The following is a 72,089-nucleotide window of genomic DNA, read 5'->3' as shown; positions in this document are numbered from 1 at the left end:
AAATATGTCTTTGGATGCTATGCTAAGGCGAAGGAAAAGATGAAGGTTGTGCCTTCCAGATACTTGGCTAGGTTGAGGGCCAGAGGCTCTAAGCTGGTGAAACATGACTTCTCAACGAACGAGGATGATTCGGTGATGGTTAGCTCGAATGAAAGCTCTGATTCGATGGAGGTGGCTCGATCTCTAGAACGGTAGTTTTTTTGACATGATGCCAGTGGTCCAAGTTCTTCTTCTACTTGTTTTTAATGCTTGTTCTATCTTGGAATGTTAGGTGTTTAGGAGATGTAGGTAGGAGAAAAGATGTTCTTTTTTTTGTTCGAAAGTTCAAACCTAATGTGCTTATTTTGCAAGAGACTAAGCTTCCCATCCCTTCGGTGGTTAGGGGGCATGCCTCGATTTGTTTTGATGGTGTGGATTTTGTTGGGGCCTCAGTTGGGCTATGGGTTTTATGGAACCCTCATGTCTTACAATGTTTTGATTTGCTGAAGGGTGATAGATGGATTGGTTTATTATTTAATGGCCCTTCGCCTAATTTCTCATGGGGATTATGGAATATTTACAGACCCACTACTTAAACTCTTAAGGAAGGCTTTCTTTTTGAATTATCAAATGCATTGTCCATATTTAATTTGCCTATTTGTGTAGGGGGTGATTTTAATTTGATTAGATAGCCGGAAGAGTTATCCACTGGATGTCGTATTAATGCTTCCATGAGACTGTTCAATTCTTTCATTGAAAATCATAATTTTGTTGACCTGCCTTTGTCGGGTACTTCTTTCACGGGGTCCAACAATAGCCCTGATAACCTAATTATGTCCAAAATTGATAGATTCTTAATATCCAATGAGCTGCTGGAATTTTTTCCTCATGTGTCTGTCAAAGCCCTCCCCAAGTTTTCGTCTGATCATGTACCTTTGTTATTGAATTCTAGAATTCTTTGGCTGGTCCTAAACTATTCCGTATGGAGATAGGGTAGTTGGATGAAAAAGGGGTGGGAGATCTCATTAGAACCACATGGACTAACATTGTTACCTACGGTTCTCTTGATTTCCAGCTACACAAGAAATTACTCAATGTGAAGAATAAGTTAATCCAGTGGAAGAAAGATGATCAGTTCTAATTAAGTGCAAAGATCGATAGAGCCTTGGAAGATATTCAGGGCATTGACCAAACAATTCAAAGTGAAGGGCGTTACTCTGAGCAATCCTTTATTCAAAGGATCGAAAACAGTTAACTCTTTGAATGAGTTACGTAGATCTGAAGAGATCTACTGGAGACAAAGATCATGGGTCAAACGACTTAGGGAAGGGAACCTAAACACCAAGTATTTTTCATGCAATTACTAGTTCCTGTAGAAGACAGAATGATATCTCGGGTGGACCAGGTTTATCTATTATGGGGTTCGACCAGGATGATAAAGCGGGTCGTGATCATGCGATCATTGATCACTTATGTAGTGCCTTCACCTCTAATGTGAGTTTTGCTCCCTCGATGGAGTGTATCCCCTTCAATATACTCCCAATTGAGCTCGCTGATCAGCTGGAGGTTGAGGTGACTATGGAGGAGCTTAAATCTGCAGTATTCTCCCTGGAAGGGGACAAAGCGTGGGGACCAGATGGTTTTCCTATGTGCTTTTTCTATAGGTTCTAAGCAATGTTTTCGGTGAAGTTGCTAAATATTGTTTGGAGCTTTCTTTTAAGGAGGGAATTATTTAAGGGGATAAACTCTACTTTTATTGCTCTCATACCGAAGAAATATGTTATTGCAGCACTTTCAAATATTAGGCCCATTAGTCTGTTGACTACCCTGTATAAAGTTATTGCTAAGATTTGGACAATTTGGCTGAAAAATATTCTCCAAGTGATCATGATCATTTCAGGGCCTCAATCTGCCTTTATTCAGAATATGTCATTACGGATAGTGTCTTAGTAGCTCAAGAATACATTCATTCGAGAGTGGTGAGTGAAGAACCAGGTGTGGTCATTAAGTTGGACATAGAAAAGGCTTATGGTAGAGTTGAGTGGAGTATTTTGTTAGAGATTATGAAGATGATGGGGTTTGGTTCGAAATGGAGAAACTGGATCTTTGGATGTGTGTCCTCTGCTTAGTTCTCAATGATTATAGAAGGTAATCCCAAAGGTTTTTTTAAAGCTTTGAGATGACTACGTTAGGGGGACCCCCTCTCGCCTTTCCTTTTGCACTATCTATGCAGGATGCTTTAGCCTCATGATGACCAACATAGTCAACATGGGCAATTTCTCGGGTTTCAAAGTTGGTGTGAGGGGACCTGTGATTTCTCACCTTCCATATGCCGATGACACTCTTATCTTTGCCGAAGCTAAGAAGGAACATATGAAAAATATTGAGAGGTTTTTAAGATGTTGCGAAGTGGTTGTGGGATTAAAGGTTAATTTCGCTAAAACTTCCTTAGTAGGGATTAACTGTAATGGGGCCATGGCTAAGGATTTAGCCAGGACTTTGGGATGTAAAATGGACTCTTTTCCTTTGGTTTATCTGGGTTTGCCAATTTCTGATAAGGGGTTCCCTACCTCAATTTGGGATAGAGTTATTCAGAGAGTTCAAGTGAAATTGGCCCTGTGGCAGCCTAGATATCTGTCTCTGGGTGGTAGGGTGATACTGTTACACTCTTGTTTAGCTAATCTCTCCTAAAGATGCCTTTAGGAGTGGTTAAATTGATAGAGAGGATGATGCGAAATTTCTTACGGGGGTCTTATAGGGTTAACAAGAAGCATCATTTGCTCAGATTGGATAGGGTTTGCACCCCAAAAAGTGAAGGGGGGTCGAGTATAAGGAGGTTGTCACTGATGATGAGGCATTCATTGTTAACGAAATGGTGGTGGCAAAGCTTGCACTTCAAAGAGCAGCTCTAGTGTAAGGTTCATGGGAACAAATATGGTTTAGATGGTTTTGGTGTTTGGATTGGAGGGGGGTCGAGAAATGTTTCGCGCTAGGTGTTCTGAAAGAATATCTTCTATTATTACAGTGGCGGTGTGTTGGGACATATGGAGAGAGCATAATCGCCGCACATTTGATGGGGTGGCCATCCCCATTGATGGAATCCTCCATCGGATCTTTCATACCTCCTGGAGCTAGCTCTTAGTTACGAAGGGGGGGAGACGTATCTCGGAAACAAATGTTCAGTTGATCCTTATTAATTTGGTCTTCTCTAAGGGTGCTAGTATTAGACCGGTTCATGGATGACTACCTCCTTGTGTTGGCTACCTTAAATTAAACTTTGACGGTAGTTTGCGTGGTAATATGGGGGAAGCATGTATTGGACGTGTGGTAAGGAATATGGAATGGAACTTTATTCTTGCCTATGCGGGCCCGATTGGATTTGCTGCTACTAATTGTGTAGAATTAACCTCCTTACTCCAAGGCTTGTTGTTCATCAAATCAATGAATCTCGAGACTGTCATTATGGTGGAAGGCAAGTCCTTAAATGTCATTAGGTGGTGTAAGAAGGAGCAGAGTGTTCATTGGTCTATTCGGTCTTTATGGGGTCAGGTGATGGATCTATCAGTGCTCTTTACTCTGACTTTTATACATGTATATAGGGAGGCCAATGACGTGGCTGATGGCCTTGCCAAGAGAGGTGTCTCACTGAACTCTATCTTTGTACTGAATGATGAAATTTCCTTTTTGTTTCCAGCAATAAATTTTTGAACTTCGATCAAAAAAAAAATTGTAGAATTAAAGATGTACCTAAAAAATCCATCGAAAAATGATGTTTTAATGTTGAAAAACCCTCTTATTGATCATTTCGACATCGATATGTATGAGTATGAAAAAGAAATAAAAAATTGAATCCCAAGAATAGTACATCTTGCAGCACATTATCTAAACCGTCCATTTTCAAGATTTTCAAATGTTTATAGATCTACTTGATTTTAACCATTTTTTTATGCTAAAATTTTATAATTATATATGAAAATAGATTTTCAGATAATCCTATCATTTTTTATATGAAAATTACATGTTATGATAAAATTTAAAGGTGCGCACATCATGGAAAAATGATTGATTAGTCTAGGGACACGTGTCTCCTTTACCCTCAAACATCTTTCAGATGAACCATCATAAGAAGGCCCAATTGAAATTCCAAAATAGATAGTGCAAAACAAAATTTCAAAAATTATCATTTACACTTTTAAAGTTTATTTTTTGAGCATTAATGATCCTCATGTTTTAGATTAGAGCGCGGTTTGTATAAGGCCTAGACTCACCTTCAAATAGTGCCAAGGAATTGTAGTTTCAATATTGGAAATCTTTGTGATAGCCTTAAAATTTATTTTCATCTCTAATCATAAAAATTAAAGCTTAAAAAATAGTGTAGATCGGGCAGATCAATGAAAATCTTGATAATTGATCCAAAAATGCAATACAAGATGCACTATTTTCAAAACTTTGAAATCTATTTTTTCTCATGTCCATGCATCTTGAAGTCGAGACAATCAATTTGAGAATATTTGGGCATCAAAATAACCTCTTCTAGTAAAACTTTAAGGTGCACCTTAATTTGATTGTTTAGAGCCTCAGACTTATATAAACTTTTTCCTTTAGATTATCGATCGCTAAAAAATTTGGATCCGAAATTTATGTTTTGACATGAATCTTGGAGGGAGAACGCATATGAATAGTAAGTCAGTCAACTCACAAAAATGGATCATAATATAATATTAGGTTTGTATAAAGGGTTGATTAGTTTTAATGAGATAAGGATAAGTTAGGCTTAGTACATTTGAATAAGAAAAGAGTGTCTTGATTCATGAGCTTCACGTATGAAAGAGTTGGTTAGGATTAGCTAAGGGATAGAATGTGAGTCTCCTTGATTCATGGGTTTCACATATGTGAGAGAAAGAGAGGTTCACATGATATAAAAAGAAGATAGAGAGAAGTGTTAGGGAGAGAAGAAATAAGAATCTAGGTAGATAGATATGGGGAAAATTGTAGGAGAGACATAAATATATTTTTATTTTTATTATTTTAATTGTATTTAAAGGAGAAAAGTCCCTTCTTTGTAGGATAACTACTGGAATTGAGTAACGAATTTGGGTCTTGTGAAAAGATTTTTACGGTGAACTCCCTTGCATACTTAGACTGAGGGTATCATTCCAAGCTTTTTTTATTTTTTATTTTTATTATCCTGATTATTATTTTCTCCTTGCCTCAATACATCTTGCTATTGGGATGATCAATTAGAGGATCTTCCAACATCAAAACAACCTTTTCCGATGAATTTTTGAGGTGCGCATTAATTCTACATTTTAAGGTTGCAACCTTATGCAAACTTTTTCCATAGTATGGGTATAATGACATTATAAGTCACTATTGTATAATGCCATTATTATACTATAGTATCACATTATAATAAAATTATACTTATAGTAATGATGATGTTTATGATGACATTTCATAATTTTAATTATATAAGGAGATATACACATGTGTGCACACACTTAAATATCAATTAAATTCTTAATTATTATTAATAAAATAATTATAATCTTATTAATATTCCAAAAAAATAGTTTATGTAGAGCCGAGACTCTAAACAATCAAATTAGAACCCACCTCAAAAATTTCATTAGAAGAGGTTGTTTTGATACTCAAATATCCTCAAATTGATCATCTCGACATCAAGATGCGTGAAAACTCTTGTAACGCATTTTTGGACTGTTTGTTTTCATAGATTTGTTCAATCTACACTATTTTTTAAGCGTTGAATTTTATAATTAAAGATAAAAATATACTTTAAGGCTATCACAAATATTTCCATTATAGAAACAGTATTTATCTACACTATTTGAAGGTGGGCTTTAATTTGATTGTTTAGATCCTTGGCTCTATACAAACCACACCTATATTCTAATTATATAATTATATAGATTAAATTATAGTGATATTTATATAGCGAATTATCATCATCATCATCATCATCATCATCATCATCATCATCATCATCATCGTCGTCGTCGTCATCATCATCATCGTCATCATCATCATCATCATCGTCGTCGTCGTCATCATCATTATCATCATCATCATCATCATCATTATTATTATTATTATCATTCTTATTATTCTTATGAAAAAAGTTTATATCAGATTGCAACCTTAAAATATATAATTAAAGATGCACCTCAAAAATCCATAGGAAAAAAGTTGTGTTAATGTTGAAAAATCCTTGTATGAATATGAAAAAAAAAAAAAAGAGTCCAAAAAATAGTGCATCTTGCAACACATTATTTAGACTATCAGTTTTCAAGATTTTTATATGTTTATAGATCTACTTGATTTTAACCTTTCTTGGAGTTTAAAATTTTATAATTAGATATAAAAATAGATTTTCATATAATCTTAAGAATTTTTTACAGGAAAATTTGAAGGTGTGCTTTAATTGGATTGTTTAAGGTTGCAACGTTATAAAAACCACACCCTATTATTATTACTACTACTATTATTGTTATTGTTTTTATTTATTACCTAATATTCATAATAATTTAATCATGAAAATATAAAATAATATGAATTCTAACGATATAATATTAATAAATTGTAATTTTATAGTAAACTGTAATTATAAATTATGTAGTTATAATTGTATGAGTTTGCTATAGATGATATAATAGGAGATGTATACAATGATCATTTTGAATAATTATGTATAACTATAACAAATTATATATTAATATAACATTTGTGTATGTATATATTGATAGCTAAATAGATTGGGCCCTATTTCTTTTAGTATCTTTTAAATATTCTATTATCCTCTAATTTTCTTTAAAGAAACATGTCATCTTTATTTAAAATTTAGAAGTATGATCTCTCCAATACATATTTAAATTGATTAACTAAGTGCAATATACATAAACCAACAAGCAGAAGAGCAAGGCAGAGGCAACCCCCCCACCCCCCCCCCCCCCCTCCCCCCCTCTCTCTCTCTCTCTCAATGAACACTAGTTTGATTACATGTGTTGCACATAATAATAAAATATTCGATCTTGTAAATAGTGTAAAACACATCACTTAGAGAGAATCAATATATATCTGTAAATGTGCAAGGTATTTAAGTTCTAGAGTAAGTTGTAAAAATTAAAATAATAAAAATAATAATTGGGGTGATGCAGCAAAAATAAGCCTCAATAAAACAAAATCGAAAAGAATAAGAAATAAAAAAGAAAGTATACATATTTCAACAACATTAAATACGCAAACATCGTCAATCAAAATAATAAAAATTCATCCAACTAAACATCAACAAATATGAAAGAAAATTTCGAATTCATGGAAATTTGAAATTCAAAAGATTAGTTTTTGTGAAAGATGCCTAAAAGTCACCTATGCAATATAACGATATACATGACATAAAAATTGCAAAGAAGAACAATTCAATACTCTCGAATCGAAGTGATTCAACAATACATCGGACATAATGTATCCAAAAACCAGGAAATAAAATAAAATAAAATAAGCTTAAAAAGTTGACTTAGGAGGTGGATGATAATGGAGCATAATAAATGATACATTTACTGTAGGATTTATTTGCCTTTTCCAAGACAAGATAAGATATAGCAGTATGATTTTTATTGTTATTATGTTTTTTTCACCCAATGTAACATAAAAGAAAGATATAACCATCAACTTAAAAAAGGAAAAAGGAAAAAAAAATGAAAAGGAAAGTTCGTGAAAAAAAATTTAAAAAAGAAAAGGTAGATAATTTATTAAAACTCACACATAAAACCCATACTATGCACAACTCAACCAAGACAGATAAAGGTCAACCACATACCACTATTTGGAGAAGACTAGAGAAAATTTCTAATGAAAGACATAGAGAGGGAGAGAGAGGGAGAGAATTTTCTTTTTCTGAAACATAATAAAATATTGAAAAAGAAGTGAGAGTTTTTTATTTGGAGAATGGAGGAATGGAGATATAGGAAGGAGAGATAGTGGAAGGGGAGATAGCGTATGGTTGCCCTTATCTGTCTGTTGATTGCTCGGAGATTGGTGACCTAATGTAAAAAATCAAGCTGTGTGTGGCTGGATCATTCTCACTACCTTAGATTGATATTTTTGGCTTAAATGATTCAGCTAAACAATGATGGGGTCTAACCTATACACCGGATGTGAAGATTCTTGGCTTCAACGAGGTAGTTTTCATCCTTTGTTCTGAAAAGGAGGTTGCAAAGGCCCTTTTTCGGAAATTCTACAGAGTTAGAGGCAACATTTTATCATTGGACTTATAGAAACCTTCAATCCATTAATCCTATATTCAGAGAGAGCCTATCTGGATAAAAATGTAGGGGGTTACCCCTTTAGTTAGATGTTCCATGTGGTTCTAATGGAACATCTAACTAAAGGTAAACTTGTGAGTCCACAGAACTCTCATTTTGTGGATTTGCCCCAAATCCATGATGGAGATATCTTGGGAAAGGACATGGTAGCTTACGTGGCCTGCCATCCTGCTGTTCTAGCAAGATCATTTCTACGATGGGACTCGAAACCCTCTAAAACCTGCAACATCTCCCTCCTCTGGGTATTCCCATCCCTAGCTCATTCACTTTCAAAGCAAGTCTCTCTCAACATTGGGCTTTGGTTCTTTCTTTGGGCATTATTCTTGCCTTGGTTTAGAAGATGTAGCCATTGTCGTTTCGTATGTCTGTTTCAAAAGGGAGGGGAAGTTCTTCTAAAACTAGGATTGATCCTTTGGAAGTGGACCCTCTTGCAATAATGGTGGTTGAAGAGATGGAGTTGAATGAACCAAAGCCACAACAGGTTGACGAGATTCCATTGATTGTGCCAAATCAATCGGGATCCTGGATGAAAGTACTATCCGGAATGATTATCTCGCTATTGTAGAGGCTGATGACACCCAACCTTTAAACTATGTTCATGTTCCTCTCGATGTTCCGGCTATCTTACCTACTGCTCTTGCTTATCATACAAGGGAGATGTCCGATGCTGATCATACAAGGGAGATGGTTGATGCTTATAAAGTTGAACTATCCAAGATCGGTAAGATGGTAGACGACATGGGAATGGACTGCGATATCCCCATTGGGGTATTCTTTGAGGAGGTAAAAGCAAGGAAGAAGGAGGGTGTGGCGAAAGACATTGAGGCTCTTCCTAAAGATGACTCAGATAAAGGTAAATCTCCAGTGAAGAAGAATGTGAAGTTTAGGAAAGAGATGCAATCCCCAGAAAAAAAGAAAGAAAGCTCGAAGAAGATCTACTATGAATCTCGATCTTCTTCACGTCTTGCATCTATGGGGATTATCAAGACAAAGGCACCTGTTTGCAGCTTAACAAGGGAGAAAGGGGAAATTCTGGATATCAGTAGTGAAGCTACCTCTTTTGACTTAGTTGCTTCTGACTGTTGCAGCGGAGGGAGTAGCTTTCGATGAAGCCCTTATGCTCGAGGAGGTGTGTTTTGGGCCATGTATTGAGGGACCATGTTCCTCTTCTAAATCCCTTTTTTAATTAATTTTTTTCTCTTAAAATGTAAAGGGCCTTGGGGATCCCAGACGTAAGAGGGATGTATTGTTTTTTATTAGTAAGTTTAGACCAGCCATACTTATTTTGCAGGCGACCAAACTACCCTAACCCAATGTTTCTAGGGCACAGGGTCGATTGATTTTTTAGGAGTGGATTCTATAGGAGCTTATGGGGGATTATGGATACTGTGGAATACGAATATTTTGCAATGCTTTATTTTAATTATTAAAGATAGATTTTTACTTGTTGGCTTTAATGGACCTGATCCGAGTCTATCTTGAAGAATGTTGAATATATATGGACCGAACTTACCAGCCTTAAAAGAGGTTTTTTAAGTAATTTATTTGAAGCTATCAATGACTTACATTATCCCTTATGCTTGGGGGATGATTTTAACCTAATAAGGTGACCAGATGAGTCCCTTTTAGGGAACTCTCTAAATTTGACAATGAGGATTTTTAATAATTTTAGTGAAAGCTGCCTTTTTAATCTTCTTATACAGGAATGATCTATACATGGTCGAATAATAGCACTACCAATCTATCTGTCTAAACTTGATAGATTTTTAGTCTCAACAGATTTGGTGGACATGTTTCCTCTAGGCTCGGTTCAAGTGTTACCAAAATTATCCTCAAATCATACCCCAATCATGTTGTCGTCCAAAGTTATCTCGGCTGGACCGAAACCTTTTATAATAGAGCTATGTTGGATAGAGGAATAGGAAGTAGTTGACTTGATTCGAACCACTTGGACGAATACCATTACCTACGGGTTGGTTAATTTCCAACTTCATAAGAAATTGCTTAATATTAAGCATACGTTGATTTCCTAGAAGAGAGATAATCGCTACTTAGTTAAGTCAACAATTGAGGAAGTCCTTATGGATATTGAATTGTTGGATCTTAATATCCAACAATGGGGAAGTCTATCTGAAGAGGTGCAGATTGAGAGAAATACCAAGCTTAAATCTCTTCATGACCTTCAAAGGTTAGAAGAAATTTATTGGAAGCAAAGATCGAGGTTAAAATAACTAAAAGAATGGGATCATAATACAAAATTCTTTCATGTCATTGCTAGTGCTCGTAAAAGGCAAAATGACGGCTCCGATGATAGTCAAGCTATGACCTTCGCTGGAGTAGAGCATTTTAAAAGGGTATTCACGAATGAAGCTAGATTTACTCCACGGTTGGATTGTTCAAGTATCTGTCACATGAATCTCGAGACCAATTTGGAGGTAGATATATCCATGGAAGAGTTGAAATTAGCAATGTTTGACTTAGCTGAGGATAAGGCACCATGTCCCGATGGCTTTCCCCTTATCTTTTTCCATAAATCTTGGCATTTGACGAAAGGGGAATTGGTAGATATGGTTAAAGAGTTTTTTAGTCGAGGGGAGATATTCAAATGGATAAACTCGACCTATATCGCCTTAATTCCAAAAAAAACGATTATTGTTGAATTGTCAGATATCAGACCGATTAGTCTTCTATCGTGTTTATATAAAATAGTGGCTAAAGTCCGTCTGATAACTTATAGTGTGTCGGTGGCGTAGGAATGTATTCGTTCTAAGGTAGCAAGCCAAACCCAAGGGGTGGTGCTCAAGTTGGTTATGGAGAAAGCGTATGATAGGGTGGAATGTGCTTTTTGAAATAATGCGAATGATGGGTTTTGGAGATAAGTGGAGGAACTGAATTTTCAGATGTCTCTCTTCGACACACTTTACTATGTTGTTTAAGGGTGGTCCAACTAGTTTCTTCAGAGCTTCTAGGGGTATTCGCCAAGGTGACCATCTTTCACAATTTCTTTTCACCTTATATGCAGAGTGTTTTAGATTGATGATTAGAAATATTGAATATAGAGGTAACTTTCAGGGTTTTAATATTGATAACCTTGGTCATTCAATCTCTCATCTCCAATATGCTAATGATGCAATTATCTTTTGTGGGGAAGAGTTTCGGGTCGATAATGTAGTTATCTTTCTAAATTGTTGTGAGGTGGCTCTAGGTCTAAAAGTTAACTTCAACAAGGTATCGTTGATTGGCATAAATTGTGGTGATGAGGTTACTCAGGAACTAGCAAGGGCAGTGGGATGCAAGGTTGACAATCTCCCTATTACTGATCTCGGATTGCCTATCTCAAATAAGAGACTTAATGTTTCTGTTTGGGATAAGGTGATCCAACGGGTCCTACTAAAATTGGATCTTTGGAAACCAAAGTATCCATCGCTAGGTGGGAGAACCAGACTGCTTCAATCCTGTATGGCCAACTTACTAATTTATCAAATGTCTATTATCCACATGCCTCAATTAATGGTCTAGAAAATAAGAAGGATGATGAGAAACATTTTTTGGGGAACTTGTGGAGAAGAGCTGAAGTACCATTTGTTGAGGTAGGATAAAGGTTGTACCCCAAAAGCGAGGAAGGCTTGGGATTAAGAAGGATCAAATTGGTTAATCAAATCATCTTTTGCAAATTGTGGTGGGACAAGCTTTCTCTTTAAGGATTGCAAATTGTGGTGGACAAGCTTTCTCTTTAAGGATCAGCTATGGTTTAAAGTACTTGCAGCCAAATACGATTTGGATAGACAAGGTACCTGGATCGAAAGTGGAAAGGGAGGTGAAGTTTCTAGTCTGCAACCCTATCACTCTCTGCAGGCCTCTGGTTGCAAGAAACTTTAGATGGATTATTGACAATGGTACTCATATCTCCTTTTGGCATCATAAATGGGCCAGAGAGTACCCGTTATGATGTTCCCTAAGATTTTTGAGAAGGTGAATAATCATAATGTAAAGGTTTCAGAAGTTTTTGAAGGAGGTGGTAACTTTGTCACTCGGAATATAACTTTTCCCTTTAATAGACTTCGAGAAGAGATGATCTAGGAGCTAACCTCCTTGCTAGAAATTCTAAATGAAATGTATGTTCCGTTAAACTTAAAAGATTAGGTTTGATGGAATGTTGAAAGTAATGGACTTTTTTCAGTAAAATCATGCTATAAACTGTTCTTTCATGATCGTTGGCAATGGTCGATGCCCCAAATTGCACAAATCTGGAAGTAGCCTATCCTACACAAAGTGCAAATCTTTATTTGGTTGGCTGCTCAAAATAAATTACTAACCATTGATAATCTTATTAAAAGAAGTAAGATCTTACCTAATATTTGCCTATTGTGCAAGGAAGAAGTGGAATATGGGGCCCATTTATTTTTATATTGCCGCTTTGCTAATAAGATCTGGTGGTGGTTTCTTTCTCTTTTGGGCATATGCCTACCGGTACCCCATTCGATATTGGGTGTTGTTACCCAACTTTCTATTATGGATTTACCAAAAAATGGCAAAGCTATTTGGAAGATCACAAGAGGGGTGACTATGTGGGAGACATGGAAGGAAAGAAATCATAGAACCTTTGAAGGAGTATGTATGAATGAGGAAATATTTTGGAATAGAATTATACATATCATTTGGTGTTGGCTGGCAACACTAAAGAAGGATGCGGTATAGCTGAGTTTGATGTGATGATCAACTTGAAAAATATTATGGCTACAGGAATCACAAGGATTAGATTTAGGAGTGTTTGGACTCCTCCATCACAAGGTATATTGAAATTAAATTTTGATGGGATTTCGCTTGGCAACCCAAGATTGGCAGTTATAAGAGGGGTTGTGTGATACTGCAATGGCTAGGTCATATTTACATATGTAGGGCCTATAGGCATAGCCACTACAAATAGTATGGAAATGCAGACAAATAGTGCAGAAATGCAAGCCTATAGGCATAGCCATTCCATGGGTTACATATTTTTCATAATCGAAATTTGAGAAACTGCTATGAGGTGGAAGGAGATTCTTTGAATGCAATCCAATGGTGTCGCAAAAAACAAAAGGTACCATGGGAACAGAAGTCGGTTTGGATGCAGATTGTCAATATGATTGTCGGAATGTCTGTTTCCTTTATGTTTACAAGGAGGCTAACTCTTTACCTGATTCTTTGGCTAAGGAGTATGCATCTCTATCTTCTTTTTTTGTTACAGATGTTGTAATCCCTCTTGGGTAACTCGCTCTTTCAATAAAATTTTATAATATTTGTCAAAAAACAAAAAAAAAAACCTTCTAATGATACACTTACCTCGTTCTAGGAAAGATTAGAGGAAACTTCTATTGCAAAAAATTTGAAAAATATTAGAAGAACAAACTTCTACTACAAAGAAACTATTCAACAAAGAGAAAACCCTTGTAAAAACATAGACTATTTAACAAAGAGAAAACCTCTATTATAACATGTACTTAGTTTTAGAAAATTTATTTTCCTCTCTAGTCACGTATATTCTCATTTCTCTTTCCGCACTAAAATCTATCCATATATCCTTATCTCCATCTTTTTTTCCACCTTCCTAAAATCTTTCTTGTAGGTAGCACACATTAATTTAAGAAAAATTCCAGCGCTATACGAATATATAGTTAAAAGAATGTCTCCTACAACCTCTATAGAATTAGGGTCCTTTCTTATTTTTGCGACACATGCCACCCCTTAACTCTGGTTTAATAATGTTGTATATAGAGAATTTTCAAAAACAAAGAATATTATAATTCTTGACTGCATAAAAATAATTTAATCATCGCCATATATTTATAATTAAATAGTTATGAATCACAAGTGTAAAACGGTTCATATCTAGATATCTAAAGGAAAATATTTATATAAGGTTGCAACCTTAAAATGTAGAATTACAGATGCACCTCAAAAATCCATCGAAAAAGGTCGTTTTAATATTGAAAAACCTTCTAAGTGATCATCTCAACATCGCGATGTATGAATAGGAAAGAAAAAATATTTTGAGTCCCAGAAACAGTGCACCTTGCAACACATTATCTGGACCGTCCAATTTCAAGATTTTTATACGTTTATAGATCTACTTGATTTTTACTATTTTTGGAGTTTAAAATTTTATAATTAGATATGAAAATAGATTTTGAGATAATCCTGAGAATATTTTACATTTACATTAAAATTACATATGATAAAATTTGGAGGTGCACCTTATTTGGATTGTTTAAGGTTGCAATCTTATAAAAACCACACCCATTTCTAAAATGATAAATAATATTCTTTTTTTTAACTTGATAAATAATATTTTAAGATGAGCATATATTACTTGATTTTGCTTTTATCACATGCGATTCCCACTTATCCAAATTAAGAATTGTAAAATAAGAAAGTGCCTTATTTTAAATGAGTATAATAGAATTCCCAATAATAATAAGACTCCCCTACTATCTCTGTTTTTTTAATCTATCTAGCTTGTAGCTTTATAAATTTCCGATACATCTCTCTTAACACCCCAAAGAACAAGAGAGAAAGGAGGAGAGAGAAATAACTGATAAACAAAATAAATTTGAATATATTTTCGTATTAGATGATTTGAAAATTTCTTAAATTCTTTTTAAAAGATATAGATAGATGGATTACGTATGGGACCTGGTTTCTATGCGGCTGCATATGTAGAAATGCAGGACTCTTAATATAAATCTATTTTTGAGATGGATTTTAAGATTTACTTTTTAAAGACATGTAATCTCTAACATGGAGATCATGAATATGAATAAATAAATAAATTTTTAAAACTAAAAATAATAATTTTAGTAAGAAAACATTTGAACCGTTAATTTCTATTGTTTTTAAATGGAACACCTACTTGCGTCCATCTTTAAAATGGATGTTTTACACTTTCTGGACTACATACGTAGAAATGTGGTCCAACCCGCATAAAACAATTTTCCTTACGTATGTGATGATCTCAATTTAGCAGAGGAAATACAGAAATTACAGCACCAAAGGCAATAAGGCCGGCAGGGAAGCTCACACAGAAACTACTGAGGCCCGGCCGATTGCCACCCCTAAGGCCAAAACCTAATTCCTCATCTTTTGAATGATCTTGTACCAACAAAAAGAAAAATGAATAAAATTAAACCAATGATCATATTCTGTCTACAAGAGTATTTGGCTTGAGGTCTAAACTGTAGTGAACGAATCTCTTCCCATTACAGTGGTGGGAAAGGTTTCCACGCTTCCCCTAGAGCATAGAAGTCTTATCTTCCCCCTACCATACAGCCGTCCAATTTTGATCAAGCAAGACACTCATCGTTTGATCTTAGATCCGACGTCTGAAAATATTTTATTTTTAATGTTTTTTATACAAATTAAATAAATATGAAATTTGGTACATACCATCTTCTCATTGGGGCACACCTATAAAAAAAATATTAAAAATTATTTTTCAATAAAACATCTCAAAGTATTTTATTTTTAATTTTTTATATAAATTGTATAAATATGAAATTTGATACGCACCATCTTCTCATTGGGGTGTTCCTATAAAAAATATTAAAACTTATTTTTTGATAAAATATAAAAACCAAAATACCCCTTGAAACTTTTAGAGGTATTTTGATCATTTTATTTTATTAAAAAGATTTTTTTTATATTTTTCACTAATGGGAGTTTAATAAAAGAATGGAATCAAAATAGTTTATAGAAAAAAATTTAAAAATAAAATAGTATAGAGATGTGACATTGTGATTGAGGCAATCTTAACCCTCCATTCAGAATGAAGGGTTGGACAAGAGGGAGGATAGAACTTCTATGCTGGAAAAAGCATAGAAAGCTTGCCCTAAAATGAACATATCTGTAGAACTTCCAAAACTAACCCTTTCATACATAAAAGCTGCCATAGAATGTACAAAATTTCAAAAAGGTATATCATAATATTCATAATTTAACAGAAGTATCAAATCATAAAAAAAAATAATTTGCTTTAAAAATATACTCCAAAAGTTTCCAGGAACTTCCGAAGAAACTGAAATGCTTACTCCAAACGTTCCCCGGGATCTTCCGCAGAAACTGAAATGCTTACCTTTTCAGTCTCAAAACCACGAGGAGACTCTGAGCATGGTTCAACTTCAACCAATTTAGCTTCAATTTCTTTGTTTTAATGGAGGATCGTTCAACTAAGTTTTCTTTGTATTAGGGGTCATTGGGAATATCTACACACAACTTATTTTAGCATTTTAATCTACTAAATGAGGAAAGAACATGCAACGCTCATTTCTACAAAAAAAAAAAATCCAATAACTGGAAGACTTCCAATCATTTATACATATCAAACTCCCAACAAATGCATTAAGAACTTGAATGTTCAAAACTCTTACTATTTCCATCAGAAAAAAAAAATCGAAAGACCTAATTGCACAGATTTTCAACAGAAATGAAAATTATGTACATACAACATAAGATCCTCAGATGCCATGGGATGGCTCTTCATCAGAAATTTAACAGAAAGCCCAAAGACCAAACATCACATCAAGGGGGGAAAAACAAAATCTTATAATCCCTCCAAAAGATCATCAAATCATGCAAGGTATCATCTGCTCTAATATTCTGCTGGGCCCATTTATTTCAAAGGCTTACAAAACAAAAAAAACTAAAAAAAAAACTCAAGAAAAGAATATATACAGAACAGATGTACCAGCAGTCTTAGTTTGGCAAGAAAGATGCCTCAAAAGTGAGAGCCTCCTCACAGTCTCGCAATATCCAATCAGTCCTCGAGATTAGATAGTGAAAATTGCACTCAACTCCACTGTTGAAAACAGAAATAGTAACTGAATAATCAGATATCCATCCAAGCCCAAAGAGACAATAGAAGAAAAGGACTTCCATTTCTCTTTTTTGTTTAGGCAATGTGAATGCAACACTCATAAAACAAATTAAATTGATGAAACAAATTTTTTTTGGAACTTGCTAACTGTAAATTGATGAACATTATACTTATAAAAAACAAGTTGCAAGCGTTTTCTATGAGCGCATGGAACCCATTCTTAAAATGATAAGAAAAATGGGATTTCTAGAGCTTAGGTAGAAAGGTTGAAGCCAAAAATATCCTATGAAAAATCGTGGAGAGACCATCACTAGGAGATAGATCACAGAGGACAAGAATGATCTATGGTTAGAATTTATGTCAAACGTTTACAAGTGATTACAAGCTTCCCTGAAGGCACCAAGTTGTCTTTTTCTTGGGTGAGCATTGGCACCACGATTGATTACATAAAGGGAAAAGTTTATATAGAGCCTAGGCTCTGAACAATCAAATTAGAGCCTACCTCAAACATTTCACTAGAAGAGGTTGTTTTAATGCCCAAATATGTTCAAATTGATCATCTCGACATCAAGATGCATGGACTTGAGATAAAAATGGATTTCCAGTTTTGGAAATAGTGCATATTGTAATGCATTTTTTTACTGTCAATTTTAAGTTATTCAAGTTTTCATAGATCTGCTCGATCTACACGATTTTTAAAGCTTTAAATTTTATAATTAAAGATGAAAATATATTTTAAGGCTAATCAAAGATTTCCAGCATTGAAACCACATTTCTCGATACTATTTCAAAGTGGGCTGAAATTTGATTGTTTAGAGCCCGGGCTCTATACAACCGCACCCTTACATAAAATACTCAGCTCTTGGGTACTTGTGGGAATTGGGCACTGACATAATTGGTTACAAGTCTGACAACTACAACACTACCTCCTAGATTAAATCCCACTTTGACCTACCCAAAAAAAAAGGTCCTTGGATAGCAGTGTTTAACATGGTATTAGGATCATCATCATCATCTAAGCATTATCCCAACTATTTGGAGTTGGTCACACAAATCATGTTTTGCCGTTCTGCTCTGTCAAAGGTCATACCCTCAGTCAAACCATAAGTCACCATATCTCTTCTTACTACTTTCATCCATGTCTTTTTGGGCCTTTTTTTTGCCTTTTTAGAGTCTTCTACCTAAACCAAGTCGCCCTTCCTAATTGGTACTCTATTAGACCTAAGTTGCACATGGCCAACCCACTTAAGTCCACTTTATCTCATCTTATCGCTTATTGGAGCCACCCCTAAGTTCCCTTGGCCCTAAGTTCCCTTAGATATATTTATTCTGAATACTACCTTTTCTTGTCTTGCCACGCATCCATCTCAACATCCTCATCTCAGCTACATTGGTCCTATGGATATGTTGTTTTTTGACCAACCAAAATTCGGTCCTATAGAGTAGGACTGGTCTTATAACAGTCCTATAGAACTTCCCCTTCAGTTTCATTGGTATGCAGCAATCACATCAAACTTCGATTGCACATCTCCACTTCGTCCACTTGTACTAAGATCAATTTCGAAATAAAAAATAAAAAACATGGCGCTAGTATTGAACAAAAAAGCATACACATTCGCCATAGTAAAATAAACTATAAGGGTAATAGACAATAAAAAACCAAATTCCACAATTAATTTACGGGCAGAGTGAATAACAAGAAAAAATAGTAAAACTGGAGCATTTCTAAAGGCCATGAAACAGACCATAATCCAGAAAAATATCCCACACCATAAAGACCAATCATGAAGCTGCAGAATCAGTAAATAAATCCTCCCTTGCACCATTCCCAGTTGTTATGGCCGCTGAACAATGAACCAAATGCATAGACAGCAAAGCTATCCCAAACCTTCAAGAAGATGAGCATCAACCTCTAAGCGCAGTTAGAGACCTACTTAAGACATGCAGTCCAACGATGTTCAAATCTGCTAGTTTATGATGAATATGATGGAGAAAAGATCAATAGAAACAATCTAGCCATGGAGAAGTACACAGGCATTTGACATTACTGCGTTTTCAATCCCAAGGGACAAGGCATAGCAAGGCCCATGTCCATCATCTCTGATAAATGCCATCAAACACTTGCAAGTACCCCAGCAGCAGTCAAGACTCGCCTTGAAATCCATTGCAATAAAATGAATTACGAGGAAATGTCCCATTTCTGCTGTTTGGGTATGCAATGTGTAGGCCAAAGAATGAGACAGGTTACCAAAAGATACCCTCAAAATGGTGAAATCTATTTTTCACCCCCAAGGATGAAAAATCGATTACAGGCTTAGTGGGTAACTCATCCCACTATTAGACCCACTAGAAATTTTCCAATGGAACGCATGCTCCCTTGAGTTCCATTTAAAAGATTGGAACCCTTCCCTACGCTCTCTCACCAAGCTCCCGCTTGAAGGACAAGGGCCATCACTCTCACTGCCCTCTCACCAAGCTCACTGCTCGATCTCTCTCTCTCTCTCAACTCACAGCTCTCTCTTAAAAGATGATGCTTACAACTCATCTCGCTCCTCTTTCTAAACAGGTGATCTCTCTCTCTCTCTCTCTCTCTCTCTCTCCCTCCTTTACACCCCCACCAATCCCCCAAAAAAATATACCGTCCTTTGTTTTAACCAGTTGGGTTGGGTTACTACTAATCCTCCACTGGAGCCATCAGCTAAACAAGAGACATGGATTAAATTGGACAATTAGATGGGGGAACTTATTCAAGGTAATCAAGTAAGAGATAGCTACCCTTCGAGGTAGGTGTTAATGCTTAAATGAGAAACATCACATAAGAGTATAGCCTAAAAGAATATTCAAAACAAACCAAGGTTCTGATTCCCTCAAATCTCAGTTCCAAATGCCATAGAAACATGATTTTATTCACACTTTGAAACAAAAAACCTGTTCAAAGCTCACAAGAAAAACTATTTATGTGTGGTTCTGGAGACTGGAACCTTGCCAAATATGCTGATCTACTACATATACTAGAGATGAAATGGGCTGCACAATGATGCCAAGCACAACTTGCCAACTCAGGCCATTCGTTGTTCCCTTCAAGAAAGATACCACCAAACCAACCAAGGGATTCACTACAACTTTGAATGAGAAAGTATTTGGAGGATCACCTAGTCTCAGATCTCAAGAGCTTTGAGAAGTCCAAGTAATCATCAAACATGGAAGTGAAATGAATTACACATTGCATGGTTTCATGCAAGCCTGTGCTACCTCGTTGTCTAAACATAAAATAACTTTTGGACATCCGAATCTGGAGAAGAGTTTTCACGTTCTAATGCAAAGGATGAGTAAGAACATATGAAACTTAATGTGGCAGAGTTAAGAGACGAGGATTTCCATTAGATTTAAGAAGCATGCACTATCCAGCCAAAATCGATTGTTTCAGATTAAGTATTTCAAGTCAGAGTATGATCTTTTTCAGAATAAATATTCATATTATATACAAGAATTTGCCAAAGGTAGGTCATTTTTTGCATAACAGAATGACCCACCACTCTTCGCTCAAAGTTTGGGCTATTGCTTCCCCTCTCACTCATTAGATAACTATGGGTATCGCGCTTTGAAACTCTCGGCAGTTCCTCATCAAATAACTTTCCAGCACAACCATAAGAAACATAGTCTAGGAAGATTAACCCAGCCTTTCTTTCAGAGCAACTAAAGCCTCTTGTAAGATCCAATTATTTGGATGCTTGGCCATGAAAAAAAAAAAATTCCTATGTGGACAAGTTACAAACATGTGAATTCTCCATGCCAATTGATCTATCCTTTGCAACGATAGCGGGGAAATGATGGATCACCTCTCCTCCATTTTACTGATGTAGGGCATATTAGGAGTCGATTTTTACAAATGATTGGAATAGAATGGGTAGTGCCACAAACCAGCAAACAACTATTTCACGCCTATTTTTCTGAAGTGTTAGTGAGAATGGAGATCACGACCGTTAGCTCAGGTGGTACTTCCATAGAGACCCAAGCCCTATTCAACCTTTTCAGGCCTATTTCTTGCCCGCACTACTAAAGGTGAGGCTAACTCTTTGGAGGGCCTCAAACCCTGTTTTGTTATGGAATGCATGGCTAGAGCATAATAGGAGGACATTTGAAGGTAAGAAAAGAACCATTCTAAATGTTAAGGAGAACATTAAAACAGAAGTGATTGGCTGGGAAAGATAGCTTAAAGGCTTCAAAACCTACACAATCTCGAAATTCTTAATAAAGTGGGAAACTATAACCAAACCTGCTAGGTCAATGAACAGTAGATCCTCATGCTGGCGACCACCGGAGCTGGGCAACATCAAATTAAACTTTGATAATTGCTCACTTGGCAATTCAGGTAGCGCAGGTGTGGGAGATGTCTTTAATGATAGTCAGGGATCTTTAATCTTTTCCTTCTTAAGGCCCATAGGCATTGCCACTTCATCTAGGTCTTCTTCAAGGTCTCAAGTTGTTCAAAGGAGCTGAGGCACCTCGTTAGTTGTCAAAAGGGATCCAAGAAACACCATCAACTGGGCCAATAGTTTCTCTAGCTGCCCATGGAGACTGGATGAAAAATTTTATGAGATATATTCAATAAGTGCTTACCTAAAATGTCACATTTCATCATACTTGGCAAGAGACAAATAATATTGTGGATGGCTTGGCCAAACAAGGGGTCGCAACACATCTCTAGTGCTCAACCCAGCCTGAAGTGTGGAGCCACCTACAATTTTTGCTCCTCTTCAGCTGTTTGGCCATTTTGCAATGCTGAGCAGCCTCTTTTGATGTAGGGATAGATTTCCTGATTTTGTCCACAGGATTTAGTGTAGTGCAATTGCTACATGCAACACTTTAACTACTATTTAAAAAGTTGCGTTCATTCAAACAACATTAGTCTCTTTTAAGGAGAAAGCAAAGAAGAAGAAGCAGAATTCATATTGCTGGACAGCTCTTCCAATATTGAAGAAAAACCCCAGTTAATTTTACAGCCAATTGCAGGGGCATGTAAAGAATTTCCACACAGAATGAAGGAAATTATGCAGATATAAGGAATTTACCTACCAAGATCATCATGCCATCTGAGAATGTATTTCTATGCATACTTCCAAAATCTAGTCACCCAATTAAGCTAAAACCTATCAACAGAAGTAGGAATTGGAGAAGGGTAGATGGTTCTGTAATGCTGCCATTGAAAATCAACAGAAGCAAGTACTAGAGAAGCACAAATGAATAATTTCAAATACTAACTGCTCCATTTATCAGAGCAGGATTCAACCACGATGAACTATGAAATAGTGGAAGAATGGCTCCACCCTGCAAAAGGGGTGGTATGAGGGAGATGGTGGTCGCAATTTGTACAAAGGAGGTGGCCGGAAATATGAGTTGAAGAAGGACGTGGAGCCCCAATAAGAGGATTTAGTAATTAAGTTTTAGATTAATTTATCAAATAGAGCAATATATGGCAGTCAAACCTAGAGCAATGCAGTTTATCTACGAATAGTACATTCAACTCCTTGAACGATTACAATGAGATACCACAACATAGATCTCTAGTGGAAATCAAGCTGAAACACTATAGTTGAACACATTAAATCTAAAGAAAAGGGAAAGAAGCAAAGAACTATCCTATATCACTAACCCATAATGGGCTTGACAGTACCTAAGAACGGAAATTACAATGCTACCACATGATTGATTCACTTGCAACATTATTATTAAAAATAGCCTAAAATAGCATCTTTGCAGAAAGCTCTAAGCTAGTTTTTTTAATTGAAAAAAAAAAAAAACAGAAAAAAAGATACAACTGAAGCATTGTCCAAGGAGCATTAAGGAAAGACAATTTAGAACCTTTTCCATCTATCAAGTACAGAAAACTTCAAAAAGATATAGCACAAATACAGACCAAGAAGATGTTTATAAATAATAGAAAGTGGCAAAACTAGAAAAATAGGAACTACGCCGCAAGAAAAATCCAACAACAAAAACATTCGATAATTAGAATATGATGTTTATAGTACCTGCATACTTGATATATAGCTCCTTGATGAACTGTATGCAGTAGGAGAAGCTCATGATTGCACCGAAGGTGATCCATGAGAGGAATCAGAAAGTTTCTTTGGAGCCTTCGCACAGTTCCTCTGCAAGAGTGGTAGTGCATTAGTCAAAGCCTTACTTTCAAGAGGAAAATCCTCAGCAAGAGACTTTGTTTTCCTATCAAGGATCACTTTCATGCTGGAATGCCTTTTGATGGGCCTCTTTGAATCTGGATGAGGTAAAATAGACCTTTTCTTCTGAGGTTTCAAAGGATCCCCCTCTCGAGCCTGACTCTGTGCACAGTTAAACTTTGACAGTTTGGCCCGATAACCAAAAGGTTTCACTTTTGAAACATTTGAACTTGAGCCCCCATTCTCACCCCCCTTCCATTTTTGACTAGATTCAAAACCCGTGTCCAGACTGCTGTCTTCTCCACTAGAATTCATAGCCTTATTGGAACAACTTGCTTGTTCCTCTTTAACTGGGGTTTCAGGTTTCATATCTTTGACTCCAGAATTGTCTCCATCAACTATGAGAAGACCATTTTTCAAAGAATTCTCCATGTTCATACCACCATTTTGCTTCATGTCTACTTTCCCATCAGCTCTGCAACTCCGGAAAGCTCCTTGCATTGTGCCTTCCTTTTTCTCCTCATCTTCATGAAATGATACACCATTAATGGCTTCATCATCCCTCCTCTTCTTGAACTCTTCAACTGCCATACCTATAGAGTTGGCAAGTTCCAAAGCACCATTACCAACTGAAGGTTCAGCATCAGGGTGATCTAAAGTTCCATCTATTTTATCCTCAGTACAAAGATGAAGATTTCCGCATACACTCTGACTTCCTGATTCAGTCTTCAATATTGAAGTACTTTGTCCAATGACTTCTGAATCTCTTCTAAATCTTCTCTCATTCCTCCTAAACTCCTCATTCCCAAATCCATTTGAACAATTTTGTTTCTTTGTAGTAACCATACAATTAAACTCACACTTAGTAGAGTTCGAGAGCTTACACTCTTTCAATTGTATTCCATTAGGAGCACCTCTTCTTCGAGATATCCTTGGAGAGCTATTCATTGCACGATGCAATCGAAGAGCTAATTCTTCATCAGCAACTTCATGGGATTCTGGTAAAGACCCCGCTTTTAGATGAATCCCATTGCTTTTCTCTGCCCTATCAGCAATATTACTGTTACCATCATCACCCATCAAGGAAGCATTACTCTGTAATGATTCCTTGGCCTCATTCTCTTCTTGTTCAAGAATTGCCAAAAAATTAAGGGCATTTCTAGCTGCAGAGGCAGCGTTTCTAGCTACCATGGCTTTCCTCAACGCATTCTCCTTTGCTGAAGCTGCAATTGTCATTGCCCTTGCAGCAGCAGAGTTTGCCTCCTTTACAATCTCCTCGAGGGATCGACAACAGTTCCCATTAAAAGAAAATCTCGAAGCTTTCTCAGAAACTGAATCTGAAACATGTTTCTCAGCATCCTGGTATTTATTCAGTTCCGACTCCCCATCAATACATGGATTTTCTTTATCTAATGGCTTAATAGCTACTGAAACCATGGTTTTATCAACTGAACCCGAATTAGTTTCTGGAAATGAAGCTGAAGAAACAGACTTCTCAGCTTTCGAATCACAATCCCCAAAAACCTTCGTTTCCCCAAAACGCAACAAACTCTTAGAATCTTGAGTACCAAAACTATCAGACTTATTACTGCCACAACCAAAATTCAGTCGAGATTTAGGAACCCAACAATCGACACATAAAAATGAACCACTACTGCACTGTAACAGAGAGCCCCTGTGCTTAGAGGCACATCCCTGATGAACCCTATGATCGCATTTTCTACAGTTTAACACGCAACCAGAATTCTCCAAAGCACTAAAACAGTAGGAACAGTTTGTACCCGAATTCACCGCATTTAGGCAATTTTTGCAGAGCAAAACCACTCTCCACTCACTGGCCAGAGTATGAAGCTTGTCTTTTCCCTTTCCGCTAACCAAATAACTGCAGGAATGGCACTCAGAAATCCTGGGAAGCTCCTTGCTAGCATTAGGGTTTCCAATTTCCATTGATTTCGCAGAGGATGTGGAAGAACGAGACTCCTCAACCAAATGGTCCAAATCAACCCATCCATTTTGTTTCAGACCAGCAAGCAACCTCTTTCGAGGAGGAAGCGAAGAAGAACCAGCAGCATTCAGTAATCTGCTCGCTTCTTCGATCTCTCCTTTCTCCACCATTTCATAGAAACCCTAATTTAACCGGAACCCTAATTTCACAGCGATTTACAACAAAACCCAACAAAATTTGTGGCAAAAATAACTGAAACAACGATCTAAGCTCTCAACTTACTAAGCCATCATTCCAGCCCCTGGTTCCTTAATCAACACGCGAAAAAACCCTAAATTTTCACAGAAAAACAAGCAGAAAAGCACCAGCTCAGACAGAATTCGGTGCAAAGTCGTTTCCTAATATACAGGTTACCATGTCACCTGCCACTTCATCCATTTAACCGAAACCCTAATTTTGGAACCCTAATTTTCCCACATAATTGCGGTGTAAAAGTCCAACAATTTCCTTAAAAAGGAGGAAAAATCTCACTTTCAGGGTTCGGAAAAACAAAAAGCTAGGGCACCATGAGCCTGATTTTTATGGATTGATATGATATAAAATGTAATCTTGAATGAGAAGAATTACAACATTGAAAGCGAATTGTGATGGAGTTTTGTTTATTTTTATTCCTCAATTTAAGAACGGAAGGGTGCCATTTGTATAAGGCCGAGGCTCTAAACAATCAAAGTAGGGCGCGCCTTAGAATGGTGCCGTTTCGATACTAAAATCTTTGTAATAGCCTTAAAATTTATAGAGCTTCTAAAATGGTGAAGATTGAGCAAATCTTTAAAAACTTAAAAATTGACTGTCTAAAATTGCATTATAAGATACACTATTTTCAAACCTTAAAAATCGATTTTTTTTCTCTTGTTTATGAATCTTGAAGTCGAGATTATCAATTTAAAGAATTGTTTTTCTTAGTGATAATGTATCGGATTTTTTAGCATCAAAATAGCCGTTTCGAGTGAAATTTTTTAGGTACATCTTAATTTAATTGTTTAGAGCCTCTCAATTATATAAATTTTTTCTTTTTAAGGGAGACAATGTAGTTGTCTCATGTGATACCTTGCGGACCTTTGTCTATCTAACGTCCATCTTGGATGTCAAAAATGTTATATCCACTAAAAGTTTAAATGGATGGGTGGAGCAAGGAATTTAAAAAATAACATTTATATTTTTAAAAAGAGAAAATTTTCAAACTTAGATCATTGTCATGTTAAGATTATAGAATTCTAAAATTTTACATAAAAAATATATTTTGTAGAGAGACCGATCAAAAAATAGTGTTAAGATTATAGAAATCTAAAATTTTACGTAAGAAATATATTTTGTAGAGAGACCGATAAAAAATAGTGTGAGTCGGCCGACTCACCAATCACGTGTCCAAGATATGAAAAACGAGTGAGGCTTGTATTTATTTATTAGCTGACTCAATAGAAAAGGGTCACCCAGATAAGACAAGGGAGCTAAGCAGCCAATTGGGACTGCACACGTATTACTTTTGAGGCGAGATTTTCTCGTGTCGTATAATTATATGTGTTGTAAAAATGAAGGACACGATTTAATTTGAATGAGAGGATACAATATTCTCTACAGGGAGCTTACTGTACATCTCCTCCCTCGATTAAAAACTACTTTTTAGGAGAATTTTCTTTTTAAAATTTTTAGAAAATAAATAATAATTACTAGATGATTATTTTTAAAATAAAAATTTAGAATTTAAGGTTTATGAACACTTAGATCTAACCTTTTAAAAACTAGACGGTCTCTATTCAATCTTGATGCATAAGTTTTTTTAATTATGGATTTTATTTATTGGGAAAAGTTTATATAGAGCCGATGCTCTAAACAATCAAATTAGAGCCCACGTCAAAAATTTTACTAGAAAATGTTGTTTTGATGCTCATGTATCCTCAAATTGATCATCGCGACATCAAAATACACGGACATAAGAAAAAAAAGGGATTTCAAGTTTTGGAAATAGTATATTTTGTAAAGCATATTTGGAAGCTCGATTTTTTAGATTTTCAAGTTTTCACATATTTACACTATTTTTTAAGCTTTAAACTTTATAACTATTTTTTAAGCTTTAAACTTTATAACTAAAGATAAAAATATATTTTAAGGCTATCACAAAGATTTTCAATATTGAAACCACATTTCTTGATACTATTTGAAATGTTCTAATTTGATTGTTTACTACCTAGGCTCTATGCAAATCGCACCCTTTATTTTTTTTTTGCGAGATTATTCGGGCTGTAAAGATTACATCCCAAAGGTTGAGATGGATAGTATCCTCCCTAGGGAGGAGGAAATATTTTAGCAATTTAAATATTAAACTCTACTTTGGCGAGCCATCCTTTTGATATTTTCACCCAAAAATATTGTATTTTTGAGCGGCAAGACTATCTATTTATTCCATCAGGGAAAACCCCCAAAAAGATCAATTTAGGATCCAAATTTTGGGGAGATGACCTCTTCGACCTATAAAATAACCTCAATAAAAAATAATTTCCTTATTTCACCCTCCATGTACTTAAAAAAAATGGTGCCTTAGGAGAAACCCAGCTTTTTAGATGTTGGGATCTAAGTGCTTGGAAAGATTTTTTTAGAAAAATAATAATAATCATCTAATAAGTGGTTCCCAAAATATAGATTGAGAAAATCACCCTAGGTCTTGGGAGAGAGGGAGTAGACTTACACTATGCTCCCACAAGAGTATAGTATAGTTTCTCATATAAAAAATAGAATGTAGATACTTGTAACTATTTTATTTATGGAAAAAGTTTATATAAGTGTGCAACCTAATAATGTAGAACTACGGATGCACGTCAAAAATCCATTGGAAAAGGTAATTTTTAATGTTAAAAAACCCTTTGATTGATCATCTCAACATCGAGATGTATGACAATGAAAAATAAAAAGATTTTAAGTCTCCGAAATAATGCATTTTACAACATATTATTTACACCGTCCATTTTCAAGATTTTCATATGTTTATAGATCTACTTGATTTTAACCATTTTTAAAATTTAAAATTTTATAATTAGATATAAAAAATAGATTTTGAGATAATCTTAAGAACATTTTACATCAAAATCATACACCATGATAAATTTTGAAGGTGCACCTTACCTCTACAGCTACAGATGCATCTGTATGCCAACTACACCATTTAGTTATTGGGTCAGGTTTGCATAAGGTTGTAACTTAAACAATCAAAATAAAAAGCACCTCCAAACTTTGTCATAAGGTACAATTTTGGTATCAAAATTTTTTAGGATTGCCTGGAAATTTATTTTCATCTCTAATTATAAAATTTATACTCCATAAATAGTTTAAATCAAGTAGATTTATAAATGCATGAAAATCTTGATAATAGACCGTCCAAATAATATGCAGCAAGATGTACCATTTTTTGGACTTGAAATCTCATTTTTTTTCCATATCTATATATTTCGATGTTGAGATGATTAATTAGATGGTTTGCCAATGTCAAAATAGCTTTTTTAGATGAATTTTTGAGATACATCATAATTCTATAATTTAAGGTGTCAACCTTATATAAACTTTTTTTTGTATTTATTAAGGGTATGGTTTCTATAAGGTTGCAACCTTAAATAATCCAATTAAGGCACACCTCCAAATTTTATCATAACACTAAGAAATTCTTAGGATTATTTGAAAAACTATTTTCATATCTATTTATAACATTTTAAACTCCAAAAATGGTTAAAATCAAGTAGATCTATGAACATATGATAATCTTGAAAATAGATGGTCTAGATAATGTGTTGCAAGATGCACTATTTCTAGGCGAGGGTTTTGGGCTTTACTTGCTCCGTACAGTTGCGTGTGGTGCGAATTTTGGATAATTAATATTCGAACCTCATAGGATGGGATGGGAGGGTTAGTTTTTTGTTTCTTTTTTTTGTTTCTTTTTTTTTTGGTAATTCAGTGGGGAAGATAGGCCCTTACCCGTTTTTTCAATAGATTGAGTTACATTTTGAACATTTTTTCAATAGATGAGATAGCTACGTTTTGATGGTGTTAATTAGAGGTGTTACCCGATTTTTCAATAGATTAGAGAGTTACATTTTGAAGGTGTGCAAGATGCACTATTTCTAAGCGAGGTTTTTGGAATTTTCTTGCTCCGTATAGTTGGGTGCGGTGTCAATTTCGGATAATTAATAATTAAACCTCATTGGATGGGATGGGGGGTTAGCTTTTTCTTTTCTTTTCTTTTTATGTAATTCAGTGTGGAAGATGGGCCCTTACCCATTTTTTCAATAGATTGAGTTACATTTTGGATGTTTTTTCAATAGATTAGAGAGCTACATTTTGAAGGTATTAATTAGAGGGGTTACCCGTTTTGTCAATAGATTAGAGAGTTACATTTTGAAGGTTTTAATTAGAGGTGTCAACGGTAGGAATGCTACCACCACGACCCCAATCCATTTCCAAAGGATGGGGTTAGTTTGGTTTGATAAATGATGCAGGTATTAAAATTTTCGCCAATTTATAGAAAACGTTTGAATAAGAAAATGCATGTTCGTTTGGCTGAAAGATATCTTTCTGAAAGAAAAACTTTTTTATTTTTTCTAAAAGTTGAGTGTTTTGATCTGAAAAGTTTAAAAAAGTTCTGAGTACTATGTTTGATAACAAATATATATTAATAATATAAATATAAATATATAACATAGTATAATATATAATATAACATATTGTATAGATTTAATATAATAAATATATATTACATATAATATAATACTATAAATATTATATATAATATAATATATTTATATTATATTATGTCATACTAATAATACTAATATTATGTATTTATATTATGCATGTTTTTTCTAATATTATATAATATAATATAATAAAAAGTATTATAGTATTTCTATAAATTATTATTTATTTATTCATATTACATATTAGTGGAATATAATTTATATATCAAACATACTATTAATATATAAATAAAATATTATATAATATATTATGTTGTAAATAGTTTATAGTGGATAGTGACAAAAACATTACGAAAGATTAAGTTTCTATATCGGAACTTAAACTTTTCATGTTTTAACAAAGAAATGGAAACTTTGTTGAAAAATATCTTTCAAAAAAAAAAAGTTATTGCACGTGAAATGGAGAACTTTTACCAAATTGAAAAGGTTTCTTTTGGATAAAAATATTTCAGGCAAACAAACCCGCCCTCACTGAAATTTTTCCTTCTAGATAAATCCTTCTAGACCAATTACGAGATTCTAATTTTTTTTTTTTTAGTCCTCACACACTTAAAGACTAAATATAGTGTAAACAAATTTATTAGTTAATGAAATCACTTCGAGATCTAATGCCTATACGCTAAAGCTCAAAATACAAGGTGGATATTTTGGCGAAATTCAAAGAATGTAAAATGTTGACTAGGCCAATTTATTCTTCTATTTGTCCAAAAAAAAGCCAATTTATTCTTCAAAGGTACCAAATGAATGTCAGTGAAATCTTTTATAAAAAAATGGAACGAATAGAATTTGAAAATCAAGATAAAAGATAGAAAATAACGGATTTTAAATAAAGGAAAAAGTATATATAAGGGTGAGGTCCTAAACAATCAAATTAAGGCGCACCACAAAAATTTAACGGAAGAACTTGGTTCGATACTAAAAAAACCTCAATTCGATCATCTTGACCTCAAGATGTATGGACATGAGAAAAAATAGATTTCAAAATATAGAAACAGTGCATCTTATGACGTATTATCTAAACCATCAATATTCAAAGATTTTCAAGTATTCATATATATACTCAATTTACACTATTTTTTAATCTTTAAATTTTACAATTAGAGATGAAAATAAAATTTCACGACATCAAAAAGATTTCTGATGCCAAAACAATATATTTTAGAACTATTTAAGGATGCACCTAATTTGATTGATCAGGGCCTCAACCTTACACAAACGTTTAGTAAAGAAATTATAAATATAACCTTTCTAGTTTTAGTAGCTAAGGTGGTTGATTTTTTCTCTTTTAAAATGGGAGGAGATAAGAATCAGACAACGGAAGGCACAACGAATAGAATATTCCATCGTCTCCCTACTGAATTACCAAAAAAAAACAAAGAACTTGAGGACGATGTGAAAACCACATTGTGGTTTTCATTCCCACAGCTAACATCACTCCATTAATACCTTTAAAAAGCTAACTCTTAATCTACTTACCTATCTTCCCTATTGAACTACCAATCTACTTAAAAAACAGGTAGGGGCCTATCTTCCCTACTAAATTACCAAAAAAAAACAAAGAACCTGACGACGATGTGAAAACCTATTATTATTCCAAGTTATAGAATTTAAAAATCCAAAAATAAAACTAATCGACCAAATATATAAATACTAGAAAATACTGAAAATAGACGGTCTAAATAATTTGTTACAAGATACTATTTTTAGGACTCGAAATTTTTTTTTTTTCATCATATCCATACATCTTTAAATTAAGATGATCAGATTGCATGGTTTTTTAATACAAGAACACTCTGATTTAGAACAAATTTTGAAATCTACATTCCTTTAATATGGTTTAAAAAAAGTGAGTACCTTAAAATTTCTGTCCTAAGCCCAAGTAAAAGAGCGATTGTATTAGATAGCCATCCAACATAAATCTTTGTAAAAAGAGTTCATGAATCCCAAAACTACATTATCTACACATCCTAAAGCATTCTTTGTAAGCTACATGCAATATCCATGTTGTATCATAACTAAAGTACAACGAAAAATAACAAAAAAAAAAGTATGGTTGTAAAAAATAAAAAAAAAAATACAAAAACATGATATGATCCTTGATAGAGCAAAATAGTAAACAAAAATTCATACAACCAACCCTAAATAGTTTGAGAGAAAACTAATTGTAATGACAACGGTTGGCACCTTATATAAACTTTTTCCTTCAACATCCAAACTAGTATCTTATTTAAAAATGAAAAAGCACATTGTTTGTCTGTTGAGTGCAAAGACCAAATCAAGTTGTCTCGAAGTCCAATGTCCGTATTACTTTTTCACTGAGAAAAAAAGTGACAAGCAACCAATAAAAAAAAACCATTATCTCAAGAGATTGTATACAATAAAACTATTTACCTTTGGTACAAAAAATTCACAATTACTTACAACCACCCGACGTGAAATCTGACAGCATAAGTATATCATAAAATTTGAAAAAATTTCTTTTTTACTTTAAGCTTGGCCCATGAAATAAATGCAACCACCAAATTTCATATCAAATGGTCAAGATTAATTGTGACCACTTTATATCAATGGTAAATAGTCTCATTATATACTTTCCCATATCACAATTTCCGTAGCCACCGGTATGTAACTTTTTTAGTGCAAGTAACTTTGTTCACTCAAAAACAATAGAAGTGGGTTGCATGGTGCGGGGTTCAAACATTGCAGGTCGAGCATTGGACTACCGTTCTTTTCAATTCAAAAACTTGGTACCGACATCCAATGTCATTTCCAAACCACTTTCACTTAACCAAAAAAAAAAAGAAACAAAGACACCGGCTACAGCATTGAATACCCGAACGTACTTTAGAATAAAACAAATCTCCTGTACTTCAACCCCAAAAAAATGAATATTCTTTTATCTAAATTATACAGTTCCTCTCTTTAACAAGAGACCTACAGAGAAGGAGCTTTCTATGTATAAAATCATTGAGTTAGTTTAATAAAGAGAAACAAATAAAAAGTGTTTTTGAGTTCTCAAGCGCTGAAATACGAAATCAATACCATGCTATTTTATAGAGGCGCTTAAACTTCTAGAATGCATATTCCATTTCTACTTTCAAGAATGTTTAACGAATGATAAGTCAAGTAAATTACATCTCCAATAAATGGGGTCAAAAAGTCAGGAACTAGGAGAGAGTTTGGAGGGAACATTTCCAAAAGAGAACAAGAGAAAATTAGCGCGCACACACAGAGAGATAGTCCATACTACAAAGTAACTATAAAATGGTAAGAACGTCCTAGACAACAAAACACCAAACTCAAATAGGAAAATGGGCGAATCTACCAGGCAACAACAAACCAAACCATTCAACACATTTAACCCCGGCACTATGAACAACGATTTCTATGAAAACATCTTTACCCATCTTTTCAAACACCTCATGATGACAAACCCAATCCAAGAAAATCCAAAAATCTGGTATGCTTGATTGATATACATCATTCCTTTGGTGTATCTCTATTTCTTTGCAGTATCCTTAGTCATCTGAGAGATCAACGAAAAGTCAATTAGCCTGCACTGATCTGAATAGAGAATGTATTTAAGATCCCACGGATTACCATGCGAAAACCACACTCCACTAAAAAGCCATCACACTATCGAATGAAATGATGGAGAAGACCCCTAGAGCAAGACATGAACCCCAGAACCCCACGATGGATCCCACTCTCCCATCACCACTCCTCATTTCATTGAATGGTGATCACCCCCAGTAGATCACGGTTTTCCATAGTCCACTAGATTATTGCATACTTTCCCATCCCAATGTGGGTTGAAAACATCATCACAGAATTTCATACCTCCTGTACTAGATCCTCTAATTCGATTCCAATCTCCAAGAAAGAGGGCCTTTCACGAGGATCCCCATTCCAACATCTCTGCATCAATGCTAGTAGCCTAGGGTGAGCATTCTCAGGTAGTGATGGCCGCATCCCCTGGTCAAAGAAAATCATAGCGGTTTTATAATAGAGAGACCTCATAAAATCAAACTAAAAGGGACTAGCAAAAATGACAAATATACACCAATATCACGACTAAAATAAAACACACAATTCAATTTTTAAGTATTATAATTTCTTAATTAAGTACACATATTGGTAATTTGGTATCTTGTGTATCCTTGACTTAATGAGCGCATTTTGGTAATTTTTTGTTTATGGGTATTTTAGTAATTTTGCTGCAAAATGGTTGCACATGAACCTATGTAGCTTGTAAATTAGTGAATTGTCAACGAACAGCATTTTCAGTGTCACATTTTTGGATGAGGGACTGGTTATAACCTCTTCTTTATTTTTTTTAATACAATATTCCACTTGCATAATATTAAATGCTTATATCATCCTGGTGAATCAGTAATTCCAGGGCCAGGCTGGATTTCAACCAGTATGAAATATCATCAACAAATTTACAGTATATCCCCTTTGATCGCTTGGGCACCAACCCAAGACGAAGAGACTGTTTGATAAGCCACAGTTAATTTCTGAAGTCCCTTACCTTACCTTCAAGGGAAGGTGAATCCCCACTGTCTCCTTGACCCTGAGCCACTAGACAATAGGGGCATACCACCCATAGCCATCATATAATATCATATAATATCCCCTTTGATCGCTTGGGCACCGACCCAAGACGAATTGACTCTAGACTGCTTGATAAGCCACAGTTAACTTCTGAAGTACCTTAACTTACCTGCAAGGGAAGGTGTAGGGGCATACCACCCATCGCCATCATAATATCATATATATGATTGTTTTTAACTAGATCCCAGCAAGCTTTTCAACATTTAAGTCTCTAATGTTCATTCACAAACCATCGATCACATGTAAGTTTTTGGGTTTTAAGGCATCAATATAGATGGTATGCCACGATATTAATATCCGTTCTTTTTATAACCAAGTGAAAATAAAGACAGCAAATATAACAAAGTCACAGATGTTGGGCTTTGGCCTCTATGTCAAGCGAGGACCACAGAACTAGTGTCAAGTTTTAATCCTAGCCCAAACGCCCAAACGAAAAAAACAGAAAATATTATGCGTGGAATCTAAGACTTAATATATGCAACCAACTGGTGAATAATCAATCCAAGTTCAAAAACTAAACAATTCAGAGCTTCTGCATGTAGTTGATAAGCAAATCTTGGTGTCAATACTTACTAAGAGCCATAAACATATCAAATGAGCAAACAATAAAAACTTAGTCGTGTATTAAAAAAAATAAAAACTTTTAGTAGAACCACTAACCTCTCTCACTCCAAGGGCAGCTTGAAGAGGTGTCAAGTTATCATAAGGAACCTGAAAAGCATCACCATTATTCCACAAACTCCATCAAGGGAAGGGAAAAAGACTATTTCGTTACATGGATATTGAACTAAAAACTATAGAATGACAAGTAAAGCTAAAGGTGCACCTTGGATGTTGCTAGCTCCCATAATACTATACCAAAACTGAAAACATCAGCTTTCTGATCATATGGTTGATGATTGATAACCTTGCACAAAATAGAATATATTGGTTGCTTCAGTCGTTTGACAGCAAACCAAGAGCATGGCCATACATAAAGCAATATAATTTCAAGTATGTTTTTTTTTTAGAGTGTTAACCTAAATATAATATCTAGCATGTTACAGTGATAAGTATTTCATTTTGTTTCCTGTTTGGAAACAAAAATGTTTCACGAAAGTGAAGCTTACAAGTGGTATATATACAAATGTTGGGCATAGAAAACTGCCCAACTACCCTAGAAGAGCGTCACAGAGTTTGAAGAAACCATCATGGACCTTCTCTCACAAGGGAGCCAAGGAACTGATTGGTTTCCAAGTGTCAGGAAGACACCCTGGATATCAGCTGAAAGCCCATGTGACAATGTTGAACCAAAAAGAGGAATGGTAGTGAAGCAATATAGGTATTAATGACACTATAAATCCTCTACAGTACAGTTAGTGACCACTCATTGAACCAAAGACATCGTTTTTTTTATCCGTGTGTTTATATTTAAGAAGCAAACATGCAATTCACACATTTGTTGATCAGCTATAATGCTGAAGGCAGTAAATTATTTAAGTGATACCTCAGGCGCCATCCATCTGTATGTGCCAGTTTCTGCCGTCATGGTGCCACCTTGATTTTGAAAACGGGCAACACCAAAATCAGCCACTTTAACAACCTTGAAAGCCAACAATTTTCACAAGAAGTTAGGCAAGTTTCTTCATGAGGGGACCAATTTGAGCAAGATTTCCCTACCTTATTACCAAATAATAAATGAGAAGTGACTTTCACAGCAATCAATATTAAATTTCTGCACTTTCCTATTTCTTCATGAGTTACAATGGTCTCAATAAGCCAGAATTTATAGAAAGGACATCATTAAATGTGGCATTGTACAACGTACACTAAACATTAATAACCACCAAGCCAGCGATTCATAATTTAGCTACTAAATTTTATTTTCAAGACTTTAAGAGAATTGGGCTTTTGTGTGTGTGTGGGGGGGGTGGGAAAGCAAATGAAAATCTTGGCAAAGTGAATCATCTCTCAAGTAACTCGTGATGAAACTGACATATTTTGTAGATGCAAACTTCACATACATACATTATCAGAATCCATTAGCAGGTTGGCCGTCTTCAAATCCCGGTGAATTACGTCAGTCCGGTGCAAGTATTCCATTCCTTTGCACACATCGATTGCAAACTTGAGCAAAAAAGAAAGCTCCAGAATATTCTGATGCTTGTGCAAAAAATCATATAGACTTCCTCCTGACATGAACTCTGCAATGAAAAATTAAGTAACCATGGCATGAAAATTGACCATCAGAAAGAAAACAATTATTTCCTAATTAATCAAATCCATAATTAACATTTTATTGCTACTGTGTTAAGTGCAAAGAAAATATGCTAAAGTGGAATAAATAGTGTTTCTTTTCTAAAAATAAAAAGGACAACTTTCAGATATAGATCCATGAGTTCTAAATCACCATCATCCTAGCCGTATCCCAGCAATTGGGGAACGGCGACACCAATCATATTCCACCATTCTGCTCTATCAAGGGCCATAACCTTAGTCAGACCATAAGTCGCTGTATATTTTCTCAATAACTATATGTTTTTTTAGTATGTCCATCCATGTCCTTTAGGGTCTTTCCCTTGCCCTTTTAGAGCCTTCCACTTGAACCAAATCTCACCTCCTAGCTGGTGTTGTTCTAAGTTGATGCTGCCCATGACCAGACCACTTAAATCTGTTTTCCCTAATTTCATCGCCTATTAGAGCTACCCTTAAGTTCCCTCGAACCTATTCATTCCAAATTCCTTGTTTCCTTGTCTTAACGCTCATCCGTCTCAGCTACACTCATTCGATGAGTATGATGCTCCTTGACCACCAGTGCTGGTCCCAACCAAAGAAGAAAAAGGAGTGTTTTGTATTAGGTTGGTAGCCAACGGAAAAATTCCGCCACATCCCTATCATGAATCCTGATCCAGTAGTTCAAAATAAAATGAAATTTATAAGTTAATCAGTCACAAGAACAACCTTAATGTGGCGAATAGTCCTCCCAAACAACACAATGATCTCAACCTCACAAAGAGCCTACATGAAGTCGCAGTAGGTGCATTCTATGGGAAGGAGCAAAGGGGTACAAGCCAATGAAAGTCATTATGTCCGGTGAAAAAGGTATCAAAGGCCCATGCAATGATATTTTAACAAGAATAACCTACACAGATTTGTCATTGGGATCTTCCAAGTCCATAATAAAGCTACTTATCTAATACATGGATTCATCTTTTCCCTTGAAAGCTAACACTCAGTTTTATCCACGAATTTGTTGTCAATCGATTTTACCACTCAATAACCATGATTTCTTCTTTCTTTCTTTCTTGTTTTTTTTTGGTTTCATTTCTTATTTTACCAGAAAAAGAGAAAAACAAACAACGTAACAACTGGAGGGGGGAAGGGGGGGGGGGGGGGGGGGGGTCAAGTTCATAAAACCTAGGAGGCTAGAAGCAGCCAAAAACTAGACATGTAGAGTCTCAAACACAATATGAGCCAGACTCAGGATGATTTGAGCTCTCAATTCTCTGAAACTGGGGAAATGTGGATAACACTTTTATAGCATCCCTAGAGAGAAATACAAAGGACTCTAAAGTATTGCAATATGAAGAGTGATACCTGGGAAAATACATAAGGTGGTAGTCTCATCATTCCATGCAGGCCATAAATGTACAAGGTAAAACACAAATAACTGAAGCAAAATACCTGTAACAATACATAATTGTGGAGGTTTCGTGCATGCACCAACGAAACGGACTACATTTCTGTGTTGAACTTCCCTACATGTAATAAAATCACATATTTTAGTAGTAGAGCATCAGGTCTCATAATACGTACCAGCAACAATATATAACTGTGTCGGTTTTGTAACAATAATAGTGTTGAATAACCACTAAGATAGAATAATTCAAGTTAAAAAAAAAAAGAAAAAACAAAAAAAGAAAAAAAAAAAAGAAGGCTGTAATATATCCTCAGATTGTATTGCTAAAGACAAACATGAGATGGATGGAATGAAAAGTCATACATGATCCACAAGTCAAGAAAAGCAAGTAATAAAAAAAGGGCGTGAGGTTTGTATAAGGCCTGAGGCTCTAAACAATCAAAGTAAGGCGCACCTTCAAATAGTATAGAAAGATGTCATTTTAGTATAAAAAATCTTCATGATGGCCTGAAAATTTATTTTCATCATCAAATATAAAATTTAAAGCTTAAAAAATCAGCAGATCTATGAACACTTGAAACTCTTGAAACTTGACTGTCTAGATAGTGTATTACAAGATGCACTATTTCCAAGACTTGAACTCCATTTTTTTTATGTCCATATATCTCGAGGTCAAGATGATCAGATTTGAGAGTTTCTCAACATCGAAACAACTTCTTCAAGTAAATTTTGAGGTACATCTTAGTTTGATTGTTTAGGGCCTCAACCTTATATAAACTTTTTCCATAAAAAAATAGAGGCTAGCAAATCATAATCTGCTGGAGTCCTCCCCATCCCATGAAAGATGGTCAGTTAAGGAGAGAAATTGGGACCCACTAGAGCAGATCATGAGGCCCCGTTCTCTCTCCACCATCCATCATTTCGTTAGACAGTGGCCAAAGTACTGCGGTTTCACATAACCCATAGAACAATCAGCTACTTCCCCATTATATAATGCCACAAGCACAAAGATCATATCATTAGGAAAAAAATAAGCTTAAAGAACAAGTAATCAATTTACAATATCTCAAACACATTTTTCAACATTTACAATACAAAAAAGAAGCCTCACAAACACAGATTAAGGTTTTAGCCTGACGATACAGACAAAACAAATACTCTCAAATTCAATATAATGACAAGAGATGCCGCACATTATATGGAAGAGACAATCAAAGTATTAAGGCATAACGTAACTCTTACTGGTCAAACTAGGGCAGAATGTAAGATGATATACAAAACACAAAACTATCCAACTTTGATACAAACTCCAAAGGCCATCATTTCATACACCATAAATCTACAAAAAATTCAACACGAAAAAAGATAGAAGATTTGAAAGACCAATAGAAGTATAAATTGTAAAGTGAATGCCAGCATCATCCAGTACCAAAACCAGCAAAGTTTATATCAAAGTCCTAAATGAACAAAAGATGCCTCACTTAGAAAGGAACAAGAGAAAAGATTTATTGCGAAAAAACCCATCCCAAATTAGAAGCATTAAAAGAAAGTAGAGTACCTTTGGGAGTGATTTCTATTATATTACTAACATGCAAAAACGCCAAAAACCACATCAATAATCAATATCCAACTTGATGTTAATTACATTCAAAACAGAAATTGATAAAAAGCAACAACTGAAGTGGTTCACATCCCATGCTCAATACACAAGGAGAGGGACTCTCAAAGATCATCACCTTAATATGGCAACTTCTTGAGCAAATTCAACCTCCAATGCCTCACTTAAATTCTCAGCTCTTATGGTCTTTATCGCAACATCCTGACCCAGGTAAGTGCCATGATACCTATAAAGGAGAAAGGTAAAGCATATTAAACAAAATAATTATAAAAACATTAACTGACCAAATACAAAATTCATAGCAAAATGAATGAAGCATAAGCTTCCATTTGATTAGGACTTACAAATCACCACAGGATCCAGAAGCAATCTTCTCTCCCATCTTCAAGAAACGTTGGTCAATTTCCCAATCCCCAAGGTTAGGAATTCCCCTTTGGATCCTATCAACCACTGAATGTGATGGGGATGAGCCTGACCATGCAGCCTACAATCTCACCAGGAAATGCCAATTAGACCTCTAGAAGCTTTCAGAAGATGCATGCAGAAACATGGTGTACCAATAACAACATATAAAAGAGGACAATGAATCTTTCTTAACATCAAAAGGAGTTGCTCACAACATGGAATTCAACAAAGATTAAATGCATAGTAGCTAGAAGGGATAAATTTGGGAGATTAATCGAGAAATCAGTGATAGAACATAATACTATAACAGAAGAATTTTACAAAAATATGTGTGGAGAAAAACAATACAGAATTATTAGATGCTCCTTAATGTGAAGAGTTAATGCTTCAAATTAAAGTCATTGAGATTTGTAGAAAAAAGATCAAAATTCAAATACGAAATGCAGTCATGACTGTCAGATTGGCAAAATCCAATCTAGGCCGTTGTGCGTATATGCCATTACATCAGCCCTTGAGCATATAAAAATTAGTCCATATATAAAATTTCAACTATTCATGTGACTTTGGTAAACCTCGCACTTGGTAGGGTGAAATATTCACTTTCAACACGTCCCAAGCTCAAGTTGTCTGGGCAATTATCCATATTTTCTATATAAAAAACAATGGGTATTGCATATGAAGTGTCGATACGTATTCAATCCATCAAAATGACCCAAAACGAACAGTTAATGTGTCGGTGGCAATGTCGGGGCGTGTCAACTAGTGTCGATATGTGACAGAAAGCCCCAAGAGTGTCGGGATAGCATTTGTGAGAAGTAGAGAACCAAAATATAGATAACCAAAATTTGGCTCAGTTGACGTGTCGAATAAAATTAAATTGAAATACTCAAACATGCAATTAAAAGAGACGCATTTTCAGGTCAACAGGTTGGGAAACTCCTAGGTCTATCAACACAAGTTTCATAATCCCTTAGATGTCCAAAAATGTAATCAAACACAGTATTTCCCAAATCTAGATTCAAATCTTCCAGCTTCCACACTCCAGAGCATTCTAGTTATCCCGTTTCCAGTTGTCAAACACATCCTTATATTTCTAATGCCAAAGCCTTCTGTTTTTCTAAAAGGCAAACCGTGCTTTAGCTTACTAGGTGGAATTCATGCTAATCTTTTGAGTCCCTCGAAAGGAAATCTCTTTGAAATATTAGGATTCTTTTGGATATAGAGGCTGGCATCTTACAAAAAGACATTGAATAAACTGGTAATTTTGCATGAATAGCCTGGATAAGGCTAAACTCAGCTCCCTTAGGGATCAATATCTTGTTTTCCAAATTGCCAACCCTTTATTTTATATTGTTAACATTGCACAGATAGAGAGAAAGGTTACAAAAGGTCCCCGAGGGAGAATACATGTCACCAAGACAGGTGACTAAAAAAGAAAACAAGTATAGCGAACTACAAGTATTAAACATATAGGGAACAGTCAACAAAATGATGGGAGAGGGGGTGAAGGCTTGCAAAAAGGTCGCGACAAAACCACTGTGAGGCTCCATTTTTAGCAAGAGCATCGGCGACTTGATTGGCCTCCCTTCAAATATGAGTCCAAGAGACCGACCTGCATATTCCTGCAAAGATCGAAAATGTCTTCAAAGATATGCCAAAGTCTCCAAGGTGGGGCTGATTTGCGAGAGGCCCAGGATATGACGTTCTTGAAATCCCCTTCTATTGAGAGGGAGGGACCCCAGGAATGCTTGAAGAGCCTGAGGCCTTCTAACAGGGCCCCAACTTCAGCCTCCGTTGAGTCCGTTGAACCAATGGAGGAGAAGGAAAGGAGGGAAATCCCCGCATGATTTCTAAAGATGCCTCCTATTCCTGCTGGTCTTGGGTTGCCCAAAGATGATCTGTCGAAATTGAGTTTGATCCCGCCCTCTTTGGGTGGCTTCCATTGGGCGGATCGAGGAATCTTCATGGGCCTATGGTGGAGAATGTTGACCCAATTGAGGAGAAGTCCGATGCTGACAGAAGCCTGAAGTGACTGTGGTTTGTAGCCCAAAAGATTACCATATCCCTTATGACTTCCTTGATTTTGTGGATGGGAGAGTAAAAGGCCTAGGAAAATTCTGCTGTTGTGTTCCTTCCAATGGCTGCAATCGTTGCTTTCCAAAGCATGGCTCCTGATTTGGGACACGGTAGAAAGGCTGATAGCTGGAATAATTAGGTTACCGACTCAGGGGTTACCCACTACTAACCAAAAAGTTGAAGCATAGCATGCCAGGTTATACCCGCGAAAGGGCAGTGAAAAAATAGATGTGCGATGGTCTCCTCATGGGAGAAACACATCACACACCTATTATGGGTTTGGACTCCTCTCTTTTGGAGTTGTTCAACCATAAGAACTCTGTCCCACAGAGCAATCCAAGAAAACACCGGAATCCTAGGGGGGATAAAGGGATTCCAAGCTTTGGGGACAGATGAGAGGACGACTGCAGTCCCAAGAGGGGGTTAATTTAAGAAATAGGGAAGAAACCGAGAAAGCATGCGGCAGGATGAAAGAAGAGAAGAGAGAGAAAGAAATTCTGAGAGTTCTGAATCCTGCAATGGTCGGTGAAGATCAGTTCTTGAAACACCCAAAGGCGGGAGCAAACGTTCGATAGAGGCAGAGGGATTCCTAGCACGCCAAAAAAGTAGAGGGAAGCGAGAAGATAAAGGTGAGGAGCCCAACCAAAGATCAAGCCAAAATCTAACTTTGGATCCATTCCTAGGGTGAAATCGAATGAATTTCTTGAAGAGGTGGATGGAATGGGATATGGACTTCCAAAAACCTGAGGAGGCTTGCAGTGAGGAGTCGGGTATGAACCAAGGAGAGGACAAGAGGTGGTATTTATGGGTTAAGATGTCATGCCACAGTTGGCCTCCTTGAGTGGCCAGTCTCCACCACCATTTACATAAAAGGGCCAGGTTATTCTTCTTTAGATTTCGGATTCCTAGACCCCCTGCTGCCCTGGATTGGCATCATACCAAATTCCATGCTACAAGGTGGTATTTTTTGGAGATTGTCACCTGACCAGAGGAAATTAAGCATTAGTTGCTGTAAGTGGGAGGCAACCAAAGCTGGAATGTGAAATAGGGACATTTGGAAGATAGGGATTCCCAATAGAGCCGCTTTTATGAGAGTTGTTCTCCCTACTGGGGAGATATATCTCCCTTTCCAAGATGCCAATTTCGTTTCGAATTCATCAATGAGATGGCTCCACTGGGCACTTTTGGGTTTCCCATGGCAAAGCAGTAGCCCGAGGTAAGTAGAGGGAAGTGAATTGATGGCGCAGCCCCAACCATCAGCTAGGGCTTGAAGGAATAGATCAACTGCTATGCCTATCATTTTTTATTTTTCAAGATTAATTTTGAATCCCGTGGCAAAATGAAAGCAGCTAAGGAAGTGAAGTAACTTGTCCACCTGGATACAGTCGGGCCATGGGCCCCAATTTTGAATCCTTTTGCTAATCCAGCTTGGTAAAACCAGGACATTGCTCTGCTGAATACTTCAGCTGCTATGGCAAAGAGAAAAGGGGATAAGGGGTCGCCTTGTCTTAGGCCCCAAGAAGAAGCGAAGTAACCTTTGGGAGAGCCATTTATCAAGATTGAGAAAAATGGCAGATGCAACCCCTAATCCATTTTCTCCAACGCGGGCCGAAGCACATTCTTCTTTTGGTTTCATCGAGCACTTTCCAATCCACAAGGTCATACGCTTTTTTCCAGTCTAATTTGACAATTAGACCTGGGGTTTTCGAGGTGGTTCTTGAGTGGGATGCATTCCTGTACTACTAAAGCACCATCCAAGATTTGATGATCTTTGACGAAGGCACTCTGATTTGGACAGATTATCGAGCTTAAAACTGACTTAAGCCTAGATGCCAAGACCTTTGCCAAGAGTTTGTATGAACTGTTGATGAGGCTTATAGGTCTAAAGTCTTTGAGCTCGACAGCTCCTTCAATTTTGGGAATGAGAGCAATGAACTTCGCATTCATGTCCATGTTGACCATTCATTCCTCTGGAATGAAATTCAGAAAAGCATGCGAGGATATCCGGACACATGAGGTCCTAGAAGCGATTGCAGATAGCCATGGGGAATCCATCAGGGCCTGGGGCTCTGCCTTGACCTAGGGAGGTAATGGCTGATAAGATTTCAGATTCAGCAAAAGGTCTTTCAAGCCAGGCTGCTTGTTTGGGGGAGAGGAATAGGAGGGATAGATCATCCATGAGGGGGGTAGGCCGGAAGGGGGCACTGAAAAGGTTTTGGAAGTGCTCAATAATGGTTCTTTCGATAGATGGGAGATCATCTATGGAGATTCCCTGGTGAGAGATAAGGGAAATCGAGTTGTCCCTTCTTCTACAGTTTGCTATCCTGTGGAAAAAGGCAGTATTGAGGTCGCGACAGGACAACCATTCGACACGGGACCGCTGAGCCCAGAAAATTTCTTCTTTTCTGAGAAGGGACTGAAAGTCACTTTTGAGTTGGACCCAAAGTGAGAATTCATTGGGAGAGAGAACGGATTGAGATCTTCTTCGGACTTGATGCACAAATAGATGGAAGAGCAGCAATTGGCATCTTTCTATCCTGCATATCCGTAGAACTCAATCTCATTAGAAACCTGCACTTTTTCAGTAACTAAACGGGAAGATCTTTGATCTATTAAGGTTATGGGTCATAAAGATAGCTTAGCTTAGGGTTGGACCTCCCAACTTCTATGATGTCTAACTGCTGGATGGAGGCTAGGAAGGAGGAATTCTGTTCCTGGAAATTGCCGAGTAGCTGCAAACTCCAGGATTTCAGGCTTTGTTTTAGGAAGGATAGCTTCTTTTCGAGCCTGAAGCCAGCCCAACAGAAAACCGAAGAGGAAAAAGATCTCCACCACCCAGGCATGCTGGCAGTGAGACTAGGTTCTTCTAACCAAGAGAGTTCGAACCAGAAAGGTTTGGGGCCCCTGGGGATCTGATTTGAATCCAACAGGATTGGTTGGTGGTCTGAAGTAGTCTTAGGCAGGGCTAGGGATAGAGTACCGGGGGGAAGAAGTATCCCATTCTTGAGAGCACAGGAACCTATCGAGCTTGGAAAGGGATGGGGATGAAGCTAAGTTGTTGGACAAGGTGAAGAGGGTTCCTTAAACATGAATGTCCATGAGATCATGGCGACATGTGAAGTCCGCAAATCCCAACATAGCTGGGGTAATTCTGGATTAAGAGTTTCGTTCATGGGACCATCTGGTTACGTTGAAGTTGCCTCCAATGCACCATCAGGAGGGAGTGCGAACTACCATCTAGTCTAGTTCATGCCACAGGAGAACGACTAGACTCGGAGTTGGGACCATAAACCGCCGAAAAGTTGAACGAGAGACCATCTGAGTTTCTAGTCAGGGAAATCATAATGGAATAAGATCCGCACCAAGATTCCGAAAGGGCAACAAAAGAGGGATCCTAGATTACCCAAATACCACCTGACGCCCCTACTGTGTCAAGGGCGATCCATTGGTAGGGCCTTCAGCCCCAAACTTTCCTTACTGAGAATAGTTGGAGAGGGGAGTTTGGTTTCGATTAAGGCCAAGATAGAGGGGAAATGTTTGGAGCAAAAGTCAGAGACTGCGTGAGATTTTTTAGGGGATCCAAGGCCCCTGATGTTCCAAACTAGGATATTCATGGCCTGGGGAGAGAAAGGGATCTCCTAGAAGATCTTTTAGTGCACTCTCGAGAACAAGAGGCCCTAGGGGAGGAAGGATTGCTATGAGAGAGGTAGGTTCCATGGTCGTAATTAATTCAGCAAGCAAGGTTTGCAATTTTTCTAGGGACTTTCGAACTTACTTTGAATCTAGTCTGGGAATTTGATTTTAAAAAAGCTTCAACATCTTCCTTTGAGCCATCGAATATGAAGCCAATAACGTGCATCACCTTTATTGTGTTACCTTGGGCCTGGTCCATAGTGTCCACGAAGCCTGAGTCAACTGAGGGGGCTGAAGAGGAGGAAGCATAACTTGGAACTAATGAGGGTGGGAGGGCCCAATTGTTGGTTGAACTGGCTGCATGGATAACGTGGGGAACAACAAGGTCCGCAAATGGCAGAAAGGGGTCGAGAAGAAGGGGTGAAGATTCTACCAGGTGGTCGAGAAGAAGGGGTGAAGCTTCTGCCAGGACAGGGGAGCGGCAGAACCAGGGAGGGAGGAGGGAAGGGTAGCAAAGCCAAGGAGAACAAGGGGGTCAGGAGTGAGAAGGGGATCACTAAAGGGGGTGATGGAGCTCGTGAAAGGGGAAAAGGGATTGGAAAGGGTTCCAGGAAGTAGACGACCAAAGGGTACAGGGATGGGTGGGAGCAAGGGGGAGGGGGGGGGGGGGATTAAAGAAGTCAGGGAGGGGGTGGTGAGCAGATAAGATGGAGACCCCAAAGCCCAAAGAGCGGGAAAAGGCCAGAAGGATGGGGGGATGAAGGGGGAAGGGGAGGGGAGAGGAAGGAATGGGGCAGGGTGACCAGCGAAGAGGGCTTGGAGGTGGGGGGCAAAGAGGAGATGAAGGCAGAAAAAGGCCAAGTGAGGGCAGAGGGAGTGGGGCATCTTCCAGGAACAGAGGGCAGTGTGTGTGTGTGTGACCAGTGAAGAGTGAGGCGAAGACGGCTTGGAGGTGGGGGGAGCAAAGAGGAGATGATGGCGGATAAAGAAAGAACAAGGAAGGGGTGAGGGAGAGGGACATCTTCCGGGAGGAGATGAAGGCAGAAAAAGGCCAAGGGAGGGGGGAGGGAGAGGAACGTGTGCGTGCATGCGTGCGTTCGTGTGCGTGTGCGTGTGCGTGTGTGTGTGTGTGTGGGGATGGGAGGGGGAGCACTCGAGATATGGCGAGAGAACCAGGCGGCGGTTCGAAGTCCTCCCTGGTCTTCAACTATTGTGCCAGCCATAGGAGATGGCGAAGAGAGGCAGATAGAGGTTCGTTCCGATGGGAAAGGCTCCGAAGAAGAGGGAACAAGGGGATAGCAAGAGAGAGGGGGAGGAGATGAGGGAGGAGCGGGGGCGCAGCGACGGCTTCTGAAGGGGATGCAGATCCATGGGGAGAGGAGAGAGTGAGGGGCTTAGCTAGGGGGATGGAGGGCAAGAGTAAGGGGATGGCTAACAATGATGGGAGAGGAGGGGATGGCAGCAAGGGGGGGAGAACAACAGTGGGCAGGTAGGGGACACCGCAATGATCGGAAGGAGGAGGGGGGAGGTAGCGCAGAAGGGGAGAGGGGTGGGACCAGGTGTAGGGCAAGGGGATAGGGAGGAGAAACCGCTGGAAGGAGGGGAGCAACTTCTAAGGGGGGGATGACAGGTGGCGGGAGATCAATGAGAGAGAGGGGAGGCGAGGCGATGGCGGTATGATCCAGAGTGGCAGGCGAAAAGACTGAAAAAGAGGAGGGGTGAGGCATGAGTAAGGAGGGATGGCCACCTGACGAGGAATGGGCGACATCAGAGGAGGAGAAAAATGGACAAAGCCGTCGAATGGTATGCAGGTAGCCACCACGAGGACTACAGGGGAGAGGGGGCAGCTCAAGGGTGGAGCTGAAGGCAGGGCAAGGGATAATCGCAATAAAGGCGGAAGAGGACAGGAAGGCTTGAAAGCGAGGGGTAGGGCTGGAGATCCCACCGCCAAAGAGAGAGATTTGTCCTTGGGAATATCAGCTTCAGGGATATTAGAGGGTGAAGAAGGCTCAACCGTCAGAGTAGGTCACCAATCCTTGGGAATGGTGACATGCACAGGGGGAGAGGGGATGAACTGGGCAAAGGACGGCCTCAAAGATCTGTAGTCCTAAGGGCCACCCAGGTTGAAAGAGGAGGGCCCATAGGGGCAATAATTGCGGGCCTTAGGACCACGGGGATGCCAATGGGCTTGTCGACTGGTTCTACGCTAAACAGTCGACCATCCTCCCAGATCTTCTCCTCTAGCAAGGGGGATGAGGGGAAGCGACTGGCGGAGGGCATTGGGGGAAGCGGGATACCAGGATAGAGAAAGGCGGAAAAAAGCTTCCTCAATGGAAACCCAAATGAACGAAGGAGGTGCAGATGATTCCAGGGTTTCCACCAACAACTGGATGGATCCTAGGGCAAGATATTCGCAGAATTTCCAATGGATTTACTTTATTGCATTTCTCTCCAATCGCAAAAAAGGTGGCAAGGTGCCAGGCATGGAGCGGAATATCAACAATTCTCAAATTGCCAACTTTCTATCAAACTATTCTAACACCTCATCCAATTGAATTCTACTAGACCTACACCACTGAGAGGGAGACCTAGATATTTATTTGGCAGGACCTACACACTACATTCAATCTTTGCAGCCAAGAAATGACGAGGGTGATTATCGCCAAACTTTGGAAATAATTTCCCATCGCTCACATGAAAAACTTTAACATCGGAATTCATTCCTTAAAAAGGAATAAGCTTCCATGAGAGAAGGAAAAAATATAAGTAGGAAGATTTCACAATGCACAAGGCATTCCCACATACAAACATCTTGGAAAGTATTGTAGAAGCACTTGGAAGCAAAAACGTTTTGCAACCGGGCATCCCAAATGTTTTCTGCATAACAGTGATTCTTTCTCATTCTTTCTTCCTTTTTTTTTAGTGAAATCCTTCTCATTCTTTAATTAACTCATCGTAAAATATCAAGCTAAAACCATAAACAGGGGGGGTGGGAAAAAAAGGAGCCCAATATTCCAAAACAGAATAAGTAGGCTGAAAGCAAATCCATGAAAAATTAAGTACAGACCACTAGCTACTAAGAAGTTCAAAGATCCAACTATGATTACATGATAACATAGATCATTAAACATGGAAACCAACTCTAATGGCATGGAAACCAGATCTACTGACAAGGATAGACAAAAACATCCTCATCTATATTCCAGCCAGAAGCCCTCCCATTCACTTATCAATAGCCATGAATAAGAACCCCAAGAAACTGTTTCCTGGGATAGCCTACACATAGTTTCAAAAAGCGGACCGCCCAATGCCTAGGTGGTCTGAAAGGCCTGGGCACATCGCCCAAGCCTAGGCAGCCAATCTGGGCGGCCGCCCAAGGCCTACGCCTCGCCCAGGGGTGGAAATTGATTTTGGTAGGGGCAATTTTTGTCATTTTTTTTTTAAGGGCAAAAAAATAGGGTTTTAGGTTCATTTGAACCCTAAAACTTGTTGGAGCCAATTTTAGAGGGAGAAAGCTCTCAAAAATCTAGTTTTTGGTGAATTTTTTAGGATCTAAGGGTTTCTCAAAATTAACAAAACTTGATCACAACATCACCCATTGATATTAGATTTACTTTTTGATGTTTTACAAAGTTATTAGCGGGTTTTTTAGCAGATTTTGAGTATTTAGAAACATATTTGAGGTGGAAGTTTGAAGATTGAGCAATCAAACTCAAAGTAAGTGATTTTTTTGTATTGCTTTAGTAATTTGCATTATTTTTTACATGTCTTCTTCGGGATCTAATAGGAGCCGTGATCCCGGTTGGAAATATGACTATAACCCAGATCCTAATGATAAAAATTGCATAAGATGCAAGTTTTGTGAAAAAGATACAAAAGGGGGCATAAACCGATTCAAGAAACATCTTGCCGGTATCATGGGGGATGTTGCCCTATGTAAAAAGACTCTTGATGTTGTTAAAGAGGAAATAAACAGTTTTTTTAACATGATGAAAATAAAAAAGATGAGAGATTTGCCTCTATAACAAAAATTAGGTCTGGGGTTTGGGTCAATTTTGATGATGATGATAGTGAAGAGGAAAGGATTGGGGAGGGATGTCATGAGATTGAGCAATCCATTATTAAGGGAAAGGGGAAGGGAGTTGTAATTGCTTCTAGTTCTGGGTAAAAAGCCTCAGGTTCGAGGCCCTATGGATAGTTTTTTACGTCGGCCTAACCCTGAGGTTGCAGGGGAGAAAACAAAAAAGCAAACCACCATTTAAAATAGAATCAAGAAGGAAGAGAGAGAGAGCTGCGTATTATCTTGCTACATGGTTTTACGAGGCGAGTATTCCTTACAATACCGCTCGCTATTTTGGGTCATGTTTTAATACTATTGGGGAAAACTTATGGGTTTTAGGTTCATTTGAAACCTAAACCCATTAGAGGCTCTTTTAGAGAGAGAAAACCCAAAAAAAAAAAAAAATTCTACTGCGCCTGCTTAGGCGCTGGGCAACCTGGACCCCCCCCCAACCACCTAGGTGCCGCCTAGAGCTTTTTGAACACTGAGCCTACATATATAAATATGTAAATATTTTTCCTAGGGAAATATTTACACACCCAAACGTGCCCTAACTACTTGCTTTTTTCGGCCTGAAGCTCTTATTCACAAAAACGTTCAGACTGGCCAAGTCTTAGCAGGTTCAGCCATAGGGGTGAGAATTGACCTGATCCATATACAAAACCCGGATTTCAGACCCTATTCGGATCGGGGTATTGACCCAAAATTTGGATCCGAAATTCGGATCCAGATCCAAAAGTCAAATCTGAATTGAAATCCAGATCGGATCTACGTGCAGGTGGATACGACCCGAATCCAGATCTAGATCCAACCCTTTTTTTTAAAATAATAAATATTTATTTCATATTTATAATTTTTTAAAATAGTATTTATATAATCCAGATCTGAATCTGATATATACTATTCAAATCCGGATCCAGAACCGATCTGATAAAAACTATTCGGATCCGGATCCTAATCCTGATCTGGTCCCCTAAGCTAGCATTCAAGGCCTCACCCAAGTTCAACCAGGAAAATGCTGAGGACCCAACCAGGTCAGAACCAAAGGCCCAGGTTCCCAGTTCGGGACCTTACGAACCTTGCAAGGTGCCTGGTCTGAGTGACTCAAGCAAGTCCTAGCCTAAATTGCCTACTTTTGTTCATTAAAACGGACAGTTTGAAAGGAAATTTAGGCTGCAAATGTAACCCAATATATGAATTATAACGGTAATTTAGCAGGAATAAGGTTGCTCCAAAAGCCAAATACTCCACCTTCTTTAAGGGGGTTGACTGGGGAGGTCTTGACTGAAGATGTCCCGACAGAAAGAACCCGAGAAGACACCGGGATTTCGTGGCCCCTCTATTCAATATGGATTCACTCGAGGGATCGGAAGTGGGGAGAAGCAACCGGTTCCTCTATCTACACCGGTTCTCTTTCAAGCGTCGTAGGTCGAGAACAAGCCCTTCCAGGGTCAACTCTAATGGACACTGCAAAGGCAGAGTTTGTTAAGATCTTCTAATATGCTCAAGGAAGCCTAACAAGATCGTGGTTATACAGAACGAAACTTCAAACATAGGTTGAGATTGTAGGAGTCTCTCTCATCTCCGGAAATAAACTTTATCCTAGATTTATATATAATTTATTCAATCATTAACACGAATGACGGCAACAAATGGGGAAGTGCACCTTATGAGGCTTGTGCATGCACCATATTTTGTAGATTAAGTTGTTCTTGCATTAAAAAAAGCATACCTGATGCCATCAATTACAAAGCCCTAGGCTTCCAAAGGAAAATAGAAGAATGAATTAGAGCATGCTAGGTGACAATGAGCACATTACCTATCACAATTGAACTCCCAAGAAGGACAAACTTCAAAGCAAATCATAAAAACTATCAACAATTTTAACAAAGGAATAATGACATCTCCGAACATTAAAAATTAGTCAGAGAAAAGGAAGTAACATTACCTCACTTCCAGCAATAGCTTTATCCAGAGCTTTATGCAACCCATCTGTGTCCTGACCACATCATTGCAGAAGTAAGCAACATTTGGGCTCTGCAGTATTCCTGTAATAAAAGAAAAATAGAATCACAGAGCCCCTTAAGAATTCATCTAATTTTCAGAATAACATAAGGGACCTTATTATCAATTTCAAGCAATGAGAATGAAAGAAATTCATGAAATAGATTAAGTGAAGAAAGAAAAAGAGATCAATGAGAAGATAACTAATCCAGTTCAACAAGCGGGACCCAAATATCATCATCATCATCATCCGAGTATTATCTCGACTATTTGGAGTTGGGACACAAATATCATAATGAACAAAACAATGAGGACGTATACATTCAAACGTAATGAACAGAAAGATGGACACCTCCGCCAACGCACTACACAATCAAGTCCATTATTACTAATCCTATTAAAATTCAAACAAACAGAACTGAGTACACCAATAATAACCAGAGCCTAAAGGTGCTCAAAAGTGGATTGATTCAAACAACAATACAACAAATGCCAAGCTAAACCATAGGACCTGCAAATTGTCAAGGACTAGTAGCACAAAACAGAGAGGCCATTTTTTAATTGGAATGGAGCGATGCCATGAGATGCAGGTTTGGAAGGAATGTTATATCGTTCCTACAACAAAGGAATAAGAACTGCAGGTGGAAATGGGTTGGAAGCCCTTAAAATAGAAACACAGGGATTAAGCCTAATTATTCCTTCAGCTCTGTACTCATCACCCACTAGCAGGGATGCATTCAATGTTTTCTTAATGATAATAGTTACGAGATAGAATCAAGACTTTCAAAATTCAAGCCTAGAATAAAAAAGCAACGTTCTGTTATATCTGACAATTGGAGTAAATGGTTATAAATGGTTGAACTTTATGACTTTAATCAGTCACAAAAGGTTCATTGCACATTTTGGATATAGGATTTTATGTTTACTTCAATTTTTGTAACATCTAGCTGTTTTGGGTTTAACACAGAATTTTGTAGACACCCAACTATATTTGGATTCAACACACAATTTTGTCCACACCGAACAGTCTTTGGGTTCACAATTTGTAATTTTAAAATTTTAGCAATAAAAAAGTTCAATTACTGAATAAAAAGTATGACTTTTAAGCGTTCCAGCATGCCTCAAATGTTGCTGTGTATTCAAAATTACAGCATGACATACATAGTGGTTCATGGGGATTATTTTCCAACGCTAGGTTCACTTTCACACTTTCAATGATAGGAGAGAACTCTTGAGATTGTACTATCCTCCATCGATTTCCTATTTCATTCAATGATATATTGCTACAATATCAGAAAAAAATACAACCCAGGACAAAAATAAATAGCAATTTTTTGTTGAAGACTAACAGATAGACCAACACAAATTGTGCTCGTTTTTTTACTGAGGAGAGAAATACCTCTGAAGGCCAACCATCAACCACAAACACATCCAAGGAGTAGCCATCATTTGTTGAGAAAACATGTGCTTCACGGATGTTTAGTCCCATATCAGAAAGCAAAGCAGAGAGCTAGAGGACAATAAGACACAGTCAGACACTTCCACGAGATCTAATTCAATCATAGGAGATATTGTCAACTCGAACAAGACCAATCAATCAAATGGTCACATTAACAATACCAAGTGTATGCATAGTTGTACCTAATGTTTTCCCAAAAAAAAAGAAAAAGAAAAAACAACAAAATGGACTAGTAACAAGAAAGATAAAAAGAAAGTGCAAAGACCACTCTAGAGGATTTTTCAAACAGATTGGTATTTCCCTTTAGGGGAAACAACTAATTGCTTTAGAAGGAAAACCAGACGCCAAGTATAACAAAAGAACAGGGGAATTTAGATTTTTGAGAACATATGCCTGCAACCTTCAGGAAGCAAAACATGTAGTCTAGCATGCTTCTCCATACCTGGCTCAATAGCTTTGGCTTGTCAATGGTAGAAAATATAATTTCATGCAATGGCACCCAAGAAAGCTCCTGACTGAATCACATTTTGCAGGTTAGTAATACTGTGAAATGTATCCCAACCAAATAACTCATATAGAACACTATGCAGTTGGTTTCTCATGAATTACAATCATCACAAGTTCTGTTGCGCCAACAACTACTCTTTGAACTTTTGTAGCGGATCATATTAAGCCCAACACATCCAAACATTAATCAAAACTAATATTCCTTCTGTCTTGTGCAGAAAAAGACAGAAAGAAACATACATAACCCAGCAGAAGAACTTATTGCAGTTGAACAACTGATAACAAGATGCTGACATTTAATCCACCTCCGATAGATACACTTACTAACTTTTTGCACTTTAGATCCAAGCCACGGAAATGCAGAAAAAGAGGCAATACCATCTGGGACCTCTACAAATTTCCAATTTCAAGACATTCACTTGCCACAGGCCACTCAAAGTTTTTCTAGCCAAGTAAATCTAAATACTGGCCATTGAACTACAAAGTAAACTCTGATTGCGACAAAGCAATTAACCTCCAGGGCCCCCCACCAATTTCTAACCTAAACTGGAATTTGGATTTGGAAATTTAGAAAGCATAAAGAACAGGCACACTTAACCTCAACTCTATTTCAGAAACTGAGAAATAACATGAATCCCTTTTTTCTCTGAAGTAAAGGCTAACCAACAGGACTCCCATTAAGATGCATCTTTATCCATATGACTTTAAAACAATCAAAAGATGACTTCGAAAGGATTGTCAAAACTTGTACCTTCCAGAAGCTGCCATGATACTTTGCTCCTCAGAATCATTAGCATTTTTTCTCGAATCCAAGTTTAAGCCTTCAAGCTTTGACAATGGCTCAATTTCATTCTCAGAATCCCTGTTCCAAGGGAAGTGAACAAATAACTAAGAAATAGAATTCATCAAAAATAACCAACCAAGAAACAGTCCTACATATAGAGACAAAAAATCAATAATATGATATGGGGCAAATCTCCAAACCAAACGACAACTTAGCAGATTAAATGGATAACTTTCATAAGCAATGTACAATTCCCCTATCAAGAACATGGAAATTAATAATCAAGGAGTGTATGCAAGCACCGTTTAAATCCTGGAAGAGATTGACATACCTGTTATCTAAGAGAATATCTTTTCTATGCTCAGCATGGCATCCTCTGGACAATGAAGTACAATTCTTGGATCGATGTGGGTCATCATCTCCATCAATCCTAGTCAGAATACTCTATCCAAAATAACATGAAATAATCATAAGGAGGATATAATTAAAATATAATGTACATATAAAGAAGTTCTTGCAAACACATTAAACCATTTCATATAGGCAGTTTTAACGCAATCATGTTTCAGACTTTGGCTAGTATATGGGAGAAAAAGAGTCAAAGAAGTAATTAGGTCCTCCATCCTGCAATAAGCTACAAAACTAGGGGTTTTCTAGAGTAACGCAAAATAACAAAACAAATTTCCTACATGTACACTTGGATTTTCTTGTACTCATTTCCACAAAATGAGAGAGTAAACTAAAAATATCAATATTTGGTGACCATACAACTCTTGATAACCACAGCCCATAAGAGATCAACATAATCTTCAAACATGCGGCCATATCCAAAATAGAGTCACTTACCTTTCAAGCACCAGATACGAGAGCATCTCATAGACTAAATCCTCATACACCAGCTAATAAGAGAGAAAGCATTCGACTAGACTAAATCCTCAAAACAGCCAAGGTTGACTGAAAATTAATAAATGAAGCATACATTTTGATAGCTTCATCTAAAACAGAAGATACCGGAGCATCTCATAGTACCTCCATAAAACGGACATGGAAGACAGGCCTCATTTCAGGTATCTTTGCAAGTTGAAGAATTTTTCGGTGTAAAAGGACATCTTCCACCTTCTCTAAGTTGACATCGAATCCGTAACTAACAAAGAACAAATAAGGAAAAATCTATTAAAATATAGTACATGGAAGAGCAAATGTATATCAACAAAGAGCAAAGAAAGAAAGATAAGACTCAAATACTTATTTGTATAAGAGGGATGCCATATTTAGTTCACAAAATAATTATAAGAACTGATACAAGTGAAAAAGAGCAGAATTTTTACTACAAACATAACAAGGAAAGTTACATGCTGCCATGAGGAGTGCGTTGAATAGGAACAATGTTAGTTAGTGTCTTGCAACTATATTCAACCCATTCTATTCAAGATATGGCATATAATAACATTGCAAGGTCATTCAGAGAAATCAATTGCAGCAGTTTTTAGAATGGGAAGTCACCATCCACACCATAAATGCCAATGTTTTAGAGCGTGCTATCTTCATGTACTGGAATGATGAATCACCATTCATACCCAACCGCAAGTGAAATGTATAGGATTTCCTAAGGTGTCTTCTATAGTGTGGACACTGTCAATATGTGCCAAATTTCTCAAATGAAATATTGCCCCCACCCTTTGATGCAAAGATATAGGCACTTGCGTTCGACAGACAACAAACACTTAATATTTTATGGCGCTGAAAAGAGCCAAAATAGGATATTGGAGGTGCGTCACTGAATCTCAGCATAACAGAAAAGGTGAGGGATTTCAGACGTGTTTCCGGTTTTTCCTTTAGTAATGACAGGGTATCCCCGCCCAAGTATTATCTGCACCAAATAGCGGCGTTGAAGTTCACATGACAGTACACATGTAAGTAAAATTTCTCTTTCCATGTATACAAACAGAGTTCCACCAATCAATACATGTTAGGAAAACCAAATATGCATATATGAATGTACATATGTGTGAATGTGTGTGCACAGTCTGCAGCAATTTTCATGCACATACATACATATGCACATATAAATGAGGCCAGTTATTTATGCATGTACATGGAAAGTGGGTTCCCATAAGCAGCCAATACAATTTGAAGATGCATTAACTGTGACTGTCTGATTATTTGAAAAAATAATAAGTTACAAGGCATAAGAAAGAGACAAAATAGAAAAGGTGAGCTAGTAATAGTGTTACTTTAAATGTCATTGTCTATTATTCACAATTCACAGTTAAATTGCAGACTCTAAAAAGGAATAAGCATGTCACGTTATGAAACCAGCAGTTACATTAATTTGAGCAATGCATTTTCTTAAAACGTTTTTCATTTTAACAGCGGTTCAGACTTCAGAATCCAATAGCACCAAATGCAAATACCCAAGTCACAAAATTGCATGAAACCATCAAAAAGAGAATAATTAGATACAATGACAAAACCTTCTAGTTCAGCATATGCCATTATGTGCACATGCACTGAACTTGCAAGACAAATGTCAAGTCATAGCCTTACTTTATACCATGTCCTCTATGCTCTAAGAATGCTGATCAGGTGGGGTGGGCTGTATCATAATTTGGCAAAGTAGAACCCTGCCCATAGCTTGATTGATGGCCAGCTTATCTGCACCATGCAATGTCTTAGGCTGTTGATCAACAACTGCAATTTGCACAGTGCAGATCTCCCCACCCACTGGTCCAGTGGTGGGAAGGGTGCTAGTCCACCATGACACGGTGGGGTGCCACCCCATTGGAAATAATCCAAACGCTCATAATTATTAAAAAAAAAAAAACACATGAAGATGAGAAAAGCAGACATGATATGCTAAGAAGAACCAGGGATCAATGGAACAAAGCCAACAAAGTGATTAAAAATAACTAAAAATAGAGGTTATAATATTTTCCTTCAAGATTTCGACGTCATATAGAGGAATATTGCAAAAATAAATGCAGTAGCAAATAATTGTATAGCTAGCCATCAAATCTTGAACAGGATTCATTCTATGAAAGAAGAAGAAGAAAATGAAGAACACCTGAATGAATGATTACAACTTTGCAACCAGAGCACAATACTAAACTCAAAATGCGAAGCCAATTTAATTAGCGGTCACCACAGTGAAATAAACAAAAGACGGAATCATCATAAATTCACAAACCAAACAATCCTAGATTAAGCTTAACAGAGCTATCACCTTTAAATAGAATAACGTCCAAATAGAACTAAAATTCAAACAAAGGAAATGAAAAATCCAAATTATATCGCACCTTTTAACCTCCAAGAAAAAGCATCACACCGCCCATTAAAAGAATGAATAAAAAATGGGAAGCGTTTTTATGGAAATCCCAAATTCCGCATAAACCGAAAAAGAAAAGAGAACTAGAAATTTGAGCAATCTTAAGCAACCACATCAGTCCCAAAATCTCAGAGAAAAAAAACAAAAAATGAATCCGTCTTTGAAGATTCAGAAACTGAAATATTCATAGAGTCCAAAAATGAAGAGAAATACCTAGGAGGCAAGCGATTGAAATGAGCTTCTATTTGTTCTCTGAAATCAGGAGCAGCAGCTTCTTCATGGCAACTTCCCACAAGCCTGTCATAGACATCGTTCCAGACCTCATACTGAGACACCGCGAACCCACGAGGTGGAGAAGGGCTCTCACCAACACCTTCTAAAAGTTCCATTCCTCTTTTTAGTTCCCTATCCAAAACCAAAATTTTCTCTTCCAATACTAAAAATCCTTTATCAAAACACAAAAAAAATACTTTATCAAAACACAAAAAACACAGAGCGAGAGAGAGGAGATACCCAAGCCTCCCTCTAACCCTGCTAAAAGCCCTAGAAAACCAGAAAAAAACTAGAGAGAGAAAATTAGAGACCCTTATTACTCTCCTTCTTCCCCATCTAAAAAGGTTTCATCACCCCAAAAAACATTCTAGAGAGGAAGAAGAGAGAAACCCTAGACCCACATTCGCCCTCTTCCCAGCTTAAAACCTCACAAGAAACCTGAGAAAAACCTAGAGAGAGAGAGAGACGAGCGGAGAGAGACAAGGAAATGTCAGAGGGATGGGGCGCGGGCGGGTGACTGGATGAAGCCGACGGTTACTGACTCAATGCAAACGACGTGAAACGAATAGTCAGAGAGAGAGAGAGAGAGAGAGAGAGAGAGAGAGGGAGAATAGTTGGAGAGAGAAAGCAGGACCAGTTTGAAGCAAGGGATCCGTGGAACCTCGGAGAGAATGGCAGGAAAGGCAAATCTGGGCCAAAAGCTTATGTGCTCCCGCCGGAGTATATTCTGAATTCACTCGATCACTCCCTCTTCTAAAGAGCTGGTGTACTATACTCCCTCGGGAGCATAGTTTACTTTTACGCCTTCGGTGAGAGGATTTTTTTTAAATGAATGTTTTGGAATTCTTAGATGATTATGCCAAAAAAAGATTATAAAATTTGAGTTTTCATATCATTATTTAAAAATTAGATGGTCTACATTAAATCTCGAGACATTATTTAAAAGAAATTTTATTGAAGCTGATCTATGGGTCGGTTTTACCCGAGGGAGTAAATGGATATTGTACTCCTACGTGAGTAGAATATCTTTTGGCCAGAAGATTTTTAAGAACCCTAATAAATTTTGTGGATGTAAATGACTCACCTATCTAAAAGAAATAATTTCATGTGCCCCACACATTTGCCACAAAATTTATTTTTTTGGGTGATTAGAATGCGTTTAAATCTGGAATGGTCCAATCTAATAAAGTTCGAAATTTTATAGACCTTTGGAGCCTAGGCTTTTTAAACAATCAAATTATAGCTTACATCTAGGTAGTTTTGATACCCAAATATCATCAAATTGATCATCTCGATATCAAGATGCATGGATGTGAGAAAAAAAAATAGATGTCAAGTTTTGGAAATAGTGCATCTTGTAACACATTTTTTAACTGTCAATTTTCAAAATTTTCAAGTTTTCATAGATCTACTCGATCTACACTAGTTTTGAAGTTTTAAATTTTATAATTAAAGATAAAAACATATTTTAAGGCTATTATAAAATTTTCAATATTAAAACCATATTTCTTGACAATATTTGATGGTGGGCTCAAATTTGATTGTTTTGAGCCTCGGCTCTATACAAACCGCACCCTTTAAATAATCCCAATCTAGGATTATTTTTAAGACCCCAAGTTTTGGATTAAAATCTCCAATCTATGCCATATTAATAAAAAATAAAATTCAAATTGTAGTCTCTGGCTTGAAAAAGAGGCCCCAAGATTAATCTTATATGATGTTGCCAATTTTTCCTATGGATGGAAAATACTGTATATGTAATAATTTTTTTCTTTTATTAATAATACAGGTAGGGGCCTGCAATCCCCACTTATTGACCCCAAAAATTGAAAGGTGAGATCTAAGTATTAGAAAACAAAAGTCAAGTATTTACTTTTGAATATGATTATCTAGTCATTTTTACATAATTCCCATTTTTGAGATTAAAAAAGAAAGAAAAATTGTTTCATGCAGGCTGGACTGCATTTCTACAATATACGGTCCAGAGGTATAAAGCATCCATCTTAAAGATGGATACAAATAGGTGGTCCATCTAAAAACAAGTGTAACTAACGGTCCAAATGCTTTCTTAATATAATTATTATTTTTAATTTTCAAAAAATACTTTTTTAATATTCATAAAAATCTCTAAAAAATAAAATCAAGTTATATTTAAAAAATATATTTATTATCAAGCTCGCTGGCCGCATAGAAACCGTGTCCAAAAAGAAAAGGGAAAAGTTTATATAAGGCAACCTTAAAATGTAGAATTATATATGCATCTCAAAAATCCATGTTTTAATATTGAAAGACCCTCTAATTGATCATCTCGACATCGAGATGTATGAATATATAAAAAACAAAAGATTTTGAGTCTTAAAAATAGTACATCTTACAATACATTATCTTGACCGTCAATTTTCAAAAATTTCACATGCTTATAGATCTACATGATTTTAACTATTTTTGGAGTTTAAAATTTTGTAATTAGATATGAAAATACATTTTTAGATAATCCTTAGAGCGTTTTACACCAAAATTACATGCTATATAATAAAATTTGGAGACACGCCTTACTTGGATTGTTTAAGATTGCAACCTTATAGAAACCACACCCAAAAGAAGTCTTTCTAAGGTAGTCTTCTACCCAAGAGAGTAAAATACACCCTGGAGAGCACCGCACCCATCTAGAATATCACGCGGAATGGAAATGGCCTATGCTTTTGCCTGTGGGATTAATATATACAGTACGGTCCCGCGTTTACAATATAGACTGACCCACATCTATAAGGGCCCACGCATCCATTATCGTATGTAAGAGAGTTAAGTGGGAGATGTGTTTGGTACTTTCTCTCTCTTTTCTTGTCCCCAAACTATGGGAATGTTTCCAATTTTAAAGAGTGGTTCAAATTTTTGGTACTGGAGCACCTTTTCTCTCTCTAGGATTCTGGGGTTTTCTCTCTCTAGGATTCTAGGTCTTATCACCGTAGTAGATAAGCCAGCAGTTTCTGACCTTTTTTTTTAATTTATTATTTTTTAACATAAGACTTTTTTGGGGATAGGTTTGGTGAGTCGGCCGAAACCAATAAAAATGGGTTTTCCGTTGCGGTTTGTATAGAGCCTAGGCTCTAAACAATCAAATTAGAACCTACCTTCAAATAGGATTGAAAAATGTGATTTTAATGTTGGAAATTTTTGTGATATCTTTAAAATAAAATTTTATATTTATTTATAAAGTTTAAGAATTAAAAAATAGTGTAAATAGACATATCTATGAAAACTTGAAAAATCTTGAAAATTGACAGTAAAAAATACATCACAAAATACACTATTTTTAAAACTTGAGATCCATTTTTTTCTCATGTCCATGCATCTTGATGTCAAGATGATCAATTTGAAGATATTTCGACATCAAAAACAACCTCTTCTAGTGCAATAGGCTCAAATTTGATTGTTTAGAGCCTAGGCTCTATATAAACTTTTCCCTTTCTATAAGGCTTGCGGTTATCGAACTATAAAATTTGGATCGAAAATACATCTTTGAAGTGCATTTCGAAGGCTGGCGGTTATCAAACTATAAACTTTGGATCGAAAATACATCTTTGAAATGCATTTCAAAGGGAGATCGCATAAGAATAGGGTGTGTCATCAAGATGATCAATTAGAGGGTTTTCCAACACCAAATTGGTGTTCCGATGGATTTTTTATGTGCTCTTTAATTCTACAATTTAAAGTTGCAACTTTATATAAACTTTTTTCATTTCTTTTTTTTCCTGTGAAAACAATGTCTCAATAATGTATATAATAAATCAATCGTGGGAATGAAGCAAACTTCCACATCTAAGTCATTGTCACTGTATTTTTCTTTAATAAAAAAATGTGAATAAAGAAGGTATATACATAAACAATTTAGGCCTGGAATCAAACTTAGAAAATTACTTTAACAATCCCATTTTGAAGGAATATTCCTTCAAATTTTGTTGATTAACCTTGCTTTGATGTCACGCCCATGCTAATGATTTAATATCCCATCTATGAAATGATATAATTCCCTGCAATAGTTCATAACCATTTTGTTCCTACAATAAATTCCTATTCCTTTTTTGATGAAATACACCTAGTTATGTATTAGGTAGTAAAGGTATCAAAGGCTTATAAATAGGAAAAATATACAAAGGGATTATTTATTTTTAGCATCAGGTTTCAAATCAAGTGATTCTGAATGAGTCATTGACTAAGTCCAAAGTTAAACAAAAAAATTTCTCAAACTACATGACACAACCCAATTCTATCCAATTTGAAATTAGTTGCCTAGAAGTATTTATAATCTACTCTTAATAAAGATAAAATAGTCTCATAATTTACAATCTTTTATAAACATTGAGTAAGTTAATGGAATACACCATACAAAAGACTGCCTCAAAGAATTGTAAACATCGGCAACCGAAGTTCTACAATGACTCTAGTCATGCTCTTTAGATCGGATGGTGGAGAACTCCTAACTATTTTTTTATTTTTTATGGATAATTTTGACATGAAATTTAGGGTGTGCTGACTTGAGACAACGGCAAGCCTAAAATATATATATATATTTTTTAAAAAACAATAACCGAAATACTCCCAAAATTTGGTTAAGTATGGTGGTTATTTTACAACAAACGTTTTTTTCTTATATTTGTTAAGTGCGTCCCCATCAAAGTGGGAACACACACAGCAAATTTCACGTGAAGAGACATAAAAGTGCATTTATTGAATCGCGGGTGATAAACCATTGGTTCATTGTTTATGTCCATGTTGAAGAAGGGGCTATATAGAGAGAGAGAGAGAGAGAGAGAGATAGATGGCTCAGTCAAGAGAAAGTTAAGAGAGAGGGGACCATTCAAGAGAGAAAAAGAGCGGGGCCCATTCAAGAGAGGGGACCAATGAAGAGAGAGAAAAAGAGAGGGGCCCATTCACATAATTTCTCTCTTGAGAGCACCCCTCACAAACCCTAAATAGTGAAAAAGTTGAAGAGTATTAGGTGGTAACCGTGTCCCTTTGATTGAGGCTTGGGAGAACAGCTAATTTTCAAAGTCAAGAAAGTAAGATTCAATTATTCAAGAGATACGAAGTTTAGAAAACCGGAGACAAAAGATCCAAAAAGGACCCACCCAATCAAGATACCTCCACTAAACACCCTCACTAAAAATAGGGTTGGGTCAGACTTGGGGGCTACTAGTACTACTAAAGAAGGATTTTTTCAAGACAAAAACAGCTGGATTTGGTGAGATACCTTATCCATTTAGGAAAAACACATACAAGGCATATTAATACTACAAAATGTAAGGCATATGGTACTAAAAAAGATTAGAGAAATTTATGTACGGACACTAGTGGGTCAATTATCAAATGGGCTCATGTTTGTCATAAATTACGAGTAGCACCCCCCAACACATTTTTTTATTTTTTCCTCAAGTTACCCCATGTCTGGTAAACTGAACACCGGATAGGTTGGGTTTATATGTTTCAACAAAAAATAGTTGTCAGGTGTTTGAATTATCCAACAGCTCTTTGTATTTTTAAGTTTGTTGTTTAGTGTACATATACCGAACAGGTTCTTGGTTCCTTTTAAGCGAAAAGAGCCCCATTTTATTAATAAAAATATATTTTATGCTCTTGCATGAATGTATTGTTGCTCATAGAAAATAAACCCCAATATTGAGGGGTTTTTTGTTTTATCTAGACGATTAAGGATATTCAATCTTGTAGGAAAATTATTTCTATAAAAAGAGCCAAATACCTGTCCGGTATATTGAACACTAGACAGGCGTCTCTAATCTTCAAAAGTAAAAACCCGCTTTTCGGTATTTCGAACACCGACCAATAAACTTAAACTAAAAAAAACAAAGAACTGTTAGGTAATTCGAATACCGGACAATTGTTTTTCATTTAAATATATAAACCCCACATGTCTGGTGTTCGGTTTACTAGACAGGGGGTAACTTGGAAGAAAAAAAAACACCGTGAGGGGGGGTGCTGCTCATAATTTTGGGCAAATGTGGGCCCATTTGGTAATTGACCACACACAAACCCTCCCCCCCCCCCCCCCAATAGTATATGCACGTAAATTTCTCAAAATATTAATTTGTCTATTGAAAATCGTCCAATCGATCATCTAAACCTCAAAGTGTATAAATATGAAAAGGATTTTAAGTTTAAATACATTATCTAAACCGTTCATTTTCAAATATCAAAGTGTTTATAGATATGTTAGATATGCATTGTTTTTTGAGCTTTAAATTACATAATTAAGGATAGAAATAACATTGTATAAATTTCCATACTAGAACAATATCTTTCAACAAGGTTTGAACATGCATGATTGTTTAAAGTTGACCCCTTATACCCTTCATAACACATGTAATTAATTATGGATGAGGTTTTGTTTGTCTGTCGATGCATACACATATTTAAATATGGTCTATTCTAGAATTCTCTCTTAGCGATGTATTTCAAATCTCAAGCTTTACTTGTTAATAAATTTTACAATATTTTTATCACTATAATTATTTGAAAAAAGTGAATTTTGAATCATATATAGGAAAAAGTTTATATAAGGTTGCAACCTTAAAATGTAGAATTAAAGGTGCACCTTAAAAATTCATCATAAAAAGTTGTTTTGATTTTAGAAAATCCTCCAATTGATCATCTCGATATCGATATCGAGATGTATGAATATGGGAAAAAAAAAAAGATTTTGAGTCCGTGAAATAGTGTATCTTGCAACACATCATCTGGACCGTCAATTTTCAAGATTTTCTTGTGTTTATAGATCTACTTGATTTGAACTTTTTTTAGAGTTTAAACTTATATAAATACAGATGAAAACATATTCTCAAACCATCTTAAGAATTTTTTATATCAAAATTATATATATGATAACGTTTAGAATTGCGCCTTAATTGGATTGTTTAAGGTTGCAACCTTTTATGCAAACCGCAGCCTTATAATGCTCACAAAATTCAAATCCATTAAACTCAAGTGTAGGAATAAGATTTCTCTTCATTAAAACCTCTATACTTTATAACTCATATATCCCAATTTTTTATGCCATAAGCGAAATGGAACTTACTCACTTTCCACTATCAACATCACCTCATCACTTATTATTTTGTTTCCCAACGACTTGTACAAGTTCCCAACCCGGACTCCTTTCGTCACAATTAAATATCCTTTTGACATTTTGATTACTTCACTTTGATCGATGAACTTGCATCCATCCGAATCTAGAGAAGGAAGAGAAATCAAGGTCTTTTCTTAGTTTTGATACATGTCAAACATTTTTAATTGCTCAAATCATTCCATCAAACAATAATAGGCAAACCCAATCTATTCCAGTCACTGTACTAGTTGAGTTATTGCCCATCGACCCCGATCCTCCTTTACATGACTCATGTGAGTCAAAATATGATCTAGGTGGGCACATATGATGGGTGGCTCAAATATCAAGGATTTAATTTTGGTAGAACATAATATTACATGCCACCATCAACACTTCATCTTTAATGAAACCGGATGTCGACTCTTCAACTTGATTTGTTTCATTCTTAGATTCATTTTTCCTTTCATCTCTTGTATTAATATCTTTTGAAGAATTTACCCCCCTCTCTTTTAAAACAATTCTTTCGTATATGACCGAGAGGTCGTTTCGAAAAGCATGTCGCATTAATTTGAAATGTTTAAAGACACATCATGACTCCAAATGAACAATCAAAAGGTGAACACATTCGGGGCCAAATTTGCCCATGTGTTTTATATCACAGAAACACAGGGCTTTTTATATATATTACAAGGAATGGAAGAGTTCCAATGGTTTAATCATCTGTTACAATTTATATCAGTTTAAAACTAGGTTGAATACCCTTGAATCAAGTCTTGAAACGTATACATAAAATCTAGACAAATATACAGAAATAAAACAATACCAAGGGGCAAACACGAGCCCAAATACATGAACTTAAATGCAGGCGTATTATTTGTATGATATACTCCCTATTCAATATCGGGCTTCAAGTGAGTCTAGATTTAGTAGCTTCTCTCTCTCTATCAGATTCTTACATCATAGTTCTGAAAACAACAATATCAGTAGCTTGTTTCTTCACTAACAATGAATGCAATCTCTCTCTCTCTCTCTCTCTCTTTATCACGCAAGATATCACGCAGAGTAGAGAGTGTATGTTTCAATAACAAAATTGAACAAAAAAATATATTGAACCCCTCTCCCATAAGAAATGAGGCTTATGTAATCTTCCATGAGTTGATAATCATCAAAGCTTGTCATTTTTATCCATATGCTGATCACATGTCTTTATCGATAATTATGCAGGTTTATTTAAATTTGAATGCACCCATAGATGGTTTTGTTGATAATTACATGCTTGGTCAATGTTCATCTTAATTGATATTCGAATTCGAACTTGCATCTTTCATAATCCAACAGGATATTGCGTGAGAAAAATTAGGAATTCAATTTCATATTTGTCATCGGTCAAGCTGCTGCAGCACATTTATGTTGTGTCTTCATATTTCTTCCATAGCTTTCTGATGACAAATTCATTAATTATGAAACTTAGAGAGATGATAGAGAACTCGAAGACCAACTCGATAGTCTAAGTCTTGCTTCAAATGGATCACCTATGAGAGAGATAGGGTTTGTCGAAGTGGACCTTTTGTTGTTGGAAATTGTCAACAGGATTAAGAGATTTGTAGGCTCAACCGCTCCTTCCACAAGAATTAATATAATATCACACCTTTTAAAGTGATAGGGCATTGAGTAAGGAATCAAATGGTCCTAGTCCCACGAGAAAATTCCTCCTATATAGAGAAACATCTCAATTTCAGTGATCGAAAATCATCCTGGCACTTGACAGACAACGTATAAGGCTTTTAACTGCCAATGGATACAGTTGATGGGATAAACCCCCTCAAAATGTTGTGGAACATCAGACTAAAGAATATAATGCCTCAAATATGAATCCTTGAAAGTCTTGGCTCAATCGCAAACACTAAATTTGGGGGCGTCTGTCAATGAATACCTTGATCACCATGTATACGGATGCTGAAGTTAAGTCAACTCTGAATGGTGCTCAATTTGTGTAATTCTTGGACTTAGAGGCATATGAGGCCTCATGGTATATCTATCTGCAATGATACACCTCATTATGATATCATATGGTGAGGTTTTCTTATCCTCCGTCTGTCAAACACTTTATTTTTGGCTGACGACGGATTCAAAAGAGACTTATCACATCTCACCAAACTCCTCTAATATCATTTGGAGAGTCATATATGGGCATTTAGGAGTATATGTATCTTAGTGTTTGTCTCAAATTGAGATGCCTTCATGGTCTCTTATCATCAATCATTAGTCACAATGTACATGTGTGATGAGGATGGCCTAATAAGCTTATTATTCCATATCAAATTCCTCCACCTATCACCTAAAGAGGCATATAAGGGCCTTAGGAGTGTATGTATCATATAATTTGTCTTGTATTGAGATGGTTTAAATATCTTCTATCATCAATCGTTAGTCAATGTGATCACTTGATTGACATCAAATTGGAAAGTTTGTCATACCGTATCAAATTCCTTCAATATCCTGTGAAGAGGCATATATGCGCTTTAAGAGTAAATGTATCCTAACATTTGTTTCATATTGAGATTGTCCGACCCTTCTAATTATCATTAGTAGTAAGCCAGAGCATATATGGGTTGATTGGCAAATGGGGCTCAAAGTCATATTGGGGCCTTCATATGACGAGTCCTTGGTATATCATATCTTATATCTTTGCATTAAATCAAGGACATATCTTAGCAAATATCTTCAATAAGCATGCTCATGGAGCTTGCATATCTTATTGATTGTTTATCAAGATATTTATCCAGTGTCCGTTAGAACACTTGTCTTATAATTACACCTTCAATTAATCAAGCGGCTGCTAAAATATACTTAGTCTATATGGTGACTAAAAACACACCCAACACCGGGTTTCCCACAAAACCAACATAGATTCTTGCCATTAGGCCCCCTTGATTCAATCAAAATTTTGAATTACTTTTTGGAATAATTCTTTGATGAATCACCTCGTTCATTAGATCGATCTATTACTACAAGAGCTTCCATCTGTGATTCCATTGAATTTAACTATGCATTCTTTTGAAGTTTATCGGCAAGAAAAGCACTATAAACTAGACCTAAATCAATAGAGTTTTCTTTATTACAACTTAATGTAGTAAAAATGTTATCATAAGATTCTGACAATATACAAAGTTAAGTGAGTGCTTCATCTTCATCCTCCATTCTCTCTCCAATTCTTTCTAGTTAACAATTGATGTTGTTGAATTCATTCAATTATTTATAGATTTTTGCACCCTCTCTCAACCTCAAAGAAAACAATTCGGTTTGTTAGATATTTTGTTTGATACAAATTTTCCCACAATCTATTTTCACCAACAATGTTAAATAACACTTCATTTGCCAAACATAAGTGAATAGTAGTCCATGCCTGTATATCAAGTTTCTCCCAATCATTATCGGTTGCATGTTTCTTGTTTTTTTAAGTAATATCTTATGTTGCCTTTGATGTACTAATAAATCTTGCATTTTTAATTCCAAATTTTAAAATCATATTCCTCATTAGACTTTTCTACCTCAAACTTGTGAGTTCCCATTTTCCCCAAATTATCATGCGACTTCCTTGAGCTTTGATTCCACTGGTTGGCAAATCGGAATAACCTAAATCGTATCTTCTTGTGGTGAACTCCCCACAACAACAAAACTAATGAAAAAACAAAATTCTCAAGAACAATAATATGTGTAACAAATTTTTAAAAAAATTAGAAACAACAAAAAGCAATTAAAATTAGAAATTAACAAACCACAACACAATCAAAAGTAAGAAGCACGCATCATTTTATGTGATTAACCCAAAATGGACTAAAAATATGAAAAATGGGCAATGAAACATTTACTATAAATGGAAGAAATTTACAAGCTTGTAGGTTTTGTAGAGATTACCTCACACAATGGCAAATAAAGCTTAAATTAATTTTTTTCAACCACAATACCACCACCAATCGACTTCATTCTATCTCCGTTGACCAACTCTATTGCTGTAAAGGAATGATGAAATTTGGGCTAATATGAGGGCATAACAATGCTAGTGTTTGTGCAAAAACCCCAATTGCTACCTCCCAAATCTTTTCTGTACTTTTATTATGTTTTCTCTCTCTATAATGGAGTTCTATAGGCCTCCATAAAGGTCATATTCGTATAACAAAAATACCCTTAATACAAAAGAGATGACCAATGGGAGTAATTTGTGCGACACAATCCAACATAATTGTATTGTTTGGCCTTGGACTCGCACACATATACAACACATGTATACAATGTTATTTTTTCTGCTTTTTATTAATGGCAAGGGATCCAGTGTTATTGAATTTCTAGGTTTTTATTGGCATTTCATCAATTTATTAATTTATGAGTTTTATTTTTTTTCTAAATTGATTACTCTAATTAAGCATGGTTTGAGATATGTAAATTTTTTCAAAACATAGAACAAACTTACTTTGGCCTTTTGGTGCATACCTTGTGATCAAATAAATAGTTATAAGAATTAGCATCATCATGTAGGTTTGCAGGTTGATTGTTAAAGAAATCTAAACTTAGTAAAAATGAAAACAATCTAGAAAGCTAGTAAGCTCCATCATCTCCACATCCAAAGAAATTAAGGTCAGAAATTTGAAATGATTTCACCCTAGAAATTAAAATAATGAAAGTGGAAAGCCATATATAAACATTGTAAACACGTCATTGTGGAGAATAGTAGTGATGAGACAACCCACTTTATTCGTCATATTAAGGTACATATCATATATAATTTCCATGTTTAGCTCCAGCATCATCATCATCATCATCATCATCATCATCATCATCATCATCATCATCATCATCATCATTATTACTTGTAATAATATTTGTTGGTTCATTACTACATATACCTGTGTATTATCTGTAGTTTCTTGTCTTTATATGGCTTTTTATTATGTTGTTTGGACTTCGACTCACAAACGTATACAATACACATTTATAGGGTTATTTTTCTTTTTTCTTTTTCATTAACGGCAAAGAGAAATAGAGTTTTCGGTTTTTATTTGGTACTTTATCAATTTATTAATTTATGTGTTTCCTTTTTCCTTTTAAGTTGATTACTCTAATTAAGCATGGTTTGAGATATGCAAATTCTTCTAAAACAAAGAATTCGCTTCCTTATTTCTTTTGGTATATGCTTAAAGAATTCTAAAAATTAGCATCATCATGTGAGTTTGCAAGTTGATTGTTAAAGATATAAGAACTTAGTGAAAATGAAAACACTCTAGAAAGCCAAGAAGCTCTATCAGCTGCAAATCCAAAGAAGTTAAGGTTTGAAGCTAGGAATGATTTCACCCCATAAATTAATCCAATGGAAGTACAAAGCTATGTACAAACAGTGTAAGCATGTCACTGTGGAGAATAGTAGTGATGGGACAACCCATCTTAATCGTTATATTAAGGGTTATCCTGTCCTAGATGTCCACATCAAGATGTGCAACGCTCATTAGTTGGGGGAGCTTGAAACTTTTAAGCTTGATCAATATGTTAATCATTGAGCTCTTACAAAGATGAGTATTGTTAAGAGTACCATTTTGTATGGTTGAATACCCTATTTTCAAAGATTTTGTTAAGAGTCTTCAACAACATTTTAATGTGGTAAGCTGCAACGAAGAATGATTGCATGACTATATATCAAAAAGAAAAGAAAGTAATTCATTATGTTTTGGAGAGATCAAATAGTTGTGTAAGTCTTACGACTGACCTTGGAAATCCAATCAATCCCTTATATATATGCACTTCACAACACATTACATAGATAGTGATTGGATTTTAAGGAAGAAGATAATAAATTCCAAATTGGTACTTAGGCCTAGCAACAGGCCGAGCCAACCCTAGCCCTAGCATGGCTTAGATCCCATAGGTTTGACCTAGGCCTGACCTGACCTTTTTGATTGTATGTTGTTTGTTCGGAGATTCTACATAGAACTAAAAAATCTTCAAACTGACAGCATAGAATTAGAAATTATTTTGTGATGTTGTTCGAGTTTTGAGCATCAAACCATTCTAGAGAAATTATGAAGCATTGGACTGAATACATCGAGTCACTATATATAAGCATCATCAATACTCATGACTCAAACATTATTTTTCAATGGTATTAAGGTTTTGGATATCAATCCTGGGACAAAAATCAAGAATCCCATAGTTAACACTATAGAAATCACATCTCATATTATAGTGATCCCTAAAAAAAGTTATCGAGATCCATAAAAAAGCAAATCATGTTCCCCTTGAGATCCCTTCCTCAGATAGCTGGGGAAAATTTCGTGCTAGGTCAAATGGGGGTGGCCCTGTCTTAGACGTGACCAAGGTTCCGCTTGGCCCGGCCCTCAAGCAGAGGTGGCCTAGCCCTTTGGCCACATTTTGTGGCCCGGCAGGGCCACCTAGCCCATTGCCACACTTATTAGTACCTATCCGCATACAAGTCCAGTTATCTTAGA

At 36.4% G+C, this 72,089-nt stretch overlaps 2 protein-coding genes across 4 annotated transcripts; both read right to left on the bottom strand.

Moving 5' to 3' along the window:
* Positions 1-16,664: 16,664 nt before the first annotated feature.
* Positions 16,665-25,727, bottom strand: LOC18444329 (uncharacterized). The gene is made up of 2 exons (XM_006854504.4): positions 23,202-25,727; positions 16,665-17,151 (listed from the first exon to the last, which is right to left on the bottom strand). Exon 1 carries the CDS (start codon positions 25,461-25,463, stop codon positions 23,253-23,255), a length of 2,211 nt encoding a protein of 736 aa, XP_006854566.1. The 5' UTR covers positions 25,464-25,727; the 3' UTR covers positions 16,665-17,151; positions 23,202-23,252.
* A 7,434-nt stretch (positions 25,728-33,161) lies between these two features.
* LOC18444326 (serine/threonine-protein kinase STY46) lies at positions 33,162-59,196 on the bottom strand. Of its 3 annotated transcripts, none has more exons than XR_016044075.1 (17): positions 58,413-59,196; positions 55,904-56,018; positions 55,206-55,318; positions 54,842-54,952; positions 54,026-54,098; positions 53,524-53,634; positions 52,069-52,119; positions 51,372-51,587; positions 40,291-40,430; positions 40,065-40,172; positions 38,373-38,446; positions 36,717-36,892; positions 36,196-36,291; positions 35,536-35,616; positions 35,370-35,420; positions 33,933-34,067; positions 33,162-33,618 (listed from the first exon to the last, which is right to left on the bottom strand). XR_016044075.1 is itself a non-coding variant. In XM_088851503.1 (17 exons), exons 2-17 carry the CDS (start codon positions 58,586-58,588, stop codon positions 33,592-33,594), a joined length of 1,638 nt encoding a protein of 545 aa, XP_088707629.1. In that variant the 5' UTR covers positions 58,589-58,604; positions 58,713-58,987; the 3' UTR covers positions 33,162-33,591. The 3 variants fall into 3 exon arrangements, 2 of the variants coding, with proteins under 2 accessions (XP_088707629.1, XP_006854563.1); XM_088851503.1 differs by lacking the exon at positions 51,372-51,587 and having other exon boundaries at positions 58,413-58,604; positions 58,713-58,987; XM_006854501.4 differs by lacking the exon at positions 51,372-51,587.
* Between the last annotated feature and the right edge of the window lie 12,893 nt (positions 59,197-72,089).

Source organism: Amborella trichopoda, chromosome 11, assembly GCF_054954075.1.
Source record: "Amborella trichopoda isolate Santa Cruz 75 chromosome 11, AtrichopodaSantaCruz75HAP2 v2.0, whole genome shotgun sequence".
Taxonomy (NCBI): domain Eukaryota; kingdom Viridiplantae; phylum Streptophyta; class Magnoliopsida; order Amborellales; family Amborellaceae; genus Amborella; species Amborella trichopoda.
This window is presented reverse-complemented; position numbering and strand designations above follow the sequence as displayed.

Coding starts and splice junctions, on each gene's coding strand:
- LOC18444326 (XM_006854501.4), bottom strand. CDS start 58,588: ATGGAACTTTTAGAAGGTGTTGGTGAGAGCCCTTCTCCACCTCGTGGG. Junction 56,019..58,412: donor TTCAATCGCTTGCCTCCTAG/GTATTTCTCTTC, acceptor GTTCTTTGTTAG/TTACGGATTCGATGTCAACT. Junction 40,431..52,068: donor AAGCTATTGCTGGAAGTGAG/GTAATGTTACTT, acceptor GTGAGATTGTAG/GCTGCATGGTCAGGCTCATC.
- LOC18444329 (XM_006854504.4), bottom strand. CDS start 25,463: ATGGTGGAGAAAGGAGAGATCGAAGAAGCGAGCAGATTACTGAATGCT.